This window comes from Thalia democratica, chromosome 3 (assembly GCF_965202585.1).
Source record: "Thalia democratica chromosome 3, ktThaDemo2.hap1.1, whole genome shotgun sequence".
Classification (NCBI taxonomy): domain Eukaryota; kingdom Metazoa; phylum Chordata; class Thaliacea; order Salpida; family Salpidae; genus Thalia; species Thalia democratica.
The window spans coordinates 51,394,959-51,459,910 of NC_139167.1; the positions used below are offsets into that span (position 1 = coordinate 51,394,959).

The 64,952-nt window shown below is 25.5% G+C and overlaps 3 protein-coding genes and 1 pseudogene across 3 annotated transcripts in view; 2 read left to right on the forward strand and 2 right to left on the reverse strand.

Annotated features, from left to right (window-relative positions):
• LOC145831614 (cytochrome b-c1 complex subunit 7-like) overlaps positions 1 to 2,660 on the reverse strand; it is a 6,644-nt gene extending 3,984 nt beyond the window's left edge. Inside the window, exon 1 of the mRNA XM_082938920.1 lies at positions 2,405 to 2,660. Within this exon, the coding sequence (XP_082795046.1) occupies positions 2,405 to 2,638 (234 nt within the window). The 5' untranslated portion in view covers positions 2,639 to 2,660. The remainder of the gene's footprint in view (positions 1 to 2,404) is intronic.
• Positions 2,661 to 35,210: 32,550 nt separating this feature from the next.
• On the reverse strand, positions 35,211 to 36,254 carry LOC145831423 (uncharacterized; annotated as a pseudogene).
• Positions 36,255 to 47,173: 10,919 nt separating this feature from the next.
• LOC145831223 (proprotein convertase subtilisin/kexin type 7-like) lies at positions 47,174 to 49,934 on the forward strand. Its single transcript, XM_082938372.1, has one exon. The coding sequence runs from the start codon at positions 47,229 to 47,231 to the stop codon at positions 49,380 to 49,382; it is 2,154 nt and encodes a 717-aa protein (XP_082794498.1). The 5' UTR covers positions 47,174 to 47,228; the 3' UTR covers positions 49,383 to 49,934.
• Positions 49,935 to 50,212: 278 nt separating this feature from the next.
• On the forward strand, positions 50,213 to 55,347 carry LOC145831730 (exosome complex component RRP43-like). Its single transcript, XM_082939045.1, has 8 exons — positions 50,213 to 50,281; positions 50,345 to 50,408; positions 51,790 to 51,909; positions 52,447 to 52,552; positions 52,846 to 52,988; positions 53,713 to 53,833; positions 54,218 to 54,321; positions 55,001 to 55,347. The coding sequence occupies exons 1-8, from the start codon at positions 50,234 to 50,236 to the stop codon at positions 55,099 to 55,101; spliced, it is 807 nt and encodes a 268-aa protein (XP_082795171.1). The 5' UTR covers positions 50,213 to 50,233; the 3' UTR covers positions 55,102 to 55,347.
• The last annotated feature ends 9,605 nt before the right edge of the window (positions 55,348 to 64,952 follow it).

Genomic DNA, 64,952 nt, shown 5'->3' on the forward strand with positions numbered 1-64,952 from the left:
GTGGTATGCTCTATCTAATTTAATTTGTTGCAAAATATAAAGAACTTTTTATTACCTTTAGAACAAACTCTGAAATTTTAAAGATTGTATTAGAAAAATAAAAAGTGGCTTAACTCTTTTTGGTTGATAGAAATTTAAACAACTTACAATTGTAATTTTAAGTAAATAGATTAAGTAAAAAACTGATAATTTAAGCTAGTATTTAGAGTAGAACAAAGTGATTTTTTAAAACAGTGAAAAATTAGTTTTATACCCGAAAAATTTATTTATTTCGTTCAAAACTATCTACATTTTTCTGCCTTTAAATGAATTTTCAACAAAAAACAAACTGATAACTTTACTGACCTCAAAGCAACCATACATGTATTTGCCTTTGATATTTTTTTAAGAATTGAAAACAAGTCAAGAAGTTCATAGGTTTTGTAAACAACGTAGAAAGTACACTTCAATATTTTTTACTTCTAATTTTAAATATAAATGTAATTTGGTAATACTAAGTATTTTAAACTATTAAAAATTATGTAAATAGAGTATTTAAAACTAGATAAGTAATATATTGAGGAAATCAAAAATTAAGATACATTTTCTTTTAATTAGAAAAATATATAAATAAATTTAAATCAATTCTTTTTTTAATAATTATTCTATATATATAAAATAAGGTTAATGTTCAAACTTAAACACCTTCTACTAAGCCCACTTGAAAGGCTTTTAAATAGTTTATTGAAATGGCGATTTTAAAAATTCTGGTACATATGTTTCATAAAGCTTTAATTTTTCATAAAGCCTTAATCATCAGCCAGTTAAATTCAAATTTAATTAAATTAAAGTTTTGAATTTAACTGGCTGATGACTTTAACTTTATGAAAAATTAAAGCTTTATGAAACATATGTACCAGAATTTTTAAAATCGCCATTCCAATAAACTATATATATATATACATATATGTAATTAAGTTATTTAACTTGATAAATCAAATTTTTCACACTGAGCCAACCTTAGGGCTTTATCAATAAAAAGGTTTATTTCAAGATGTAAAACTCGAAGGACTCGAGTCTCGTGCCTATGCACTCATCAGCTTCAGAACAAGTTTAAAATAAAGCACAAAACAAAACACACAAATGAAAGTTGAAAAAGTTAGCATAAATAGATTATGACGTAATTTTGAAACTATCAAAAATCATGCAAAACGGCTTGTACAAAAATTAATTTACCAGTCGACAATAAACTGGCAAAAATTGATAAAACTTCAGTGAGTAACTATATATTAGGACAGATAATTGAAAGAGATAAAGATAAAATTAATTAAATTAAAGTAAATTTTATTAAATTTTAATTTCATCTAAAATAATCTAAATTTCAATTTGTATCTTAATTTTATCTTTATCTCTTTTACTTTAATTTTACTCACTGAAGTTTTATGAATTTTTGCCAGTTTATTGTCAATTGGTAAATTAAAATGTAAGAATTTTCATGTAAGTACTTAAGGGCATAAGAGAGGAGGGTTCCAAAATTTTTTTTTACAAAAATTACTCTTATATAAAGCTTTAAGTATAAACTACAAGTCAGTTTTTATAGTGTATACAAACTTTAATTAGTTTTTGAGATATAGACGGTTTTGTAAAAGTTACCAATACAAACTTATAAACAGCAAAGTTTTCAGGGTCAATTTTCTAGAGAATTTAAAAATTTACTACAAATATATTTCCCCTTTCATTTTTAGAGCTACAGACCTCCATTTTTCAGGAAGAATTTCTTTTATAATCTAAAGGTTTTTTAATGTTGGGCTTTTAAAAACAATCACAAATTAAAATTTTAGATAAAAATCAAAAAAAAGTGGATATTTAAATATTTGTTTTTATTAAAACAAAATCTTAAATTTTAAATATTAGTAATGGACTTAATGTAAAAATTCTAAGAAGATTGGTTAAAAAATAGAGGATTAGATAGATTTTTAGTAAAATAGTCTTATTTTGCGTTTTTAGTTTTTGCCTTCCATTAGGAACCTACTGAGGTCACCAACTTTGATTGCATATATCTAGAATTTTATTGAGCAGTTAATAACATCCTATAGCTCAAATTAAACTTTAATTTTAAACAAACTAAACTAAGATTAAAATTATACAAATTAAACAACAAAATAAGATCAACTTGTAAAAATCAAGGTGGACCCCCATGCTCTTATCTAAGATTAACAAAAAACCTGATTACTACTAACATGTTTAAAATCTACTTTTCACTTTGAAATATGTATAGAAGATAAAATATCATATATACCTTAACACAAAATTTAGATTATTACAAATGAAATAGCTGAAAAGGTCAAGTCTTTAAAATAGTTAGAGAAACTTTCTGAGCCATTCATTCAAACAAACTGTTTAATACCTTTTAAAACAAACATACTTGCATAATGTGTTTCTTTTCATAACCAAGATCATCTTTCAACAAACCCATTCTTGGGTAATGACTCAATGTGTAGTCAATTTTCCTGAGGTTCCTCTCAATGGGGCCAGTCTGTTCAGAGACACAGGGAAGCTGGTTTTTGAACTTGCCAACCTGCCAGTTGGTGTTGACAGGTTTTGTTGCTGCCTTTCCAACGTGTTTCACCAGCTCAACTCCATGTTTTGTGGCACTCATGATTCTTTTTATTTTAAATAAATACGCTGTTACATTGATATGAGTCATAAAACAAATGAATTTAAAAACAGTAGTGTTCAATTAGTAAAGTTACTAAAACAATTTTAAATAGAACTTGATACCCAAAAGTTTTTACTTTTAATATTTACTGCTTTTAAAAACAACTTAATTATGTCTCTTAATTTCATTTACCAAATTTCTCCAAACACAGTATTAAAAAGTTAGCAGTAAATTCTAATATAAAAAATGTTTTTTTAGTATCTAAAAACATATACAATAGACATCATTGAGGCTAATTTTAAGATTTTAAATTTTTGTTACTTGTTTTTTAGATACTCCTTCATGACTATTTTAAGTACAAGTTTTTTTTTGTTCCTTTTTAATATAAAATTAGGAAAAGAAACTAGATACTTTTAACTTACTTAATGCTACTCTTTGTGTGCTTTATAGTAATTTAACTTGTTAATATATATCACGGTTTCTAAAGTGGTCATCTTAGCAAGTCAGGGGTGACAAGCTTCAAAATGAACTTTTAACTAAATACAAATAATTAGTTATTTGTTATGACATAAAAATAACTTATTGGACCAACCATATATTTATAAATATAACGTTATGGTTTTCAAAGGTACAATTAAAAGGTAAATTTAACATCAATAGTTATATGCAGGGTTGCCACAGATAGAGCTTAAATAAATTCTTGACTTTCATCTGTAATTTTTCTGATTTTTTTTTAATGTAACTTTTATTTCTTAATGTAAGTTAACTTATTCCAGGGTTGTCACTTCACATGGAAACTTGAAATTTAACAATTTAGGCAAAAAAAATGGAAAAACTTGTAATTTTGAATTGAAATCACTAATGAAACTGTAATTTAAAAAAAATTAGTATGTTAAGTAGTAAAATTTTGGTTGGACATAAAAAATTTATCATACAGATAAAAATTTTTTGTCATCATCAAATTTTTTTTTACAAATTTAAAGTAGCTTAATAGTATTTTATTAATTATTTTATACTATTTAAGACAGTTTCTTACCTTAAACTTAATTTTAAACTAAAAATAGACCCAAAAATGTCTACTTTTAAAAACCTGGAGGAAATTTGGAAAACCTGGAAAAAAATTTGAAAAAACAAATGGCAACCCTGTTATTCAAAAAATCAAGAAGTACCACCACAAAACTTTCTTTAAATTGACCACAATGTGTTATTGTGATAATTGTAAAAAAGTTCCAGCTAAAATATTAGAAAATTGAATTCCACCAAGGTGAAAGTTTTTTAGGGTTCCCACTAAAACTTGAAAAAAATAATAAAAGGGAGATCCTTAAAATATAGCAAATTTAAAAGGAAATTATCAAAAAAACATTGAACTTTTAAAACATATTTTTAAGTTACAGACAGTAAAGGCCTATGCCATTAATGTTTTATAAGCACAGTCTTAATAAGAAATTAAAATTACAAAAGTTTAAGGGTTTTTAATCTCTAATTTTAGTTAAATAAGTAAACTTTAGATAAATAGTATTTAACATAAATAGAAAAATTTTTGGATAGGTGGCGCAACAGAGTTACATTTTAGTACTGAGATTGCAATGATTTTGATTAAAAAATAATAAATATTTGTTTTAATTATTTTTCACCACTTGGTGTTGATGTTTTGGTTTTCAAATTTCAATCACAGAGCAAAATAACTTAATGGCATAAGGGGGTTAACACTTTTTCACAATTTGATCTTATTTTATATAGTTTATACTAAGCTACAAGATGCTTTTCACAGGTTTTAAAAATTCTAAATAAACTTTGAGATACAGCCAGTCAAAGTCAGAGGAAACAGTAGGTTCCTTGAGGCAAAAACTAAAACGGTAAAAGTAAACTATTTTACTAAAAATCTATCTTCTCCTACATTTTTTAAGATAACTACCTCAAACTTTCAGGAAGTGTTCCTTGATATATTTATAAAATTCTATCGGAAAGAATTTTTTTAAATTTTGTTCAAACAGAAATTTCTAAATATTGCAAGGAAAATTTCCTGAATTTTTGAGGTAGTTTTCTCAAAAAAAGTAGGAGGAGTTAGATTTTCATTGATTTCTAATTATTTTCCGTTTTAGTTTGTGCCTCCAATAAGAAACCTAAAGTTGCATCCAACTTTGACCAGCTATATTTCAAAAATTATTTGAATTTCAAAACCTGTAAAAAGCATCTTGTAGCTTAGTAAAAACTCTATAAAATAAAATTAAATTGTGAAAAAGTGTTTACCCCCTTAATTTTTGGGATTTTCAACTTTTTTTCAATTTTCTCTAAGGACATATAGGGATTTTTAAGAATATTTCAAATTCTAGGGAATTATAGGGAAGTGTGAACCCTTTTTCTTTAATTTGTCTTAAATCTTGCAGAGAGTGTTATGGTGTTTTTGGCAACTGTATTTTTTTTTGCTTTAAACTCAATGGTTGCCCTATTCATAGTTCTACCCTAATTTTTGCTTTCATTAAAAAATTTTTTATCATTATCTTTAATGAACCATTCAGAATTCTTTTTAGAAAGCAAAAAATTCTTGAAGTATGATGGTTTTGACTTTGCAATAATTAAAATACAATAAATGTATAAAAAATTCTTAAATACTATAAACTGGTCTGGTAGGAAAAACAACAATGATTAGTCTGAGTTTGAAAACCATTCACATAAAGTATAAGTTTTTTTGTAAAAGTAATTCTTATTATACAACATCAAACAAAAAATAAAGTAACTCTCTACCACATAGTAAATACTTACATGAAATCATAAAAGTTTTTAAATCATTTAAAAAATTCAATTAGACCTATAAAGGATAAACTGCAAAAGAAATATTTTTTAGAAAATAATATTAGCAAAAAGCAGTTTTAGTGGTATGAACTTTTTTGAGATAGCAATTCCTAACTCTTTTAATGAAAACCCTCATTTAAATATGACTTTGTGGTAACCATGTACATGTGTGTTTACTTTGCCAGAAAAAAGGTATTTCATTAGAACTGCACTCAAAGTGTCCAATAAAAAGTATATTAAAAACTAGCTTGAAATTTTGGTAAAATATAAATTAATCTATAACTTTGCATCAAAATTTTAATCTAGCCTGAGATTTTTAGAAAATTAAAAACTAATTAGAGTTTGCATTAATTATTCAAAAATTTAAATAAAAAAGGCTAAGCGTTTGGTAGCCCTAATACTGTTTTTCATTTCTTTTTCATAAAAGTATTTTTATATGGCAAAAAAACATCAGTAAAGAAAAACATAATGTTTACCTTTTTTTATGTTAACTCTTTTTAAATATCTTTGTATTTTGAAAAAGTGTTTGAGTATTATAATCTGTTAAAAATATTGTTTAGGATAGAAAAGCAATGGTCATAAGTTTTAATAAAATAAGTTTAATCAATAATTAATAATAATTGATAATCTGAAGAATTTGAATACAAATAAATGAAGAATTATTTAAATATTAAGTTCAAACATTTTTAAACGAGACTAACAATTAATTTTATAAATAGAATTAGGCTAAGTATTTCATAAAAGAAACAATAACTAATGATTACATTTGAATTATCAAAAACTTTATTTTATTTGTTGTTCAATTTTATGTAACTATTCATGAAGGGTAAAATATACAAGTTTCACTATTGGCATTCCCCTTAAAAACAGTATAAAACCTTTACAAAACATTACAACAAGGCAGGGTTATTACCTGTTTTTGTTTATTGAACAACGAAATAATACGCTAAAAAAATTTGGTCCTAGCACCCGATGCATGAAAAAAATTTCTCGGTTATCGAGTTGCACACCTTTTGGATACCTTTAACGATAGCAAGAAAAAAAAGTTAAGTATATTTATTAGCGAAAACAATTAGGTATTTATAATTGATAACTAAAAATTAATAAATTAACTTAATCAAATAAACTAAATCAATATTAAACTAATAAAGATTTTTAAAAAAATAATATTTAACCATCTATTAAGAAAACAAAAAATAAAATATGCTTAATAGTGAGCAAACGTTTTATTATTTTAACTTTTAGAATCATACTAGAATATTTTTGTAGCGACTTTCTTAAAGAATACTTGGCATTTATGGCTAATAAAGTACTAACACAAGTAAAGAGAGCAATTTTTTTGAAAACCTTTTAAGTTTGAAAAAAAAAACAGTTTTTAATAAAAAATACTTAAAACTGTTTTTTAAAATCTTTATAATTAATACATGTTATTTTCGACATAACAAAAAAAAACAGTTTTAAATAATATTTTGATTAACTAAATTTTGCTTTTTTACTTTTACAATATAAAAATATCTTTTAGAAAAAAGCTTCAAAATTTATTACGTCGGTTTTTATTTTTATTTGAACGTACTAAAAATTTTTAAATGTAACGGTTGTTCCCTTAAAATACTTTTTAGTTATTTCAGATAATTACATTTGTTTCCTTGTTTAACATAATTAAAACAAATGATGAATTCGAAATAACTTTATTTATGAAAATAATTTTAAGAGTGTTTATTGTAATGTACTTAATTTTTTTAATTTTTACAAATTTTAAAAATGTAAAAATTCTTAGCATTGCAGTTAAAACATTAAAAATATATTGTTTTATTATAAAAAGTAGTACTATAATTTACTTAATACAAATATTAATTTATTTTTAATATCTCATTAATATTTGAGCACGTTAACCTACATAAACAAACATTAAAAAACAAGACTATATATACATATATGTATATCAAAAGCAGTGAAAAACGCAAGTTTGAAGCGAAATATGGAGCGTTAACAAAAGCTATTTGCAAATTTGTAACTTTATGACATGTTGTAGAGAAAGTTTATTTTAAGTTGTATTTAATTGTTACTTATTATGCTATACTTCATGAACCTTTAAATGATTGTTTTAAGTTGTAAAACAGCAAATTTTTTATTGGTTTATTTTAAACATCATTATTTTAACTAAAAGTTTTAATTTTGGTAACAATGAAAAAAACCTTAAAAGAGTCTCTTAAAATATTAAAGTTCAACATCAGCAAATGAAAAACAACAAAATAATGTGTTTTTATCCAAACCAAATAAATATCGTGAATTTAAATTAATAATATGAAAAGAGTATAAATTAGTGTTTTGTTCAGTTGTTAAACTATTTTATTTTGTATGTATGTATAAAAAATAGTTAACAAAAACATTGGCGAAAGTCTACAGAACCGATGCCTGGAATTTCATATACCGTGAGACAAGCTCAATTTTACAAGGTTTGATCATACCAATTTGATCATCAGACCACATGCCTTCGGTAGACTGAGACCGGTTTTGTCCTGATAAGGACTCATTAATCAGTGCACGGCAAAAAAAGTGCTGACGTTACTGATAAATGCCAGCAAATGGTTTTGCATACCGAATTGGTATAATCAAACCTTGCAAACTTGAGTTTGTCTCACGGCATATGAAAGTTCAGGCTTCGGTTCTGTAGACTTTCGCTAATGTTTTTGTTGATCGTATTCAAAACGAGCGTACCAGATGTATTGTCTAGACTCTAGTGGACAATGTATTGAACTTTACACGGCAAGAGAGAATGCTGACGCCACTGATCAATGCCAGCAAATGGTTGTTTCATGCTTGCATGTATAAACCGTTTGTAGATAGAAGATTACAAGTTTTTCAGTTGTGACTGACTGATAAGTTCTAATCAGGACGAAACCGGTCTCAGTCTACCGAAAGCTTGTGGTCTGATGATCGTATAGGTATGACCAAACCTTGTAAAAAATATATAAGTGGAAACTATTTGTTTTGTGTCAGACTTGCAATAATTACAAAAAAAAAATTACAATTTTTTCCATGGCCTGTAGCATAGTTTAAACTAACCCAATGTTTAAAAATATTGAATAAGTATCAAACTAGATAGATTAAATTAAAAGTTTATGTATAAAATATTATTACAAAACTTAAAATAAAGAAACTAGTACGTGTGAAATGTGAATACTGAAGAACTTCAGTAAACATCATAAAAAATATACCATGAATACAAAGATGCTCGTTTTGAATCAGGATAGATGAAATTAGTTGTACTTGTAGTTTACATTATGATGATATAAACATGTAGTGTAGTGCATATACCGGTTTTTTTCAAAGCCTAAAAACTTAATCATATGAAGTAAATAATCTTATTCTTAGAAAAAGTCTGATGAAATTATGTTTAATCAAAAAATATCTAATCTTAATAAAAAATAACTTAGTTACTGTTATAATGGTAATGAATATTTATAAAAAATTATCAGTTAACTGGAATTTTTCTTAAATTGAATCATAATACAAAGATTTGTTTTTAAAACTACTACGGTAAAAAAAAAATTGAAATCATTGCGATAAAAATTAAAGTTGTACAAGTAAAATAAAAGTGATAGAAAAGTTATAGATGTTATATTTAAATAGTTACATTATACACTATTGGAAGATAGTCTTAAAATGTAGTAAAAAGAGTACCAAAAACTGTGTCAAAAAAAAAACACAAACATCTATTTAAAATCTTCCTTACAAGAAATTTGATTTCAGTCGGATTAATTTTTTTTGCTGAGTCAGCGATATATTCAAAGATTTTTATTAAAATTTTTTAGTTTTTATTTTTATTTATACCTACCTTATCAAAACATATAAAAAACTAATCAAAATATAACAATAATCGAAATAAAAAATAGCACCAAAAAACACTTTTTTGATGACTCAGCAAATAAGCAAATTAGACCTATCTTTAAGTATGCTAGAATTTTGTATATTTTTCTAAGTATTTACTATATATATATATAGTTAATTTAACTAAAAAAGATTGCTAAATTTACTGAAATGTAAAAAGCTTATTTAAATAGAAGAGTGAAAATTAGATATTTTATTTACAACCAGGTTTCGGTGACAATAAACAGTTTACTACTTTATTTTACTTGAAGAGGTTGCAATTTTTTTGTCACCGAAACCTGGTTGTAAATAAAATATTTAGTTTGCACACCTCTATTTAAGTATATAACTAGTAAACTGTAATGCTTTTTAAAGGAATTAGATTAAGTAGGACAAAAAAAAAACACAATTTCTGTTAAATGTTTACCAGAGTTTACTTACTTGTAAAAAAGAACATAGCTTATCAAACTTAACAAAAAAACTATACTTTTGTTTATAACGATAAGCTTATGTTATTCAAAAATTTATCAAAATATTAAAACTTAAGAATCTGAAACCACTAAAATGTGTAAACTTCAATTTGCATACTTCAAAACGAAATTTCACCGCTTAAAAAGTTTATAATACGTAAAGAACATATTGTCCAGCTTACAAGAATTTGAATAAATTTGTCTTTAATAATATTACTGTTTGCTTTAGATCGAAATACAGCTAAAAGAATAATAAACTAGCTGTCAGCTTAAAAAAACAAATTTTGAAAAGTTTGTGTTAAATGTAGACTATGAGGATTAGAAAAATAACAGTTTTGTTTGTATTTTAATCTAAAAGCTAAAATTTATAGGGACTAATTTGTAGTTTGCAGTCTTTAAAAAGTAAAAAAAAAAGATAAAAATTAGCTATATACTTTTTCAAAAACTTGCAATTTTTTCAAGTCTGTAAAAACATTTAAGCTCAAAATACCTTCAAATACAAGCTCTTTATAGTAAAGTTTGTAATAAAAAGTATTTACCGCGTAAACTTTATCAATAAGCAGTTTACTTAGTTTACAGGACAAACACGATTTCAAAGCAGTCTATTCCTGAATGTCTGGTAATTTATATCTCTTATTTAAGCTTTATGCATAATGTAAACATTGGTTTAAACTTTAAAGTCTTTCTTTTTATAAACATGACAATGAGTTATATCTAGCATTGGAAGTTTCTAAACAAATGTAAGTTAACAATTTTTAATTTTACTTTTTATCATATATTGGTTGTAGAAAACATCTTTTTTAGTTTCCTCAAATTAGATGATAATTTTTAAAACTTTTGAAATCTCATCGTATTAATATAGTGATCGAGTAGTTAAAATAACATAGTCTGGTCAGTTTTAAACAAGATATAAGAATCTACTATATAAAAAGAATATTAAAAAAAAATATCATACTGAAAGTTTAAGATAGTCTCCTTTAATACTAACCATTTTAAAATTGCTTAATGTTTAATAAAAAGAAAATTTTTATCCTAAAAAACTTATACTATACAAATAAATAAGCGTAGTTTAATTTTAACAGCTATGTAACTTGAAGTAAAACTGCATTATATAATTTTAATCTATCATTCAAAAATCATCATAATATTAATTTATATACTTTTAATATCTTTTTTAAATGAAAACTAAATGAAACTTAGTTAAAATTTAGTTTTACAACGGGTGCATAGAATTTATAAATTTTGAATCACGTCATAATTTATATATCGGCTAAAACTTGCTTCGGCTTGTATCAAGTTGTTTACAGCACAAACTGGTGTATCTTATGTTTACACGTTATTGTTATAGCAAATTGTAGAATTTTGTTGTTTTTATTCAAGTAGATCTAGTAAAAATTTAAATGAAACAACGTTTTCATAAAAACTATTTTTATAGGGGGTAGCACAGGATCTATTAAACTTGTCTAAACTGCTTCTACCTTGAAAAAAAATTTAAGTAGAACAAACATTATCGTTTAATAAAAACAGCTATTGACAATATAAAAAGATAGAAAACACCATTGTCATGCAAAATCTTTGTTTTATACCTGTTTATTATTATCAATAACTTAAAACTAAGTGCAGTAAAACGGTAATTAGTAGTACTTGGCTACTAAAAATAACGATTTATCTAAATTCAACAGAATAGGGATTACCAATTGTGTTTTATATTTTTATTTTTGCTACCAGAGGCGCTAGCTAACCAATATGCGTTTAAAAGTTAACCAAATGATTGGTTTTTTAAACTTGAAGGTGGTTTGATAAAAATCAAACAAAGTTTAGATATTTTGCTTGGAAACGGTTTTTTAAAGCTTATTTAAGTTAGTTGGTCTAAAGATAAAAATAGTACTCATTTATATGAATTATGTAAAATTTATTTACTATTTCGGATTTGAAACTCAATGTTAATATCGTTTTCAAATTTTTAAACTTTAAAGGTCAATATCTTTTAACAAAAAGGATTTGTTATCATCAAAAAGACGCAAAACAACGACGCCAAAATATTGCAAAGTTTAGTAAGTATTTCATTTAAAAACGGATAAGAAGTTTAAATTAAAACCGCGATTAGTTAAACTTGTTCGTTAATTTTGATAACATTTAACTGCTTAAAATTTAAAAGCATAATTATTTCTAATTTTTCTATTTAATTTTTACTCTTTATGTGTCTTCTGTTGAAGTGGTTTTTACTTTGATGCCTAAATCTAACTATACATAATAAAACTTGGTAAAAAAAAGTAGTTTAATATTTAAAAAAAACTTAGATAAGGCTAGATTAATTAGAAAATTTTATTCATCTTTATTGTTTAGAAATAATTTTATACCATGTTACTTATTTACATTTAAAAAAAGTATTTTCATCTTGTTTTGAATACTTTTTGGTAAAGTAATAGTAAAGTTTATTGAACGAGAATAAAAAGAAGCTAAAAAATTTTAGGCCTAGTACCTGGTGCACAAAGAATCTTTCGGTTATCGAGTTGCACCCCTCTTGGATACCTTTCAACGTCTTGTCGAGAACATAGATGTATAGAGAATTTTTGTTAAACTAATAAAGCTTTTAAAATATATTTTAGCAATTTTTAATTGATATACTTACATAGCACTTTTAGTCGTAGGAAAACATAAAAAAAAAATTGTTATAGATTTAATTTATAATTTTTATATTTCAAAATAAAAACAATTTATTACTTATGTGGAACTAAAATTTTAGAATGAGAAGTAAATCTAGACCTTTTATATTTATTTTATTGCTGTTGTCGTTTTTTTTTTTCTATCATGTTTTTGTGAGTTTTTTGTAGTTGTTTGGCAGAATAATGATGAAAGAATATAAAATTTATATTTTACAAACTAGCAATAAAAATTAAAAACTTTAGTGGTAGCATGATGTAAAGTAATTTTAATTATAAATAAGACAAAACATAACTAAAGCTATCAATACGTTACACATACCCTATGACAAATTAAACACGCGTAAAACTTTCAAAAATTTCTTCAGATCATTGAAAATTTTACAATAAAACAATCGATTTACCTCTAATACAAATATTTATTTCAAATCAAAAACTATCAAGTACGCCGGAGTTAAACCGGAAATGATCCTGGTCAAGTTTTTGCCGCTTCCTACATCAATAACGCTGCCTCTGCTGTCTTTAATAATCTTGCTGTCTTTCGAGCAATGATCTTTATGTTTTGATCCCACAACGAAAACAAATGACACTTTTGTTACTTTATTTTCATCCAAATAGAAACTTGAGCCCTTGTCAATTTCTGAGTCCAGTTTAGTTGAAGCATACCAATTTTCTTTGCACCATGTGTTTGTAACAACGTACTCTTTAAGGTAACCATTAGCTAGAAAGTTGCATAATTTGTTTGATTTTACTCCGTGATAAAGAAGGTGTTTGCCTTTCAACTCATTTTCGCGTTCATTGTTAGCAGGATGAATTTTCAAAACGTGCTTAATTTTCCTGTGTTCCTTTTCAGCGGATTTACTAGTGATTGAATTCAAAACAAACTTGTAATCATCGTTTTCCTCTTGCAAAAGTTCTGTTTTGTATTTCGAGCTTTTATCAAGGTTTAACTCAAAAATGGAACTGAATCTAAATGAAAGTTGTTCCATGGTGCGTTGTATGCTATTATCAAATTTTGATTTAATAATTGCAATTTTCTTCCTTTTGTTTTCAAATATTTGTTTCTTTAGTTCTTTTGTAATCGTCTCAAAAGTGTAATCAACAACTTTCTTGTGATTTTTATTTTCGTACCAATAAGGAATCAGCTCATCAATGATTTCGCCTACAACCGGTTTCTCCACAATTTCAAATAAATACGCGGGTACTACTAAATCATGATGAGCCAAAAATTCCAACCCATTCACGTAGTCCCTGTGAAAAGTTCCTTGCAAAATTGTCCTGTTTCTACTGTCGACTTTGTTCTTTGGACAGTTTTGAAAAACAACCGATTTCTTAACAGGAGTTTTATCAGCAAAATCATAAACTTGCAAGTTCGGCTTCATTTGAAGGTACTGCTGATAAGTAACAGTTTTTATCCAAGGTTTATCAAAATGAGGCGTTTTATACTCAATATTCTCGCACGGCGTTTGCTCGCCACACTCTTCCACTTGATTAACAAAGTAGTACGTGAACTTTTTAACCAGACCCTGTTCTTGCCCAAAACTCTTTCCCCACAAAAACGCCAAATAAATGCTGTCGCTATGGTACACTCCGGGGCCAAAATACCCAAATTTTGACGGTTTAAATCCTTCTTTCAAGATTCCCTCGACTTTCTCTGCTTTCGTGCCGTGCAGCAGCAGAGTTTGTGGCTTGCCGCTCAATTTTTTTGGCGATTTTATATTTTCAACTACTCTGTAAATGGTGAAAACTTTTTTCATATTCGCAATGTCCCGTTTAAATCTCAGTATTCTTTTGTGTTCTTTTGCCCCGCTCACGAGGAAAGAGCTTCTCAAAGTGTCATAATCAGGATGATCATTGTTCAACAGCTCAAGTTTGTATTTAAAGCCTGGAAGAGAGGAATTTTTGAAGTTTGCAGTGTCGTACTTACAAAGGCGTTTCGCCTTTTCAAATATTTTTTCTGCTTTGTAATATTCATCTTTTTTGTTTATAATAGCTTCATACTTGTTCATGTGGTTATAAAGAATGTTTTTACAGTTAGGGTAAGTTTTTAGAAATTTTTTGACTTTAATTCGAGTAGATTGCATTTTTTATTTTATTTTGAAATTTCTGCAAAAAAAAAACAAAAGTTAAGCTTTTTAAGAACTTTAAAATGGTGTACAACATATCACTACCATTAAATATTAGTAATTTATACTTTAACAATTGAAACTAGGCTTTTAGTTTGTATATAAATTAAATTCATCAGACATTGTTTCTTTAGAAGGATTGCTTTATACTGGACTACTAAAACTTGTGCGACCTCTAAAAAATATTAAAGATTGTTAAAAAGATTTTGGTAAAAGAAACAATTACTATAAGTTTTATATTAAGTTGTTTAATTTCTTAAATAAATGCTTTTAGTTACATGTTTAATTGTTAAGTTTCCTGAGAGAAACACCTTTTAGTTTAAAATTTGTTTTTACAATTATGATTAAAAATGAAAAAAAATGTATTACACTAAATTGTTACATTGAAAATATATTTTTTAAGAAAAGAGCTTAGTTTCTTTCATTTTCTAACAGTGGCGTAGCGTGGTATTTTGGTCATGGGGTGCGCAAATTGTTTTCTCAAAAAATCCCCTAAATTAAAACTTTTGGGCCGCAAATTTTTCGGTGTCAATTTTCTCGCAAATTTGAAAAAATACTAGAAATCTATCTCCTACTTCATTTTTCAAGCAATCTTCTTCAAATTTTAGAAAATGTTCCTTACATTACAGGAAAAAAACGTTAGTTATGAATTTAGGTAATTATAACAAATAAAAATTTTATAAAAAAAGTTAAAAAAAAAATATTTTTTCAAAAAGCAAACATTTTTACTACAAAATTTTAAATTCACAAGCATTATTTTTTTTTTTATCGTGTAAAGATTAAACTGTTAAAGTTTGAAGAAGATTGCTTGAAAAATGTAGGAGGAGATAGATTTTAAACAAACTAGCTTTTTTTCGCTGTTTTAGTTTTCCCTTCCCATAGGTAACCTATTATGCGGCCCGACTTTGACTGGTCATATCTCAAAAAAAAATTCGAATTTTTAAAACAATAAAAAGCATCTTGAAGCTTAAAAAAAATCTTTAAAATAAGATCAACTTCTAAAAAACATGGCTTACCCGCTTCCCCCCCCCCCCTATGGCCTTAAACTAGAAATAAATAGTCAAATAAGTATAACAATTACCTTTAAACATTTATCTCTGTGCGATTTCTAGATAATGTTCAATATCTATTTTATACCAACAAAAAAGTATTGTATTAAACTCAAAATAACTCATACTTTTAGTTCGTTGCAGCTTTTAATATAATATCTTTATCTTTTATATAAAAATGTTAAATCTTCAGTATTAAAATGGAAAGTTTTAATTTTTTTGTAGAAGAAATCTAAAGAGCTAGTTTTTTTAACTTCTTCATTTTTACTTATATTACAATATAAAACTGTAAAAATAAATCTTAACAAATGGAGAAAATCTGAAGTATAAAAGAAACTAAAAATAAAAATTTCATACCACTTGAACTGTCTTGAGTAATAGCAATATCTGGTGTTGGTCTGCTTTTTTTCAATTCAAGCTTTTGAACTTCAGATAGTTACCTATCTGACATATTTTTAGACTTGTAACATTCCATACAATATTACTTTGCATATTTTTAAAAATAATAATCTAAAAATTAATGAAAACAAATGTTTACTTTTTCTTTTGTATTATAAAACACATTTTACAAAAAACAAAAAACAATTAACTTTGAAGATATCAGGATCGCCTTGCCACTTTTTGAGTCAAAATAACTGTCTTGAGTTAGTTTAAAAATGTCATGTGTCATCATAAGCATTTTAAATTCTTTTAAAGAATTTTTTTATTGTTTTTAAACTAATAGAAACTGACTTTATAACAAAGCTTTTAAAACCACTAAATCTACCCTAAGTAAAAAAAAAACAAATTTATCCTTAGTCAGCCTGAGCTTGAAAATACATAAAACATTCTGAGTCATCCTGATTTTACTGAGTCATACTAAAGTTTTCCAAAACTTCATAAAATCCTGAGTTATCCTGAGTGTGTGGAACGATTTTACTAAATACTTCTGATACAAAACAAAATGTTTAAAAGATAATTGTTTTAAGGTCAACTTTTTCAATGCTTTTAAAAATTCACAATAAATATAACTTTTCACTTATTTAAAATCAGTTATTCTAAAATCTTTAGAGATTAGCATTTTTTAAATACTAAAAACAGTTGGTAGAAAGAAATTTTTTTTAAATACCATTTAAAATTTGATTTCAAATTAAATAAATTTAAATTTAAAATTAATCAATTATGTCTTTTAGACTAAAAATTGATTGTAAAAACTCTGTTTTACAAGTTGCTATAAATTTATTCATGAAGGGACAAAATAAATTTCAAAATAACTTGCTACAAAAATTGATTAATTTTTAAACTTTATGGCAGATAGAATAACATAGTTTGATTTGTTTGATATCTTAATAAAAAAAGAAACTACTTTTAATAAAAATTTTAAGTTTAGGTAATTTAAACAATACTTTTTGTATAGTGAGATTAAAACTGTAATCACAGTATGAACTGTTTGTTTATTATTTGTTTAAATTTATTTTTTTCTTTTTTTCTGTTTTTGTTATTTATCTTTTAAATTATGTTATTAATATTTTTATTCTTATTATCAATTTATTTTTATTTTATTAGCACTTGTTTATTGCTATTTTTACTACAATTTGTTTATTCTTGAATCATTATCACTATAAAACAGGTTTAGCTTTGTGGTCTGTTAACAAAATGTTAGCATTTGTCTTTGTAAAAAAATCTGTCATAAGGTTATACTACTGCGGTGCACTAACTAGTTGCGTACTGTTTGAGTCTAAATTCTTATGGACTTATAAAATTTTTCCTTATGGAGTTTTTCATCAACATCGGTGCGCATTTGCAATTACGCACCAAATCAGTATACTGGGTTGTTTCCCTAACTTGTCAGTAATTTGTATTCGAAATTTCGTTTTACTTTTCGAATACTAGAAAAACATATTTAAAAAAAGGTAAATTAAGCAGAAAAAATAAACAATAAAGGACAAAAGTATTGTAATTTTTTTTACTTCTTTTTTTTTGGATAGCACGCATGCGCCAGCGTCCTTCCCCACGCTACGCCCTTGTTATATAATATGTTGGTATTCTTATAATTACACTTATTTTAAATTTCATATTTATATCACAATACTTGGGTCGAACCACAAACTTTTTGTATACTGACAACAAGGTTTTGCTTTTATCAAAACTTTCAGCCAATTATAACAAAACGATGCTTGTGATCAAATTGTAAACATATTTAAAAAAAAATATTTAAAAGAGTATTTAGTAAGTACTTTAAGACAATTGTTCATCATGATTTGAAATGTAAAAAATATTTTTGAATATTTTAAATTTATTTAAGTAAAGTTTTTAGCCTAACACACAGAATGTTAGATTTTCAAAACAACTATGGTTAGCTTGATAGAATGAAATACTAGTACGTGATGACATATAAGTTTTGAACTAAAGCAAGCTAAAAATATTTTTTATACATTTAAATTTTTTAACAAAAGTATGGAAATAGACATTTTTTTTTTAAATGTCTTTAGATGTGAAGATTATCTCTAATATATCGTTTAGTGTATAAGTTTTACTATACTTTAAAATAAAATAGTTATTTAAAATAGCTACCTTTAAATATCTATTTTCGAACTACAAACTGCAACATTCTTTAAAAAAAATTTAAATCCTGGTTTATTATAAGATAATTATTTTTTTTTAGTTCGTAAAAAATGTAAAAAAAAACGTTGTTTACTCAACAAATATTGCATTTGAGTATTGGGTAATGCTTATTTAAACTTCCGCACATTTTTAAGAGTAAAATACCTTTTGATATATATAATTCTGATTTTATAACTTGTGATAATCTAAAATTAATATTTAACTTAAACTAATTAACAAGGCATTATTATAAAAAAAAATCAAAAATATTCACCTTTTTTAAATTGAACTAGTATTAAGACATGGAGCTAATAAACCTTTATTTACTAAGCACATCTAAATGTAAAAAAAACATTTTTAGTTAAAAAAAAAAGTGGAAATGTCACTACTATATTTTTTGTAAGCTGTCAATGGCTAAAATGAAAGGATAAGTGTTTAGTGAAATACAAGAATAAGAGCGTGCAATTGGAAAGAAAGTTAATATTAAGATAGTTATATAATTTTTTATTAGTTATTAAATATTTTTTTACTAAAACAAAAATAATATAAAATTCAATAAAATTTAGTTAAACTCAAGTATGTGTACAGAAAATCAGGGTTGCCACAGATCAAGCTGAGACAAATTTTTTGACTTTTCCTGATTTTTTACTAAAATTTTCCATACTTTTAAAATAAAACTCCTAATTTAAACTTATTTTAAAATACATAATCTAACACTTAAAACTATATAAAGCTTTCAATCTAATTTTAATACAGGTTATAACAACAGTTTGTTTGCTGAACTCAATCATTAAACTTCCATTACATTACTTGAACCATCTGTGTATGATTAATTGCTATCTTATAACTTATTTTACAAATTAACACAACGTTAAAAAAAATTATAAAGAGGTAAAGTATGCACATTAACTTGTTACATAAAACACCAAACTAACTGCTTAACTATAAAGAACTCAATTATTAACTTAAACAAAAAACACTATGATTCTAAAAATATGCTAGATAAACTTCTGTGTATATATCAGTTTAACTATGGAAGTGTCCTTGCTAAAGATCATTAATACTAAAAAGCTTACAAAAACTGCTTGTTCAAGTAGGGTACTTGTTCGATATGTTAATAGAAAATTTTTGCAGTTTTATAAAGCATATTTTATTAATTTATACAACATGAAGGCATTGGAAACTAAATAATTTTGTAATTTTTTTGGAAATGTTGCAATTTTTTTCTGACGTTAAAGGAATTTTATTAGTTTTTTAGCATTTGAAGGTTTTGAAATGTAAGGAATTTTGTAAATTTAAACTGACAAAATCTGACTTTTTTTTTTATTTTGTAAAATTTCCTGACTTTTCCTGACATTATTTCAAATACCCCCATTTTTTCCTGACTTTTGTCATTTTTTTGTTTTTCCTGATTTCCTGGCTTTTCCTGACCTTTTCGCAACCCTGGAAAATTAACAAATGTCATAACATAACAGTAAAAACTATTCTTTTTTAAATTACTAAATGGTCTTGTACAAAACAAACACTACCTATGATATTCACTTGAAAAATTTTAGAGCAGCATATACTGGATAAACTATTTTTTTAACAAATATTTATAGTTATGATATGACAACCTTATACAAGTATAACTTCGAAATAAAACAAGTCTATCTAATCTCAATCTTAACTTGCATTGACTTTTAGAAATACTTAAAAAAAAAATTGCCTACTTTTTCAAGGGTCCGATTGTAACATCTAGGTGTTTCCCCTAGTAATTTCTGATTCATCAAACTTTTTAAAGCTTTTTAGAATTTACTTATTTATACCCTTATCCCTAACCCGCCGTACCTAAACATATTAAAAAAATATCAAAAAAAAAAAATAACTAAGAGTGAAAAATTTATGTAAAAAAGTTTTTAATTATATTTTGTAGACTTAGCAAATATTAGGAGAAACACCTTAAAGTTTTAAAAAGACTTCTTTTTCAAAGCAACTTTTTATTAGATGAAGTGACATAGGCAGCATATATTAGTAAAAAAACAATAAAAACAACAGTTTGCTAAGGCCCAATTTTAGTAAGCATAAAGTATTTAAATTAAAACATAAAAAATATAGAAGTAATTTTATTCGCTGTGTTTAAGTAAGAATTATGTAAGTAGATTGATAATATACGCCTTTTAATTCGATTTAATGTTCAAAGTTCATATAAGTGATTTACTTGTACTTATAAATTAGTTTATCAGATAATATATGACTTTATATCTAGCAAAACTTTAAGAGAGTGATAAAATATAACTTAAAAATATGTATTTTATTTGTTTTTTTTATTTTTCAAAGTGGTAAATTTTAAGGTTATCGTCACAGGTTGTTTATTTTCTTGTTTTAAAAACTTTAATAATTATATGAATTAGCTTTCGAAATTAGAAAAAAAGTTAAATGCCTTAAAATTAAATATACATTATCTTAATTCTCCTTAACCAAAAATATATCACAAATTTGATATTTTACAATAAACTTATTAATAATTCAAAGTTTAGAACTTCACAAAAATATTTTAACAAATATGGTTTTTTTCTAAACTATTGCATTTAATTATCTTCAGAAAAACTTACTGTTAATTTTAATTAGAACTTAATAGCTACAACTATTTTGATCAAAATTTTTGAGTCCTTTAAGTTTTACATCTTGAAATAAAAGCTCTTAAGGTGGGCTCGGTGTGAAAGATTTAATTTATCAAGTTAAATAACTTAATTCTATAAATATAAATATATATAAAAATATACATAAATAAATATATGGTTTTTTTTGAAAATTGAAATTTAAAAAGAAGAGCACATATGCTTCATAAAAACAATAAAATTGTTTTTTAATCCTCAGCTGTAGTTCGAATTAACTGTTAATTAACTAAATAAATAAATCAACAAATGTATATATATAATCTTAGTCTTTTTTACTTTAACTCAGGTATACATAGAAATTGGTGCTAGCAAGTTCAAGCTAAATAACTACACCTTTGACTAAAATTTTTTATAATTGTGTTTTGTTTTTATCAATAGTTAGGTTAATTGTTATAGTAAAAAATAATATTATGTGTCAAATAAATTATTTTTAAACAAGAGACCAGAATTTCACCTAAAGTTTTTTTAGAACTTACCCGCCAAAATTAAAAGTTTAGAAATCATTTAATTTTTTTTTTTTAAATCTTACTATAAAATATATAGAAAACTTGAAAATTATTTCTAAACAACAATTATTATGATTCTTTTTCAAATCATTAAAATCACATTACTTTTTTAAGTCATTAAAAAATATTTTTCTATAATCAAATTATCAATGAATAAAAAAAAAGAAAAAACAAACAAGCATTAATGTTTGGGTAAAACAATTCTTTAAACAGTTTTCACTAACTACTTTAAATATGATCAAACAATAAAGAAACGCAGTAAAATAACAGTCGATTAACCCGTTCTACTTCTGAAAATTAAACAGAACTATTACCACGACTGCTTGAGATTAAAAAATGTAAACTTAATGAAACGATATCGTAAAACATCATAACGCAAGAGTAGGAGCAGAGGTCCTTAAAGTTGAATGAGAGATTATAACTAGCTTCAAACTTAAGTTTACACAAACTAAGCTTAAGATTATTAAAATGTTATAGTTTTTGACGATATGTATATAACTTCTAAAGTGGTTTACAATCATCGATCTTATAAAAAGATAGTTTCGTATTAAAGTTGAGCATGATTTAAAAAAACTTTAATCAGTCAAATTTTATAAATACAGTTCATAAAAATTTATACAACAAAATCAATATTTAAAAGAATGATAAAAAAATCAAATAAAACAAAAACTATTCACAAAAAATTTTTGTGAACAGTCAAGTTTGATTTTGATAAAAATTTATATCACACATAACACTATAAAATACATTAATTGCCTTTAATTTTACTTAGACAACTTTTTAAAATGCACACCAAATAAAAGTTATCTATAGTTTAGCTAAACCCAAAAATTCTTTGGTTTAAGTTATTGAGTCGCAACGTAAACGCAATAAGCACATACAATACAAACTGGGGTTTGTGCAAAAATAACCTTAGACCACTCTATTTATACCATACAGGTAATTGATCCACAAATATACTATTTTAAAAAGAAGTGGCCTTAGTATCCATTTTTATCTTTAAGAATTAAATATTTTATTAGTATTTTATAATTGAAAACAACTTATAATAAAACTTAATTACTATAAAGACTTTGAGTCATTTACATTTTAAACAAAAACTGTTACACTATTAAAAAAAAATACTCTACTACCTGCATCTAGTACTTAAATATAATAACTTGCTTAAACATTAAAAGTACATTTTGTTTACATTAAAAAATCAAAATTAATCATAACTAATATCATTAATAATAAAAAATGCATCTTTTGAAATCTTTAATATGTTTTTAAGGTTGTTAAAAAGTAAATTTGCTCGCAATAACTCTTAAAACTAAACTTTCCAAAATTTAAAGTAACACCTCATAACATTTTCTTTGTAAAGTTGAGGAAAAAAAAATTATATTTATAAAAAACTTACTGTATTTATTGATAAATTATAAAACTTGAAAGAGTTTCTAGTACTATTAATATAGTTTATTATTAAAATGTAACTTTAATTCATAAAACTAACTTTAAAAATAGAAATGAATAAAACACAGTATAATTTAGAATTGCTTTTTTTAGGTACATACATCTATTTTACACAAAGCACAGTAAGTTTATTGAAACTTAACTGAAGTACACTGAATGAATATTGTTTTTAGGAATACTAGTATCTAGCATTAAATTATGGGATTCAAAACTAATGTACTGAGAGTCGCAAAACTCACTCTGAATGTAACCAAAAGTGCACTGTGTGATCACGCCAAAAAACACAAAGTTGATGTGGAAAAAGTTTTTGTAAGTTTTTTAAGTATTTTTTATCAAGTCACTCAAATTAAAATAACTAATAATTTGGTTTAACTTATTGTAAACTATCTTTTCACAGATAGAATGATTTAAACTTAAAACTAGCTAAAGCTTTTCATTTAATATCATACTCTTAAGGAACTGTGTTCTTGCCTTTATGTTTTATTTTTAACCTAATACTTAGTAATTAAAAAAGTTTTTCAGCTTCCAATTCGGCAGCATCGTGGAGGAAAAAATTATGTTACTGGGTACATTCGATGCACGAGTATTGCTGCTGCAACCGAAGGAAGGCGTTTGCTGGATGGACAGCCTTTTGGTGATGTCAAGGATGTAAGAAATCTGAGAGTATTTTTCGCGGTAAGTTAAATTGTTGTCGAAATGTAATAAACAAACAAGTATAAATAACACTTCAATGACGACTAAAGTCATGTTAAAAAAATAAATCTTAAAGTAAAATGTTATTTATCATTAAATAACGAACACTTTTATAAAGGGGTTTGGAATTTGCTAAAAATTATTAAATTACTATAAACATGTATGATTAATAACAATTTTAATATACTTGAGTTATTTATTAAAACTCAGAGTTTTTATTTTGTTTTTAGGAAGGTTAAGAGTTAAAGCAATCTTTTCTATTTGTTATATACAAATTATTTTTAGGTTAAATAGGATTAGTATATCTAATTATAGTTAGAAGTTCATGTTATGAATTATTTTATATTTTTTCCAGAATAAAAACGAACACAACCAGTTCAGTGGAAAATGAATTCTATTTTGTTACTATATTTTTTCTGTTCTGTAAAATTTTTTATGTTCCATTGAATCTGTAAGTTCTTTTAAATGATATATACTGTGTTTTTCGTTATTAATTATATTTGTGTTTACTTATATTTGTGGGAATAAAATAAAAACTATGAAAGTGTCTCAATACTTGAAACTAAATAATACAGCTTAAATAAGTAGATGTTTTTTAATCGAAACACCACTAAAAATATCTTCCTAGCCGTCTATTAACTTTGTATTTTTCATAATATCGAATTACAAGAACTTTACAGTGTCGCAAGTTGACACCTTTTGTCGAGTTAAAAAGATTGTTAAGTTTTGAATTCGAAAATCTGTTTATTTAAAAAACTTAAGTATTCTACGATGTTTTATCATGGAATGAGATTATAATTTGTTTCTGTAGTTTTCAGTGCATTTTCAACTATATATGTATATCATCGTGTTTAGCTAAATCAATGATTATGTGCAAAGCGACTTAAATACTTACTTTTTTTCATTTTAGATGCCGTGCTTTTTGGCGTTAAAGAAAGAATAGAAAAACCAACAACTAATACAACGTAGAAAACCTAAGTAGCGAAACAAAAACTTAACACATAAAGACAACAAAAGTTGTAGTATAAATAGTTTTTTTTTTTAACCGGTAAAGAAATTCATGTATCATTAAAAGCTCTATCTTAGAGAACAGTTAGCAAAGATCAAAATTTAAAATTATCAAGTTAAGAAAAAAACTTGAAATAAATGCAAATTATAATTAAAAACGCCAGAAATGATCCGCTCCCGTTAACTAATTGTTTATAGTTTCTTTGTTTTAATGTACAAAACATTTAAGTTTTATTACTAAGTTAAAGATCAATTGATTTATGGTTTAATTTTCAAAGTTTTAAAAATTATTATTACACTAAAAAAAAATTATTTCTATTCTGATGATTTTATGATGTTATAATTTCATTCATTAATTTACTTGAAAATTTGGTTAACAGTTTAAATGTAATAAACGCTGTGAACTTATCTAAAAGTATTTAAAGTGTTTGCAAAAAATAAAAAATACTAAGGTATTTAAATATGAATATGGCTTGCAACTTTAACTAAGTTCTAACTCAAACTAAAATAAAACTACTTTATTTAGTTCATAGTTCGAAAACAAAGTATAACAATATATACTAAAATTATCATATTTTTTTTCAAAATTTAGAGTATAACAATTATTTAAATTAAACAAAATTTTATTGATGTTACTTTCTTATTGTTAATTATTTTAAATGTTCAATCTAAACAAGTAACTTGAAATTTGAAAAAAAAAAAACAAACGGAGCTAAATCGTTCACAACTAAACTTTGTAAGAAATTGTCAGTTTATGGAGTAAAGACTATAAGCTCCCAACAGCGACTTAATGCGACAATGCCTGCTTGATGAGTTCTAATAAGGACAAAACCGGTCGTAAGTTGTCTCAGATGCTGTTGGTCGTGTGGTAAACATCATTATTTATCATTGATGGCACAAACATTTCAAACTGTTAAAATGGCAAAAAAAAAAAACACTTGTCAAGTAAATTAATTAATTTTTATAGCTAAGGTCTAACCACTGTCATAAGTAAGTTATTTTTTTGATTATCGCTCAGCGTGAATCAGCTTGTAAAATAACAAGCTTACAAGAAAATTATCATTGTCACACTTTTAAAATAATTACAACTAGAGTTATAACAAAATAAAAAAGTTAGTGCAAACAAATTTTTAATTATTTGTAATTTTTACCATTATTATTTTACCACAGATATACAATTTAAAAATCCGCTCAGCGGTGAAACTTAGTAATTGTTTTTCTCGAAAGTAATAGATCATTAATTATAACAAAATTATCGTATTAGTTTTAAGTGTAAACAATTTTTTAACAGCAGTGTTAAAAAATAAAAAATAACATTTTGCATACATATAGTAATAATCTATATAGTAGTAATCAGATGCCTTAAGATTACAAAAAAAACAAAAAATCATAACTTATGTACAGTAAACAAAATTTTAAAACCTTAAATTGCTTTTAAAATAGTATCTTACAATATCTAAGAGTTTTATTTTAAAATTTTAAATAAAATATGTTTGTTTTGTTAAGTAAAACACTAATAAAAAATACGTTTTACAACGAATTAATATTTATGAAGTCGGATTTATGTAGACGCAACTTTATTACAATAAACAAGTTTATAGTTTGTTAAAGATATTGAAGAAGTTTTACATTAAGCAGAAACTAGTTAACTGGAACGCTAACATAAAACATATTATACTAAAAACGTTTTAAAACAACTCTAAGATGTCAAAAAAACTAAGTTTAAACCTAATATTCTTGTATTGAAATATTTTAATTATATAAAACAAATAATAAATATAAAACGTGTATTCTATGAAAATACTTTGAAAATTTATATGCACAACAAGAGTTCCCTTTTGTACTTAACCGCTTAAATATTCACACTAAAATAATCAAGCAATATTTAACCCTTTGGTTTTAAACTTACTTATATTTTATATCATATAAACATTGATTAAACAAATAAAAAGATAAAACTCGTAGTAGCTGAAGAAGTTTCAAAATGTTTTTTTAAAATAATGTTTTATTTCTAATACTTTAAACAACGAAGTTCACTTTAATTTTTATTGATCGACAAAAAAGTGATCAAAATAATTGGTACTAGGACCTGATAAACGAAAAACCTTTCCGAAAAAGCGCATACCATTTGAAATACCTTTTAATGTCTTGACCAGGACTTTCAATAACATTATAGCAATCGATCGAAACTTATCTTTGATTTAATAGCTTTTTTTTACAGTCACGTTTTTCTCAAGTTTTATAACAAAGTATTTCTCTCATATATTCAAACTAGGAATATATTGGTACGTAATATTTACTAATAACAGTTTATGATATTGTAATTTCCTTTAAATTAAACATTTGAAAGTTCTCAACTTAGTAGCTTTAAGGAGATTAGTTATATTTTATTTGTTATAACTTATAATAAACAATCTTTTAGTTATATATTAAGATATAAGAGATTATCAGTTGTTAAATTAACTCTGAAAAAAAGTGTTTGTTTAAATAAATGAGAGGTATATCAAAAAATAATAAGTAAAACTAAATAAAAACAAGATTTTGAAAACATTATGGTTTAAAAGCTAATGGTTTAATAAACTTATGTTGAAAAACAATTTTAGTTTTAGTATTTATAAAGTTCATTATTTTTTGTTTAGTAACAATAATTTAATACAGGGTTTCTCAAAGTGGGCCAAGTGGCTCCCTTAGGGGCCATGAGTAGTAGAGGATCCATGAGGTCATTATTTGAAACTTACACTAGATATTCTTGAGTTGCTGATGAAAAGCAAAAAAAAAAGTCTTAGGTGTTTTTGAGTAATATTAGTACAAGGGGTCATAAATTTTTTTATTTCTATTAAGGGGCTATTTGAAAAAAAAATTTAGGAAACCCCGTTAGTATTATAAAGTTATATTTTTGTATAACTTACTTTAGCACTAGCAATTCATACTTCACAGTAAAAATTAATGCAGTAATAGTTACAAACTTTAGTTTTAAACATAAGTTTATTAAACTTCAAGTTTTTCAATATTTTGTTTTATATTTTGTTTAATTATTGTTTTTTTATATACTCTTCATTTATTTGTTCATTTTTTTTTAGAATTATTTTAACAACTGATCTTTTAAATCTTAGTATAACAGTGAAACATTGCCTTGTTTTTAATATACTGTGAAAATAAAATATTTTTTTATTACAATTTATGTAGGTCGTATTTATTTAGATCTATCTGCTTTTTTTAACCGAAATCACTAAATTTGGAAATGAACTTACATAAAGAATTTTCGAAATTTAAAACAATTTTCTTTACTATTTCTAGTATACTATCAGAATTCACCCGCGTTCAAAATCCACCCGATCAAAATCCTCCCGCGTTCAAAATCCATCCAATTTAAAAAATATTTTCTTAAATATTTGACTAAATATATAAAACAAACATAGAAAAACTGAATAAAAGTAAAAGTTAGATAGTAATTAAAAAAAAAAGCAGTTATTAATAGCAAAGGTTTAAAGTAGCGGTCATTACACGCGTAGAATTCATAACGCTAAATGTTGAGCGTTGTTTAGAAACTGATATAATCCTACTCTTTTTTGGCTTGTGCGCTCATATACACTGGAGTTCGTCAATACATATGTCGCTGACTAGCGGGCAGCGTTACTAATTTATTGATTCTGAAAAAATATTATGCTTTGCACTAATACATTTAAGTCATATACTTGCTTTAAAGTTTATTACAATAAGCTATTATTTTGAAACTTACTTTAAGAAACGTGTCTAAAGTTTATTAGAAATAGGGGACACGTTCAAAATCCAACCAAATTTAAAATCCACCCAGTCAATTTCGAGAACCGCTTACCGATCGAGGGTAAGGGATAGGGGTTAGTAGTGAAAAATAAAAAAAAATAAATAAAAAAAGTCCAAAAAAGTTAAATTAATAAATAATTTATTAAGAAACTGCGTTTATGCGTGTAATAAACGCAACTTTAAAACTTCGCTATTAATCATTGCTTTTAATTTTTTTGTTACATTACTATCTAACTTTTACTTTTAGTCAGTTTTCTATGTTTGTTTTATATATATAAACAAAACAGCTTGTCTGAAAAAGTTTATTGTAAACAGTAATCTATAATCTGCGTTTAAAACTAATTAAAGTAAGCTAGAAATAAGTTACTTACGATAATCAAATGAGTTCTAATAATGTAAAGGTATTCTATCAACATACAGAATTACACTCTGAATTATTGGTGAATCTAGCAGGTACGTTTGCTAGTTTTAAAGTAATGTTCATAGAATAATTAAATTAGAAAGTTAAAGTTTCTATTTTTGTTAAAGTATTTTGATAAATGAAAATAAATAACAAAAAAGTATTAATTAAAAGTTGGTTCAATTTAGGAAAAGTACATACTTTTTAAGTTTATACACGACAATACTAATCAAAACAAAGATCACTAGGTAGTTTTTGATACATCTAAATCATAGTAAGTTTTAATTTGAACAAATATGCACAATAAAAAAAGTTAAAAAATATATAACTGGTTTGTATTCAATATATAAAGGGAAATTGTTGGATAATATCATGATAAAAAATAACTATATAGTTAAGATGTATTGTTTAGTAAAAAATGTGTTAAAAAAATTTTTAGTTAACAACTTTAATAAGTAAACAAAAATAAAAGGTTTTCTGTAAATCGAAATCATAAGATAATGTTGAGTTAAAAATTTATTTTTTATTATTAATTACATAATTTAATTACTACGAGACTTTGTTGTAGTTAAAGCGTAACATCAGTTCTTGAAAAATAAATTTCGTAGATTACAAAGTCAAAACTAAGGTTTTTTGAAAATTTTGACCATTTTTTTAAAGGTTTTGATAAAAAGTACTTACCTAAAATAGAAAAATCTGACAAACTTTTAAGTTTTGAGTCATTTTTTAAGCGTTATGTAATCTAATATTTGCAAAATAATTTTACTTTGGAAAGTTTGTATCTTGTTTAAATACACTATCAACTAAATTTGTTTAAAGTAAAGTTTATTTTTCTAAATAAATACTCCAAACTTAGACTTTAATTTCAGTTTTACTTATTTGAGCGCACTTTTATTTATATACCATTTATGACTAAGGGTATATGACTTTAGGTTGCTTAATTTATTTTTGTTTTGTTTTACACAAACTTTTCGCAGTTACCCAAAATTTCTTTTTCAACAGATAAACAAATATGAAACATAATTAGTGAGAAAGAAGTTTAAAAAAAAAATCCTTTATGAAACGCCTAAAAAAATAGTAGTTTTTGTGGTGTACGATTCGATAAACAAAAGATTCTTTTGTACACTAGATCCTTAGACCAAACTTTTTGAGCGCTTTTTTTATCGTTCAATAAACAATATTTTTTAAACCCTATTTTTGTGTGTCTAGGATAATATTGGAGCAAATGATAAAAAAGTTAAAAACAAATAAAGTGTTTTATTTCAATTCTCCCTACAGTGACAAAATAAAAACAATTATTAGAAAATAATTTTGTTTTTATAAATCTAATTTTTTAAATTCAGATTTTTATTGAGCCATATTCATTAGAAAAACGATTAAAATCTGTTTTCTTGTTTGTCTAATCTTGAGAAAGAAGCACAAAACTCTTCAAAACTTTAAATAAACTAACAAATGATGATAACAATTCTTGTAATTTCAGTCAAAACTTAATTGTCCAATTAGCTTGATGTGTCTCACAAAAGGGATAATATACACAGTCTGCTCTGGGCAAGGCATTAAATTGCATCCGTGATGTATAACTCGATAAGCTAAATGTTTTTCGTACACCAAGTCCTTGGATAAGTTTTTTTGAGCGCTTTTTTATTTTTGTCGTTTAATAACCAGTATAGCAACAGTAAAGTATAAGGAGGTGATGTATATTTGGTTCACAGGGAGATAGTTTAAGAAAAGATACTACGAACACATGCACTCCATAGGGAATAAAACAAAGAAAATACAAGACTAAGCATATTTATCCACAAAACTAAAGATGACAACGTTGATCGGAAAAAATCAAAAAGGTAAGAGATTCTCCACTTTACAAATCAAAGTAAATCAGGCAAAATATGCACACTCTGCAACAGGCGCATGTCTAGACTTTTTTAAGTTGGGGTGCACAACATTTTTTAAAATAATTGAGTATTCTGTTTAGTAGATTTTAATAATACACTATAGAAAATTACATAGCTATCTAAAACTTCTCAGGTATAAAAAATGTTAAACAAATTGATAATTTCAGTAAAACAGAATGCAAAAACATTTTAAATAATCCAGTTCTTTAACTTTTAGTAAAATAATGTTAATACAAACTTAAGTTTTTTTTTATTGGCCATGTTAAACTTTTGCCTTACATTGAAGGTAACTTGAATAATAAAATATTAAATTAAATATAAAAGATAAACTAAAAACAAAGTACAGACCAAAATTAGTAACTAACTGGTCTTATTAGTAGAAACAGATATTCAAGGATAAGTTTTTTGGCAACCCTGTTTTCAGCAATCTTCATAAAATCATTTTAGTAAAGGATTAAATTTGTATTATCTTCTGTACTAACAATTTTTTTTACATAATTCACAAGGTGTTTTACCGTTTAGTAAGTTTTAACACTACTTTTGGGATTTAATAAAGTATAATTTCAAAATCGCTGTACAACTTGAATTTTATATAATTACTTTAATACTTTTAGGTTTTCGCACTCTACCTTTTTGTTGTTGTTTTATACGTTGATGTTAATAACTTTATAGTCTTTCATTTAAACTTAATTACTAAGTTTGATTTTTAATTTTATTTATAATGCCTATTTACTTAACTTATACAACGTATAGTAAGTATTCATTGTCACTTGAAAGTTTTTTTTTTGCTTGTGATCATCGTGAAACAATTTTAAAATGATAAACTAAACAAACATTTTAGTTTAATTTAAATTAATTGAATTTAATCAGATTATCATAACGTAAATATATTGATAAAATTATTTTTATTTATTAAATAGTATACTATTTTTGAAGAACGGTATAAGCAAAACACTTTAAAGGATGGAAAATATATTTCATGATAGTAGTATCAATACACTCATACGTACTTGAATTAAAGGTTTTGTTGAATCAAAAAATGTAACTTATTTCTTCAATTAAACTAAAGTAAAATGCAAAAATAATAATAATTTTAACTGTTATAGGTAATAGCACTACAGTTTTACTCATTGCGTTTTTTACTACTACGAAACTCAATAACTTTTTATAATTATAAACCATACGCATCAAAAAAAACAATTGTTTCGAATAAAACAGTTTCTAACCATAAACCTACAAATGTACTCTGTTCACACAAGCTCTTCTTAACAGATTTCATCAACCTGTTAACTCTAACAACTAAGCTCTAAATCAGGGTGTCCTTACTTTTTTTTTTCAAATTGCCCGCTTTTAAGAAATTAAAAAGGCTATTTGCCCACTCCAACAAGACTACCATTTAAAACACCTAAGACTTTTTTGCTCTTCATCTGCAATTCAATAATAACTAGTGTACGTTACAAAATTTTTGCTCCCCTTAGCTAATTATTGCCCCCTAACTTACTAAAATCGCCTCGAGGGGGGCGGTACCGCCCACTTTGGGAAACCCTGCTCTAAAGCAATATAGTTTAAAACATTTGTAAATACTAAGACAAATTTTACATAGTCGAAAGGTATTAACTTAAATTATGGTTTTTCAGGGTTGCCAAATGTATTGGCAAATTTTCTCCAGGGTTTTAAAAGTACACGTTTTTTGGTCTACTTTTAGCTTAAAGTTAAGTTTAAGGTAAAAAAAAACTGTATAAAATAGTATTAAAACATTAAAAAGATTCTGTAAAGCTAATTCAAATGTGTTTTTTTTGTAAATAAAATTTTTGATGTTGACAAAAATTTTTATCTATATGGTAGATTTTTGTGTCAAATCAGAATTTTTCTACTTAACATTTGAAAATTGTTTAAATTCAAGGTTTTCTAGTGACTTTTGTTAAAAATTGCTGGTTTATTCAAAACTTTTTAAATCCCAGGTTTTTTAGCCTAAATTGTCAAATTCCAGGTTTCCAAGTTTTTTGGCAACCCTACTTTTAGCAATCTTGATAAAATCATTTTAGTAAAGGATTAAGTTTGTATTATTTTCAGTACTAACCACTTTTTTATATAATTCACAATGCTTTTTACCTTTTAGTAAATTTAAACATTACTATTAGGCTTTAATAATGTATAATTTTAAAATCGTTGTACAATTTGTTTTTATGCAGTTAATAAATACATCTTTAAATGTGAAAAAATACCATATAAAACATTAAATAAGTTCATTTAAAATCAGTGCTTTTTAAACGTTGCTTTTATAAATAATTAAAATTGCAAACATAAAAGTTTTGTAGTATTTATTTACTATTTAAGATATACTACACATGCTAAATTGCGCTTCTTTTAGAAATTAAGGCTATGAAATACATAACACAGCATTAATGCATTTTAAGAATATTTTACGAGAGATATTTATATGTGTTCTTATTTTATTAAATAATAATAAAATCTTATGGGAAGGTGAGTTGCAATGTATTTTAAAAGTAGACATTATTATTAATTTGATAAAACTAAATTTTAGTAAAACTTACGGTTTAATATAAAACTGTCTTTTTCTTTTAAATCTATAAAAGTTAGTTTATTGATATATATCGTTAATTTTGAATTTGTTTTTATCATTCAGTGTACGCTAATATAAGAACATCTTAAAATTGATTACAAGTTTAATTATAAAAATTTAAATAATCGCTAGTTACAGGGTGGCCAATGGTTTTTGTGAAATTTCTTCCTAGTTTTTGTGTCTATTTTAAGTTTTTGCGCATGTTGCAGAGAGTGCATATTTTGCCTGATTCACTTTGACTTGTTAAGTGGAAAATCTCTTTACTTATTGATTTTTTCCGATCAACGTGGTCAACATTGAAAAGATAGTGTAAAGCTACTTTCAATGTGTTAAAATAAAAAAAATGATGATGACAACATTTTTTTTATCATGTGATAGATTTTTCATGTCAAATCAAAATGTTGCTACTTAACATGTTTTGCAGGTATTTTAATAGTTTATGTTTAAAACTCCACATTTTTTTTTTCAAAATTTCTCAAATTCCCGGTTTATAAGACTTAAATTGACAAATTCCAGGTTTAGTGGCCACCCTATAGTCATATTAAAGCTTAGCATTGTGTTAAAACGGGTCAAAATTGCACGAGAGTAAAAAAAAAAAAATGTATATAGAAACAGAAAAAAAAAACCTAAAGATAAATTATTCAAAACACAAAAATTACTGACCAAGGGTAAGGGGTAACAATGATAGTAAATTATAGAAAATAAATAAAAACAAATTAGAAAGAAAAAAGCTACTAACTGAGGGTAAGGGGTAACAGTGATAGTGGAAAAAAACAAATAACAAAATAATTAATAAAAAAACAAATAAGTTATCGACCGAGGGTAAGGGGTAACAGTGATAGTATAAAAAAAAATTATAAAACAAAATTCAACCCGTGCAAAAATAGTCCCTCGTGCAATTTTGTACGCTCGCGCAAACTTGACAACTACTTGTTAAAACAGTAGAAATTGTGATTTTTTTATGGAAAAAACAGTAAATAATAATCTAATTATGGAAAAACCTGCTATTAAAAAAATAAACCAAGTCTAACATTAAGTTTAATTAAGTTGTAACCAAATTCCTTCATTTGTAGAACCTATGTCATTGATTTATATCAGCGATTATTAACCTGGGGTAAACTTCGTTGTTTTAGGGAGTAAATTTTAAATATTACAAGTTAGGTAAATTAATGTTTATTAATTGTCTTTTTCATTCATAAGTTAGTATTTGACTGAATATTTATAAATTAAATAAACTCTTTAATTTTTACAAATTTTACATTTTATAAGCTTAAAGTTTCAAAAATCTTTTTTTTTCCTCAAAGTTAAACACTATTTTGTATATTAGGGGTAAACTTCGTAATTATCAACCAAAAAGGGGTAATTTTGGTAATTGCCATAGATTTTTGAATTTTTTTCCAGGTATTTTGAAATTCTAAAAGTACATGAATTTTTGTTTATAGAATAAAATCAAATTTAAGGTAAAAAACTGTTTAAAATAGTGTAAAAACATTGAAAAAATACTGTAATGCTGCTTTTAATGGGTTTGATAATAAATAAGACTACAACTAAATAATTAAAAATATAAAGGAAATAATAAATTTTTCATATATTATCAAAAATTAATTATTTGACTTGTAAAAATTGTTTCAAATTCTAGATTTTCAAAGTTTTCTAGCGATTTATATTTAGAATTAAAGATCCTTTTGGCTTAAATGTCAAACTCAAATTTTCCTGGTTTTATGGTAACCCTGAAAAGTATAAAACTACAAATAAAAGTTTTTTTTAAATTGAACATAACTAGAATTTCAAGAAATATACAAACAGTTAGAATCAAGTATAAAAAAATACCTCATCTAGTCAAAATTTTTAATAGTTATATAAGTTATATAATAATCTTTGACACTAAATGTTTGTGTGTTTAAAATTATTTTCCTTAAAACTCTTTAATTTAGCTGTAGCTTTTAATTATTAGAATAAGCACATAGAATAAGCTAAATCTAAAAAACCGACTTTAATGGGTTAAAAAAGTACAGTCTTATAAGTATATTTAAAGTTTAAAGCAATAAATTGAATACAGTCATATTTGAACAGTAATACACCACTAATAGTAATTAAAGTTTCTACCTCAATTTTTGCAGGTTGAAAATTTTAAAAGAAAACATTGTTTTCAAATACTAAAACTGAAAAAGCTGCTTCAAAAATAAATGTTTTTAAACTGTACAAAAATTAGTAGCCCATTTTTAGATACAAATGAAAATAAAATAGCTTGCATGGCAACTTGAAATATTCTTAGCAAGCTTGAAAAAAGAATTTTTTACTACATAATTGATAAGTAAGGTGGCAAGTGCTAATATTTTATGATTAAAATAAATATAGGTGTAACTTAGAAGTTCTTAAAAGTAACCTTCAACTACTTTAAAACTTAAATAATAAATTAACAAGGAAAACTATGTTAAAGCAGCACTAGCTTTACCTAAGCAAATAATTCAACTATTTTGGCAACTAAAAACAAACTATGGAATTCAGTAAGAATTTAAGAGTTTTGTTCTTTTTTGGCAACCTCACCGCAATCAGCAATTAACACTTCCTTGAACTGAAATTGTCCGTTTGTGAATGACTTGTTTATCTTGTCCAATACCTCCATCCCTTCAACCACCTGACCAAACACAACGTGTCTTCCGTCAAGCCATGGGGCCGCCTTGAAAGTTACAAAGAACTGGCAGCTGTTGGTGTTGGGTCCACTATTTGCCATGGAAACCACCCCAGCTTTGTCGTGGAAGAGCTTGAAGTTTTCATCCTCAAACTGCTTGCAGCTTCCTTTTATTTCCCCTCCCTGCATCATGAATTTTTCCACAACCCTATGGAACTTGCTCCCCTTGTAGGTGGCCCCTTCGTCCTTCTCCCCGATGCACAGTTGCCTGAAGTTTTCAGCCGTCCTCTTGACCTTGTCTGCCCTCAGCTCAATGACCAGCTTTCCTGCAGGTTCCTGGTCTAATTGTAGGTCAAGGTACACCTGAGGGTTTGATTTTTCTGCTGCCATGTGTGGAGGTAACTTGTTAGAAACTTTAACTTTATTGTGTTTTTATAGGAATAATTTTTATATTATTGAAGTCTATAAAAAGTGAGTACATAAAATAAGCTAAAAATTATAAACATAATCTAGTAAGTATTATCTTATAACAAGTTTCAACTAAATTTCAAAAAATAAAATATATATAGGAATATCCATAAAGTACAGCAAAATTATCAAAAAAAAAACAATAAACTTTAAATGTTAAGAACATATTTTTAAGGTATAGAAAGTAAAATAAGTCATTAATCGTTTCAAAGCACAGTCTCAACAAGATGTTTACCAAAGTTAGAGGGTTTTTAAGCTCTAACCTTAGTTTACTTTGTAAACTTTAGACAAATAATATTTAATGTAAAAGTTAAAAAAGCATCCACTAGGTGGGGCAATAGAGTTACATTTTGTACTTAGATTGCAAAGATTCTAATTTATAAAAATAACTAATTTTTTTATGTGTTTTTTTTACCACTTGGTGTTGCTGTGTTGGCTTTCAAATTTCAATCACCAAGCAAAAAAACATAGTTTCTAGGGATTTTTTAGAATATTGCAAATGAAATATAGGGATTTATAGGAGAGTAGGAACCCTGTTATAATAAATACATTCATAAAAAAAAACTGCAAATAAATATAAGTTCCAATAATTGAAATTAGTTTTACAAAAATTAAATTGATTTCAAATGTATGATACTATTTTTTTTTCTTTGTAGTAAAGCCATCCTAATCTGATTAAGCTTATAAGACACATTAGACTTAAGTGTTTGTGAAGAAACTAAAACTCAAATAATTTTAGAGCAAATATATAAAAAAATGTTTAAAAAGTTTAAAATAAATATAACAAAAATATTTATCTATTCTTTTGTTTTTAAAGTTTTTGCTACGGGCATGGGGGGGGGGGGGTAAATCACCTTATTCACAATTTAATCTTATTTCATAGAGTTTTAACTAAGCTACAAGATGATTTTTACGTATTTTACAAATTAAAAACAATTTTTGATGTGTAGGAGGCAACAATAGGTTCCTTATGATAGATGCAAACAAAAACAGCAAAAGACTATTTCACTTAAAATCTATCTTCTCCTACATTTTTAAAGATAAATACCTCAAAGTTTCAGGAAATGTTCCTTTCAATATTTATAAAATTCTGTTGAAAAAAAGATTATGTTTAAAATAAACATGAAAAACTTTTTTTTCAATTTTTTTCATAAAATTTAACTATTTTAATTTTTAAATAATTCCTTTAAAAGCCCTAAAATGCCTTAACTTACAACATCTAAAGTTTAAATACAGTTGGATTTGAAATTTAATAAAACCAAGTAACAAATTTGAGTATTAAACAAGTTAATAATTTTTTATTGCAAGAAAAAATTGCCTGAGTTAGTCAGAGTAGAGTAGGTGTTAATCATGAAAAATGCTAAGCTTGTATAAAACTTGTACAATTTATCATAGTTCTAATTAGTAATGGTATACCTATTTATTTTGTTTAAACCAGCATAATATTTTTCTTAGTAACATCTTATCAAACTCTGTAAATAAAAGTGTCTGTGCTATGCAGTAATCTTTTGGCTGTTTTGAAATAAAGGACTTTGTGTTAAAAATGCAATTAAATACTCAATTAAAAGCTGTAATCTTTGAGTAATCACTTTAAGACTACTTTAAAAGTCGTTGAAAATAATAAATTTAATTCAAATTTGAATAAGGCTTACATATATTGTAAATTACTGCTTAAAAATATTATAATCTGAACAAATTTTTCTGGTGCAAAACTTATTCAAAAACTATAACAAAAAATATTTAACATAATATAAACTATTTAAGTACTTTTAACGAAGACTTATCAAAATCTGTATCTTAGTAGACAAATTGAAATTAAAGTATACTGTAGACAAAACGTTTATAAGCTAAAAAAAATGATGTTATTATCTAGTGATTAGATATAAATTAAACTAAATTTTAATCTTTTTAAATCTATCTTTATAAATCTTTATAATATATAGCAGTTTTATAATGATCATATTTTAAATATTTTAAAAGTGTAACTTTCTAATTGTAGGTTTTATTGTTGACTCTTTTTAGTTTGATTTTAAATCTACTATATTTTAAATAGTATACAGTAATGTTTATTAGCTTAAACATTTAGTTATTCTTAAAATTTAACTTTACACTTGACTATTATGTAATATTATATTTTATAAACTTCTTGTCTATAAAAACTTTTATTTCAGTTTAATTACTAAGATACAATTTTTGATTAGTTGAAAGTATTTGGTAAATAAGAACAAATTGTGTGTTGTGATATTTATGAATTTTTATTTTACTTTTGTACTAAGACTTTCTTAAAATATTTAAAAAGGAAAATAAGGCTCTGAAAATAAAACTAAAATAAAAGCAATACTACAAAGTTTTTAGCAGATTTAGCACCAAAATTAATAAAATTGAAATTAATAAAAAAAATACCTTTCAATTTTGTCTGAGTGAATTGCAGTTGATATAAAGTTAACTTTTTATCTGAGTATCAATTTATCTGGAAGGAAGATAAATATCCTTATAAAAACAGAAAATAGGGTCCTTCAACTGATAAAAACTTTTATAAATACAACTATGACACATGGAGGATATAAATAGTCTGATTTTAATTTTATTGAGTTTATCCAAGGAGACTAGAGATTTTATTATAAATTAATAAAACATATTCTTTCCAGGGTTTCTAACTTTATCCTAGGTGTTTTTAATACCAAGTAGTGATTCTTTATAGTAAGAAGCTAAACCTAAGTAGAAAAAGTGTTAAACAGTTATAAACTATTGAAAAGATACTTTGTTGCTATTTTAAATGAGTTTAAATCTTCTGTAAGCTCTTACAACTTTCTGAATCAATTTTTTTAAGGCTTTGTAATAAGATTGCTTTCAAGCCATAATACTGACATAATAAAAACTCACACTAAAAAGGGCAATTAACTAGAAATCACTAATAATCTATCTCCTCCTATATTTTTTGAGATAGCTACCTCAAATATTTAGGAAATCTTCCTTGCAATAATTTGAAATTTTTATTAGAACAAAATTTTATAAAATTAAAAAAAAAAAAAAAAACTGTTATTTTATATATCATTTAAAAATAATTCTTTGCAACATACTTATTGCAATTTCTAAATATTGCAAGGCGAATTTCCTGTAAGTTTGAGGTAGTTATCTCAAAAAGTTTAGAAGAAGATATATTTTTAGTGGAATAGTCTATTTTGGCAGTTTGAGCCTCCCATAAGGAACATATTTTTGCCTCCAACTTTGATGGGCTGTATCCTAAAAATTATTTTTAAGTTTTAAAACCTTAAAAAAAATCTTGTAGCTTAGTAAAAACTATATAAAAAATGATTAAATTGTGAAAAAAAAGTTCACCTCCCCTATACCCTAAAAAAAATTTAAAATATTATTTTAGTATAGTATTTTCACCTTAAAAACTATACTATTAGAATATACTAATTTCTTGAGTATATATTTAAATCTTCTTTATTCTTTATAATAAGTGTTAAATTATTAATGAACAGGTAAAAATACACATGATGTAACTTGCTTCTTTACAGTTCAAGAAAAATGAGTAAATACTGATGTTTCTTAAAAGTTTTACTTGAAAAAAAAAGCTTACAATACTTTAATATTTGCTTTAACCTAAATAGTCACTTGCATGACCTTCAGAAAACGTTTATTGTTGTAGAGGGGAGAGTGGGTTTCTTCTGATGTTTTTCTACCTTTATAAAAAAAAAAAAAAAAGTATAAAAAAAAAACCATGCACCTTATCTATACTTTCATAAATACTTTTATTAAATAGTAACAATATGTACTAAAAATAACTTAAAATAAAGGTATGGGGGTTACACAATCACAGTAAGAAAACATTTCAAGTTTTAGTAAAACTTTAGCATAGCTTCAGATTTCCAGTACTTTTTTTGTGTAGCTTGAGAAACTTAAAAATCATTTACACTTTTGCTGATTCAGCAAAGTTTTAAATTTTTTATTTATACTATACATTTATCCCTAACCAACCTTACCCAAACATAATACTAAGAAATAAAGTTTTAAAAATTAAGTTTGGAATAACATGGAACAGCTTTTTTTGTTGACTAAGTCATAGTGATTTGCAAGTTTATGCAAATTAGTTGCATGTTTCTGAAACTACACAAAAAATAGTGGATATCTGGTTACATGACAGTTCAAATCCAGACAATCAAATTCTTACAAACATTTTTAAGAGGTTATATGTTAAAAAGTAATAATAATTTGAAAAAAAAGTTTTGTAGGTCGTATCAATATCTACAACCCATTCTTTCTTTTTAGCTAAACTTTAAATATTATTTAAGATGTTTAAAAATTACTTTCAAATACGAAGTTTTTTTTTTCAAGAAAAGAAAATCAAAAATTTACAAAAAAGAAAAAAATGGTTTGAAAATATTAATGAGACCCACGTATGTTTTGTTTTTAAACATGTATTACTTTTTGATTTTCGGCCTTTCAAAAGATAACTAATAAACTTGAATTGTCGGAATTTAAATTTTCCGAACTTTAATTTTTGTGCACCTTGGAAATCTATAGCTGCCCGTTTTGGAATTCCTAAAGTAAAATAACATATTTATTTTTTAATACTTAACAAAATTAACCGATAGTATAGTATACTTATTAAACTAGTCTAAAGTAAAGTTTTAGTCACTTATTTTCATTAACTTTTAAATTAATTACGTTAACTAATTTAACCATAAAAAAGATTCAATGTATTATAAAAATATTAGATTAACAACTTTTTTTTCACATTTTAAATAATTTTACATCGTCTATATAAGCTTGTTTAAATTACTTGTTTTTAATTGATTTTTCATCAAAACCTGTTGTCTAATTGAATTTTTTTTTTAATAAAACATAGTAGCGTGATGAGCTAAGCCAACTGCAAATTCGTTTTTTTTAATGTTTTGACCTAGGGACTTTTTCTTTTTCACTTCTAATCACTACTTGAATAATGAACTAAAATCCAAACTTTAATTAAATAAACAAGAAAAAAAAAAAGAATATTATAGTATAGTGTTATAATCAGTTAAAAAACAAGGATTTTTTTAGAAGAAGCACAATTTAAAAAAAAAAAAAACAGTAGTTTGATTTCAATGAAGATTAACCTAAAATTATTTTAAAAACATAGTGACACTAATATTAATTTCGAATTTTTTTAATTTTTTTGCTGCATCATTCAAACTTCCTTAGACTATGTTGACTACTTCAATCTAAAAAATAAAATTTTTACTTATTTTGTATTAAGTAATAATTTTTAGCTAGTTAGTATTAATAGAGGGCAACAAAAAAAATTAAGTAATTTTCAAAATCAAAATATTAAGAATTACCCATTGTGGTGCTCATGGTAGACAATGGTTTCCGGTAATTACCTAGGATGATGTTGCACCAATATCAAGCTGAATTTATATTTTTTTAACCATAATTTTAGGCTAAAGTGTTTTGAGCCTAAAATGTTTAATATAAAAAGATACTTTGTTTTAAACAACCTGTATAAATACATAGTAAGAATTAAATTTACTTATTGAAAACTAAAATATATAATCATTATATTTTACAATATCATCATCAATATCAATTGTTACATTGAGATAATTGTTTTATATTTTTATATAAATAAATTTTTATAGTTTTTGATAAACAAGTTTAATTTAATTTATGTATTTATAAATAAACAATTTTAGCTTAAAATTTTGGTTAAAAAAGAAAACAAATATAACATACTTTCAGTTTAATATTTGTGCAACATCATGCTAGTTAATTACCTGGTTTCCTTGGTCTATGTAGAGTAGAGTGTTTTAAAAAGAGTACTTACAGGGGAACAGGTCAAAATTGCACAAGTTTACTAAATTCCACGAGGGGACTAAATTGCACAAGGGCACAAAATTGCACAAAGATACTTTTGCATGAAGACAAAGTTGCACAAGTTACAATTTTGCATAGAGAGTCATTTTTGCACAAGAGTTTAAAAAACAGTAAAAACAATATATATAAATAAACTAAAAGATAAATTAGTTAGAAAAAATGTTACTGACCTAGGGTAAGGGTTAGGGGTAACAGTGAAAGTAAAAAAAAAAAAAAAACTAATAGAAAACACTTAAAAATTAAAAATAAATTATTTAAAAAGAAAAAAAGCTACCAACTATGGGTAAGGGTTTAAAGTTATAGTGATATAAACAAAAGTAAAAAAAAAAAAAAGTAAAAAAGTTACTGACCAAGGGTAAGGGTTAGGGGTAACAGTGATTGTAAAAAAAAATTAATAAAAAAGTTGTTTAAAAAAAATAAATCAACCCGTACAAAAATGTCTCTGCCAAGTTTTCTATTGTGTAAAAGAGTCTTCATGCATAATTGATCCTTTTAGCAAAAGTTTTTTGTGCAACTTAATCTTTGTGCAAAAGTGTCTTCATGCAAAAGTATCTTTATGCAATTTTGTATGCTTTTGCAAATTTGACAGCTACCCGCTTACAGGGTTGCCTGTCTTTGAGTCAAAAAACTGTCTTGAATAGCTTTAACTGTTTTAATCATCCTGAGTTTTTTCAAATCTTATAAAAAAAACATTTCAAAACTATAAAAAATCAAGTTTCTCAACAAAATTTGTTATAAAATAAAGAATATTTAAACTAACTTAATCAAATCTTATTTGAAATCCAAAAATATGTCCTGAGATAATAAAAAACCTAAAACTATCTTGATTTTTTAAACAGAACTATCCTGAGTCAGCCTTAGCTTAAAAAAACCTAAGTACCCTTAATTATGCTCAGCTGTCCTAAGTCATACTGATATTGTTTTAAAACTTCAAAATATTCTGAATTATGTTAATTTTGTAGCAACCCTGTGCTTACTTTTTTTGCTAAATTAAAAAAAAAAAAATCTATTGAAAAAAATAGTTAGACTAAATTTTTGATTTTACTACTCTAAAAACCCAAAAACTGAAAACAGAGTTTACAAAGCAAATTGCTTGTAGCTTAATGACCCAAAATATATTGAATTCTTATCAGAAGACACTTTTGTTTTTCAAACATAACCTTTTTGTGAGAAAATTATTGTATATATTAGGGTTGCCAAACATCCAGAGGTATAATTAAAAAAATTAAGGCCATAGGGGGGGGGGGTAGAAGCCATTTTTTGACCAAAAATAACATATAGACTTATATTATAGTAAATTTCATAATCTTTCAGATGTTTTTTTTAGATTTTAAAAATATTAAGTAACTTTTTTTTTATGACCGGTTATATAAAGGGTTGTCTTTATAAAGGGTATATAAAGGGTAACTTTAAAGCCGTTTTTCTCGAGTTTTTAAAAACGGGCTTTAAAATCTATCTTCTCCTTCATTTTTCAAGCAATCTTCTTCAAATTTTCAGGAAATGTTCCTTACATTACGAGAAAAAACGTTATTTGTGAATTTTTATAATAAAAATTTTATGACAAAAATTAAAAAAAAAAGGTGATTTTTTTACAAAAAAAAATTTTTTTTTCAAAAAAAAGGTTTTTTTACTTGAAATTTTTTAAAGTCACAAATAACAATTTTTTGTTATTGTATAAAGAATAGACTGTGAAAGTTTGAAAAAGATTGCTTAAAAAATGAAGGAGGAGATAGATTTTGAATGCATTAGTCTTTTTTCGCCGTTTTAGTTTTTCCTTCTCCATAAGGAACCTGTTATGCGGCCCGACTTTGGCCGGTCATATCTCAAAAACTAATTCGAATTTTTAAAAACGGTAAAAAGCAACTTGAAGCTTAGTAAAAACTCTATAAAATAAGATCAATTTGTAAAAAACATGGCCTACCCCCCCATATGGCCTTAAAAGTGATAGTATGTTATGATAAATGTTAAATCATTTAATGGAGCAGGTTAAAATACACATGAAGTAACTTGCTTGTTTAATTGAACTACTCAGAATAGCTCAGGACCATTTAAAATTTTTGAAAATCTCAGAATAACTCAGACTAGTTTGAATTTTTCTTTAACTTAGATGAATCAGGTTAGTTTTTTTTTATAATAAAAAGCTCACAATAGTTTTAAGACTTTTTGAAAATCTTGCTCCTGTTTTATCAATATTTTAAATTAGATTTAGTTTTTCCACTATCAATACTTTGATATTTTATAATTTATTTTGTTCATTTTTTTGTTTTAGGTTTTTTAATGTTACTTACTCATTATTTTTAAATTATTTAATGATTTTTTATTATTATTTTAAGAATTTAGAATAATTCAGAACAGTTTAAGTGTACTCAGGTTAGTTTTTTATCACACACGTTAGTACGTTAATTTTTTTGACTCCTTAAAGGATGGCAACCCTGATAAGTATTTATAGAAAATGTTATGTATGCTTTTAAAAAACATTTTGTTATATTATTTAAATTTTGAATCAATTTATTCAGTAATTATAAGATCACTAAAAGAGATGTGAATTTTAATATCTACACATTAAATTTTCAAGTAAACCAATATTAATTTTAAAAGAATAACATAGTAAGCTTTAATAGTTAAAAAAAAACACAATTTTTTATAATGTAACTTTAATAGCAACAAGAATGATGAAGATGAAACATGTAACTGTAGAAACAAAGAGAAATGTCCTTTGAAAGGCGGTAACTGTAGAGCAAAAAATGTCATATACCAGGCCACAGTAAAAACTGACAATGCAACTAAATCATATATTGGTCTAAGCGCCAACCAATTTAAAAAAAGAGTGGCAACCCACAGAACAACAACAAATAGCAACCCAGAAGATAGAAATTATATTCAATACAAACAAGCAACTGAGCTATCAAAATACATCCACACATTGAAGAACGAAAATAAGAATTTTGAATTGACTTGGACAATACTGGAAAAAGAATATGAATCAAGACCGAGAATCGAGACGTGCAGGTTGTGCTTGAAAGAAGCATTAAAGATCCTACAAGCAGATAAGAACTGTATTAATAAAAGATCAGAAGTAATGAGTTCTTGCAGGCACAGAAACAAATTTTTATTATTCTATTGGAATGAGTCTAAAACCTAATAATTTAAATATTTTTAGCATTTTAATCATCCGTTAGTTTTTTTCAGAATTTTGTTAAGAATTTGTTGTGTTTTCGTTTATATTATTGCATTTAGTTTTTTAATTTCTTTTATTTTTATTTATTAATTAATACCAATATTTAGTTCACCTAATTATGCATTTTTCATTAAAATTTGAATAGTTAATGTTTATTTATTTTTTACGCATCAATGAGTTCAGATTCACATTACTGCCAATGTCTAAATGTTATTTACTGTTTTGAAATTATTTGAAAAGGTCGGCTAAGGCTCACCGAAACCAGGTAATAAACCAAAGCAGTGCTTAAACATTTGTTTTATTATATAATGTAACTTTAGAAATAATAAAGTTTTTAGCTGATAAAAAATTAACTAATAAAATGTTGTTCCTCCAAATGCCCTTATTAATAAGTTAATTTCTTGTTAACACGTAGTAAAAGAATATTGACCTCTTTTCTATAAATTAAACTCATTGCTGTAAAATATTGTTAAAAGTTTAAATCATAATTTAAAAAAAGGTTATTTTCAGTCTCTCATCTGTTCATAATTAGACACTTATATGGTATTGGTACAAGGTTTAAACAAGAAAAGGCTTTATGTATAATAGAAAACTTTTATGAACTTAATTTATCAGACTTTAAATACAATCAATTTTAATATTTAATTGCTACATGCTAAAATAAAAAACAATAGAAAATATTGAATATAAAAATATATTTAAATCTAGTATGTTTTTTTTAAGTCTAACTCATTGTAATAAATGTTTAGAATGCAATTGAAAATGAAATAACTATGAATCAAAAATAAAAGTATTTTTTTACTGAAAAACTAAAAGAAAGTATAATGTATTGATTTATTCAACTAATTTATAAACATAAATTTTAAATATTGATTGATGCATGCATACTACTAAAAACATTTTAAAAGGGGGTTAAAAATTTATAAAGTTATAAGTAAAAAAAATAATTAGAACAGCTTTAACGTTCAGGCCATATGAAGGGGGTAAATCACTTTTTTTTTAATTTGATCTTTTTTTGTATAGTTTTAAGAAACTATAAGTTTGTTTTTGTATATTTTTGATAATCAAAATAGTTTTTTAAACAAGTCCATAAAGTTTGGAGAGAACAATAGGTTCCTATATGAGGTTTTAAAATCGAGCTAGTGGATAAATATTGATCACTAAAAATATACTTCCTGCTACCTTTTTTGAAATAAATACCTCAAGTTTTAAAAGTTTTAAAGAAAGGTTTCATGCAATATTAAAATACAGTTTATAGTAACAAAAAAATCGAAAAAATCCTTTTTTTTGTTTGTCATTCAAAAAAGTTAGTTAAAGTTTAACAGTACTAAAGAGTTTTCTAAATATTGCAAGGAACACTTTCTGAAAATTTGAGTTATTTATCTTAAAAAAAAAGTAGGTGGTAGATCTTTAGTTGTTTCTTTTTTTTATTATCTGAGTTTTGACCTTCCATTAGGAACCTATTGTATTCTTCCACTTTAACCAGCTATATCTTAAAAATAAGATGGAATTTTTAAAACTTCTAAAAAGCAACTTGCAGCTTTGTTGAAACTCTACAAAAATAAATCAAGATATAAAAAAAGTGGTTACCTCTCTGTGGTCTTAAAAAGTAAAACTGTTTTATTTTATTTATTTAAAAATAATATTTTATATCTAGTAATCATTTACAATAGGTAAGAACTAAAAATACTTAAAATTAAATTTAAGTATATTGATAATATATAAATATTTCCTTGTGGCATTTCTTTTTACTAGAAATAGTATTTTTTAAAGTTAGTCATTAAAATTTTTGTTTTTTTTTGCAAAGTCTAAATTTTTACTCTTAAACATATCTAAAATGAAATTTTATACTTGTTTTTCAGCTTTTAAAACTAAATATGATTTAAATCAATAAAGAATGCTTAATAATTAATATCAGGAGATGATTTTTGTTTTACTTATTTTACTCAGTAAGACTACAGCTTTTATTGTAGAAGATCATGTATCAGAAAAAGATGTTAAACTTACAAGATTGTGGGCATTTGAATTGCATAATTCAGATGTGAAAACTAACAAACATTTGCATTCTAAAGCTGACCAAGTAGCCTTTGACTTACAAATGAAAAATTTGGGGCCAATAGGAAACTTACCCAGTCATTATTTGTTTGCTTCCAAAAATTTTACACAAAACATTACACACACAATAGGAAGACACACTGCCATTAAGCATCATGAAAAGCAGCATTTGCTCATAAGAGTAAAGCGTGACTTGGAGACTTGGGAGTTTAGTGATCCTGCATTTGACAACCAGTGGCACCTGTCAAATGATAGAGGAATAGATTGCAATGTGTCTGGAGTTTGGAGACACGGTGTGCATGGTGATGGTGTTGTTGTGGCAATTGTTGATGATGGTGTTGAGTGGCGTCACCCTGATCTTGAAGAAAACTACTGTGCAGAAGGTAGTTTTGATTTAAATGATGGTGATGATGACCCTACACCAAAAAAAGACAAAAAGTCTGAAAACAAACATGGTACCAGGTGTGCTGGAGAAGTGTCAGCTATACCAAACTCTGTTTGTGGAGTTGGAATAGCATTTAAGTCAAAGTTCAGTGGAATTAGAATTCTTGATGGGTTGTTGACAGACTCTACGGAAGCAACTGCTTTTACAAAGAAGCTGCATGTTAATGACATTTACAGTTGCTCTTGGGGTCCAGAAGATGATGGTAAAACAGTTGATGGACCTCATTGGCTGGCCAGGTCTGCTCTTGAGCATGGTGTACTTGCTGGCAGAAAAGGTTTTGGATCAATATACTTTGTAGCAAGTGGAAATGGTGGTCTAAAAAATGACAACTGCAACTATGATGGGTATGCTGCATCAATATACACCATAACAATAGCTGCTGTTGATGAACTTGGTAGACAGCCAAGTTATGCTGAGCCCTGCGCTTCAATGATGACTTCAACTGTAAGTAGTGGTTCTTATCCATCCAGGCCAATCACCACCACAGATTGGAGTTATGATGGTGATCAGTGCACCTACTCGTTTACCGGTACTTCTGCAGCAACTCCGCTTGCTTCTGGAATGATTGCTCTCATGTTGCAAGTCAGACCTTGTCTTTCTTGGAGGGATGTGAAGCACATTATTGCTATGACTTCTTCGCATACAATGGTCAATAACCCAAATACAATAAAAGCTAAGTTTTTCAAAAATGCTGCTGGTTTTACTCATAATGACTACCATGGCTTTGGTTTGATGGATGCTTGGAAACTAGTAAATGCAGCCAGAGTTTGGGAGCTTGTTCCTTGGATGACTTCTTACAGATTGAACTGCAACGGAGAGAACTCTCCTATTCCAATTGACGAAGAACTAGAGTTAACCTGCAATTTAAGTGAAGCTGATTCAAAAAAGTACATGATACATACCATTGAGCATGTTGTTGTTATTTTAAATATAAAACATGAAAACAGAGGAAAGCTGAAGTTTATAATAACATGTCCCAGTGGAACTAAGTCAATCATTGACAATAGGCCAAACGATAAGTCAAATGATGGTCTAAAAGATTGGGAGTTCATGACAGTCAAGTGCTGGGGAGAAAATCCTGTAGGAACTTTTAAATTAACAGTTATTGACACAAGAAATAATAAAAGAAAATTGAAAAACTTTGTTGAAGGAACACTTCTGTCTTGGAAGCTTGTTGTTTATGGTTCACAAATGACAACTGAACAGCTCAATTCCAGATGGACAGCTGTTGAAAATTCATACAGTGGTCAGTTACTAAATGGTTCTAAAAACATTTTGTCGTGCCCTGTTGGCCAAGATGTTTCATTTGATCTAAGTGAAATGCTCTCAGAAAGGACTATAAAGCTAATAGCTTTAATGTCAGGGTTTTTCTTGTTTTGGTCTGTGTACAATATTATTGAATCAATATGGTTTAGTGGCGAAGATAAAGTAAATGTTGATAGTATGCAGTCTAGTAGTCAACAAAATACAAATGGTTACAATACTATGACTGATTTATCACCGAATCATAACTCCACAGAACAAATTCAAATGAGTAGTTTAGCACCTACATCAGAATCTACTCAAATTTCTTGATACTTGTTGATGCTGTGGTTTTTAGTTTTTACCCACATAAGTATCATAAATTTATTTATTTATTCATTTTGATAAATTGTGTTTCATATATTACTTAATAGATAGATCTGTTATATTAAATTCTTATTTACAATTGTAGCTCAATTTTATCTTAAATTGTTATGATCTTGTCTATATAATGAGTAAGTAGCTCTAGAGTCTAGATAGATGTTAATAAAGTCAGTTATAAATATTCGCTTAATTTTTATCTATCTTTATTTTCTACAATAAATCTTTTGATATAAAAAGTTTATGACGTCAGAGTTTTAATATAATTTTTGATAGTATCTTTTGAATTTTTTTTTACACATCTAGGATTTAAAATAGTCTACTGTTTATAAATTTACCTGACAGTAGTAAAGTTTTAAGACCTATGTTACAGTAATATCAATAAAAATTTATACAAATTTAATTTATAAAACCACCTTTGAATGAAGTTGCATTTATTTCTTGTACTTTTTTAAGCTTTGAAGTCTCTTATTCTTACATATTTTGCAATAATTTTATAACTAATAACTGCCATAATTAAAAACAGAATGTTTAGGTGTCCTTAATCAGTTTTATTAACAATTTTGTTTGCCTTTTCAAGCGTCAATTTTGACAGAATTTATTAGTTATTTTATGTATCACAAATTAATTTATAAATAAAATTAATACTGAAGCACATTTTTTACAAAAATACTATTAAGCAAAAAAAGTCATAAGTTTTTTCTCACTGTAACTCAAAATTACGCTCTTTTTTTATATTATATTTTTCGCAAAGTACTTAAGCTAGTTTTTTCTGCAGAAAACAAATAAAGGTTATAAGCAACATGAGTTTGTTTGAACCATCAAAAGAAGAAATTTTTGCCAAATGTCTTGTTAGTTGAACATTTAAAGTTAAAATTTAATTATTTTATTCTAGTTATTCAATTTATTTTCAGCAAAGTAATGTTCGATTAGATGACAGAAAGTGCAACGAAATGCGAGAGCTACAAATTTCAACTGGTTTGTAGTTAATTTTTTTTTAACTTGTATTAAGAAACAAATGATTGCCTACTACATCACTTATATACCTTTTTCGTATAAAATGTAAACATCTTATTAAACATAATTTACCTATAGTTGAAAAAATTTTAAACTTTGAATTATATTATGTTAGAGTTTTAGCAATTATGTTTAAATCTTGAGTAGCAAAGCTGTTTTTATTGGTTTAAAAAAATGTTAATACATTCTTAAGATATTTATAAATTATATTTAAATAAAAAAGTTTTGTTTACAGTTTAATTTGAAACAGAAAATTATTAAAGTTTCTGTTTTCAATTTTTTATTAAAAAGTTATTTTAACACTCATAAAAATTAATTTAACAGAAGTTTATTACTTTTCTAAATATAATTGTTAATTTTTGCACTTCTTTGTCATAATCTTTCAGTGATTTGAAAGTTTAATATAAATTTAGCATATAGGTTGTTAACATATGATTAATTTTTTTTGTCTATATGTTGTGTACAAATTCTTTTAAAATATAACTTTTTCAAATGCAATAACAATTGCTTAAAGGGATGAAAAGTATTATGAATAAAGTTAGAGTTACAACCCACAAGTTTGAAAAATACCAATTAGATTTCAAAAGATAGCTTCAATATATTATGTTTAACCAAGTATTCATGTTTTAAAACAAATGAAGAACATCACATACATTCTATTTTTGTTTATTTGCAAGAAAACCTTACTTCCTAATGTTTTTTTAACCATACATTTGACCGACCACAAATTTTACAGATGTGTTTTTTTTTAATTTAGTTAATTGTGTAAACTTAGTCTCTTAGGAATAAACTGTACAACTATAAATTTTGTAAAGCTGAGAAAGTAAAAACTAATTTATGTAATACTTGAAAATGTTTCTAAGTGTGATTTGTTATATATATGTATTTTTAATAAACATAATTTATGAAAAGTATCTGATTAATAATAGTGTAAAAATGATCTTTTTTTTAAGTTTGGTTTTGTATTTATTAATAAGTGATGTAAATGGATGTTATTTACATTTGATAGTTACACACATTTTATACAAGTAAATAATTTTGTACACTAGTTTTTTGTTTTACTTTATTTGTATAACGTCGTTTCGCTGAATAACAGCTCATCAGATACAAAAAACAAATACAAAACGATGAAACAAAACTAATAAAAAATGAAAATATCACAAATAAGTATTATTGTTTTGTTAAATTAAATTATAATAACTTTAAAGTAGGATAATATACATAATATGTAGTAATTTTTAAGTAAGAGGAAAAAACAATTATCTTTTTGCATTCAAGGATTAATACCTCTGTATTATCTGCTTTTACATACAATACTCATATAGTACGTAATTTATTGAAGGAGTGATAAGAAATGCACACGGAAGCACACGAGTGTCACTCGGAAAGACCACCATCGTATGCGGCGTCAAGGGAGAACTCACCAAACCGAAACCTGAGGAACCCAACATGGGATTCATTGGTTAGCTGAAGCTAATTCGTAATGCTTTAGTGGTTTAAAAATTGTTGTGCAGAGTAGAATAATTAAAAGGTGCCCGCTTTGGCAAAAAAAGTTTTAGTAGACATTAAGGAAATAATTCTATAATTGTATTTAGGTGTAGTGTTTTTAACTTTTAATTGTTTTAGTTGTTTTTTTTTAATTGTAGTTCTTTTAAAGAAAAGTAGTTATAAGATTAATTTGTTTTTAATTAAAAATTGTGTTGCTATAAGTTTTAGTACTTAAGTAAGGTTAATTTCTTTGTTTAAACATTATAAAAAATTTATAGTATTAGTGATTTCGGCCTTTCATTTTAAGGAAAAAAATAGTTCAAGTTATTGCAAAGTTAAACTTCATTAATTTGTTTTATTAATTGTGTATTTTTCATCTATTTTTAAAAGTTTTTAGTCAGTTAAGATTAAGAAATTTTAAAAGTATAGTTAAAATTTAAGATCGTTTATAATTTTTGTAAATTCTTTAACATTTTTCTCTCATTGAACCTGTATTTTTACCTCCACACAGTACCAAACGTGGAACTACCAGCGCTGTGTTCATCCTTGTACAAATCAGGCGCACCGAGTGACCAGGCGCAGACAATCACCATGTTTATCAACAACCTCATCAAGAAGTTAGTCATTTATATATGGTTTTATAACGTATATATGGTTATATGTGTTTTTAATTCATTAATCACTGAAATTTGTCGTTATATACGTGAGTAAAACAATTGTTGGCCGATTTTAGGTTTGTAACCAAGACACGCAGAAACTTGTTTATTAATATTAAATTTTTTTGATTGCTTATTTAATTTAAGTGTTTAAGTTTTAGAAAAAAAACACAATTTAAAAAATTAATGGTTAGGTATGTTGAATTAAAATGTTATTTGAATTTGAATTAAAAATGTTAAATGTTATTACAAAGATCGAACATAGTGGATCGCGAACAGTTGAGTATATCATCGGATCAACTGGCGTGGGTGTTGTATTGTGACATGGTGTGCATCAACTGCGATGGAAACTTGCACGAAGCCTGCGTCGCCGCACTCACCTCCGCCCTTTCTGATGGTTTGTTACATTCTGTTTCAAAGGAGCTTATTATTTTTAATGTTTATTAAAGTCAGTTTGAAAGGTTTATTTATTAGAATTTTCTAATGAAAATTTTCATAAATAAATATTAAATTTGATAAGACGGTGTTTGTTAACGCAAAAGTTTTTGGTTTAACTTTTTCAATGCTCATTTTGTTTACTAGGTTGTAGAGTTCATTTCGGTTACACTAAAAAATATAAGTTAAACTTTTGTACAGTTTAGGTGTGTTACATTTTTTTAGTATTTATATAAAATAGAAAATTGAAGATAAATGAAAAAAATATGTTGTAATACTATTTAACTAGTTGTTAAATATTATAGTAATGTATTTTTTTCTTTTTATTAAGTTTGATATTATAAAACTAAACTTCTTTTCACTAATTTTCAGTAAATATCTTCGCATATTTTAATTTTGCTTAAAAATTTTCTGCAGAGCTACAATTTTCATATTAGAACATTTAAATACAGAATAGACTCTTTACAGCTTTACATACTGGAGGTGTTATGTACAGATTTTAGTATTATTACAAAGCTGTTACAAAACAATTTTTCATGTATATTTCAAAGTCAAAATGAACCAGATTTTATGTAGCAAAAATAAAAGACTAATATACAGCATTAGCTTAACGAAACGTCATCGTTTATACAACTTGTCATAGATGTAAGCACTTAAATTTAAATGTTTACTAATTTCATAAACAGTAAAACTGCCGAAAGTAACGATGGATTCGGAAACGGAAAACATTTCAACAGACAGCGATGAACAAGTTGTTTTGAAACTCAACAATCATCCAGTATGCGCTACTTACGCTGTTTATGAAACGTTAGTTTTGAATAACACTTCAAGTGTAGAACACAATTTTTTTAAAATAATAGTTTAGAAGTTGAAAAAGTTAAAATAATATTTGTTTTAGTATACATGATCAGCGTTTGTGTTAAAAAACCAACATGGTTAAACTCAAGCACGTAAAATATGCTTATTTTATGAGCTTAAAATATACCACTAGTGTCTATTTTATATAAGTTCAGAATTGTGGTGCTAAATTAATAAGTCTCTTTTTTCAATCATATTGCGTACTGCATATCTAAAATGTCTTTATAGTTTAAGAAGCTACAAGTTCCTGATAAGCAATAAAAAATCAAGTGTTTTCATTCGTTATTTAGATTTGAAAAAACTCTTTATTAAAAAATCATGAATTATATGCAGGTATATATTGAGAGATCCAACTCGCAGTGAAGAAGAAATGGCACCATTGCACATTGTGTATGTCGTTGATGAGCATGACAATATTGTGTTTCATCAACAAACAGGTTACTTTTTTTATTATTTCAAACTTTACGTTCACACTTTATGACTATGCACTCGTAGGTTATTATGGTAAATAATAATTGTTGTTTATTATGAGTTTATCACGACTTGGTAAATTTTATGAACCTGAAACAAAAAAGCAAACTAAAAGTAATTAAAGCTCTAAAATAAATTATATTTTTATTATTGTGTGTAAAACAAAACAGTTTAAATATTAAAGCTGTGTTAATTAATTTGTATTTCATGTAAAATTTATATACATAACGAAATCTTTTAAAAAATTGTGTTTAGTAAAAAAATATTTTTATTAGCTTTTATTAGTTATGCTGTATGTTGCTTTCAAAAAGTTTTTATTAAAAGCCTGAATATTTAATGTTTTTTGTTTTTACTTTATACGAAGTTGTTATACTTATTCTTACTAAGTCTCTAGACAAATATTCTTTCTCCTAAATGTGTAAAAGGAATTAATTAATATTTTATAATTTGCTTTTATTTGAAAATAACTTAAACTTTTTTAAACATATGATGAAAGCGGCTATAGTTTAAATTTTTTTTTCATAGTTTTGTAATATTTTTACAGAGTTAATAAATAACATGTTTTATAAAATCTTTATATACACGGAAGTTGAAAGTATTGAGATCCTATATTTTCGTTCTGAAAACAGTAATGTTTATGTTCAGGTGGTATCAGTGATGAAAAGATGAGTTGCTGCAGGAAGAATGCATGTTTGCACGCGTCCAACATTCGCAAGCAGTTCTACGGAGATGCACTTGTTAATTAATTACATATTTTTAACATTTTTATTAGATAATGCACCATTAGAAAGATTTAGAGCGATTTTACCATAGTTTTGTTGGAGGTTTGCTAAAAAAAATCGTGTTAAAGTAAATTTTAAAGAAGTTACAAAGCTCAAAAGTTTCAAAATTTGTTTTTTCAATTAAAACAAAATTAAGTAAAAACTTTTGACAAGTGGTTTTGTTTTTAAGATCAATTTTGTAAAAATTGGTTATTTATTTTCTCTGAGAGATACTAGGTAATTTAATTTTTAAAATGAGTAATAAAAAAAACTTTTTAAACGTTTGTTTTCTTAATTTATTTAATTTTTATTTTTAAAACCAAAAAACAGATGTGCTACTCCGAGTAACGTATAAAAATTTGCTAAATCAGTTTATTCTCTAAAAGAAATAAGTGTTACTGCTTCTTACAAATTACAAAGATTAAAAACTTTTTTTTGAAATAAAAAAGGGCCCCCATTTAAGAAATAAAAACACTTATTGCTAAAACTTAAAAACTCTGTTGTTTGGCTTAGTCAATGTGCACCTAAAAATATCTACAGCAAACAAACAAAAATAATAATTAAGCTTAAAGTTAGTACTTTTTAAGCAGATGCAAAATATATTACTTTTTATAACTTCAGTTTTTATATTTTAATAATTTTAATGCAAAAACCAGCATTTTCGTGTTATCATCAACATAACTTTATAATTCAACTTTATCTCTGCATAATCAATACTACCATTTGTTAAATAATGTTATCCTATAAAGTTAGTTTTTAAATTTAAGCCTTAAATTTTTAATAGTTTTTAATTATTGTAATGTTCTTGAAGATGTGTTTTAGAAATTTTATTGTAAACCTAAATATGTAAAAAATATTTTTGTAGAATTACATATTAACTACACTAAAGTCATCGAATTTTTATAAGCTAGGTTATTGTAAAGTATATTTAAGAGTTTTTAAAAAAGAGACAATAAAAAAAGATAATAATATAAAATTGTTAATAAGATATTAGAATATTATATGAACAACTTCTTAAAAAAATTAAATGCAGTTACAAATAAAAAAATTTAGCAATCAAAGAAAAATATTTTTCTTGTAAAAAATGTTGTTTATTTTTGATGAGGTATTTAGAATAAAAACAGAAGAATTTTACAATTATCAAAACCTTTTTTATACCACTTGAATTTTTCTGGTTTTAATAAATGTATTTAAAATTTGTCTATGAAAAGACTTACGTTAAGAGAAAAGATTGTAAAAAGGAAAAATAGATTTTTAAAAACTAGCCCGGCTTAATAATTTAAATAAATATATTGTGCGGCACTATATAATAGCTAAAACCGCTTAGTTTTAAAAAAATTTGATTTAATTCTTAGTTTAACTAAAACAATAATATTTTGTTCTTGTTACTGTAAAATTTTAATTTTAGGACCTAAAATTGTTTACTATTATTTAGTTTTTAATATACATTTAGAATTATATTATTAAATTCTTTCAAGATATTTTAAAGCAGACTCAGTTTCGGTCAAACACCTCTTCAGTGATTATTTACAAAAAAATTATATATTTTTTTAATTAGCACTGAAGAGGTGCTAATAGATTCTAATTGAATAAAACCTATTTACAACAATTGAGGATCTCCTATATGCAAGTATAGGAGTATAACATTGTTTTATTATTTTTAATACTTTTATAGTTTTGATTAGTTAAATCTTAAAAAAATAAATTACAGATGCTGTAAGAAATGAATTTAAAACTAATGAACTAGTAAAAAGCAGCAAAATAATAAACTCAAGAAACAATATCATAACCTTTATTGTTTAACTACTTTTATTTACTGCAAATTTTACAAAGTAAACTTGTTATAAATGTTTCTTAATTGTATAATTATACTTCAAGAGAGTAAATGTTAAAAAATATATATAGGTGGTTTACTCTTATTTTGCTGCGTAAGAAGAATTTAATATTTTGCATTCGAATTAAATAACTAATAAAACAAGTTAATTAAAAATACTAGACGTTCATAAAAAGATAAAGGGTAATTTAGTCAAATTATAGACTAATAAACTAAAAGTAACTGTAACTTAAATTTTGTATGAAGACCGAAGTTAAACTTTCTAACAATTATTTTTGTGTATAAAAAAATACAATTCAATACTGTTTAGTTTTTCAAGCAATGAGTAAGGTTAAACTTTTATCTGTTATATCTGGCATTGTTTAATAAAAAAATAAAAGTTTTTTTTATTCAACCTAAAAACAAACTAAAAACTTAATAGTTTGTAAAAATAATTTAATTTTAGTTAATGAACCTATTAAGTAAAAAGTACTATACATGTTAACAATTGTTAAACTAAAAAAAAAGTGAAACTAAAACCACTAAAATGCATATAAAGCTACAAGAATTTATAATTTAAAAAGCTTACAAACTTAGCACTTTGATTGTTCTACACTTATTTTCTGTTTTAATTACTTAGCCATCATTAAATATTTAAAATACATTTATTACTTCCTGACTTTGTATACCCATCTTTTTAGTTTATAGATCGAGTCAACATATAAAATTATATACAAATAGGTTGTTCTAGCTTAGGAGTCGGAAAATTTCGAGCTACATGCGGCCTACAAAGATAAAAGTACGGCTTGCAAATAAATTTTCATTTTAGATTAGATGCAGCCAAAGAAAATTGTAACCTACGGCCTGCGTGCATGCAAATGTGGCCCCTTGAAAAAACATTTTTGAAACTTACTTTAGGTATGCCTGGGTTTAAAATGAAAAACAACAAAATGCCTCAAATAAAATTTACGAAAAACTTTAAATTTACACTAGACATTCCTAGGTTTGAAGTGAAGATTAAAAACTAAAACTACGACCTGCGAGTATTTTCATTTTCGAGATTTGACCTGCAACCCCTTTTCTGACATATAAAAAGTTTTTAGTAAGTTTTTAAATAGTATTGTATTTACTTTATACAAATTAACAAATACACAAACGATCCAAAATCTTTTTCGGACTTAATATGAGTAAATACCAATTAAGCAAAGTAATTTATTTTTAGTTGTCAAAGTTTCAGGTGCAATACTTATCAGTATAAAGTTTCATTGGAAGAGAAAGAAGTAAATTTAATCTTGTAATCGGTACATAATTGAGATAATTCTGATTTTCTATCCGCACTATAAATTGCCATTTCTATTTAAAATTGTTTGTCTATTACATATTTTTAAATATTTAAAGCTATCAATCATGTAAATTCAATTGAATTCAACCGTCAAAGTGTTACTATTTAGGAAACACAAATAAAATAGCAATAATTTTAAGTTTGTTCAAATAATGATAGAATATATTGACGTTCAGAACTAGTTAAAGCTATTAACTATAAAACAACTATTGAATTTAATATATTGTGTTTAAAAACCAGCAAAATTTATGAATTTTTTTTTATTATTCCGATTAAATTTACAGTTTAATATTGATCTTTTTATGCTAGAATATCTTGATAATTAGTGTTTAGTCAAAAATGTTTTATACGTTAGCGCAGAGTATCTAAAAGTTTTATTTAAATAAACGTCGAAAAACTCACTTAACTGTATTGACATTTAAATATAAATATAACATAAAATCAAGTGCAAACAGATTAGCTACCATATTTCCTTTCAATATAGGTATAACCTACATATTAACGAATACCTTAAAGTTTATTTTTTAGTCAAAAAAGTTTGTTTGAATGTAAGTGCTGATTTTATAAAGTCATATGTAATTAAAAGTTGAAAAATTTACTTAACTGTCCTAACGTTTAAATTAAAATATAATACTAAAACAAGTGCAAACAAATAAATTATTTATTTTATTTTAATATAGGTATAACCTATGTGTTACTGAAACAAAAAACGATTTGAACTACATTTTAATTTATAAACTTTTTCTATAGTAATCACTATTTAATTAAGAGATCTTATTACACTTTTCATATTTTAAACATGTTTTATAAAGAACATAAACGATCAAGTATAGATTCTTGTTAATTTTTTTATTGAAAAGCTACTTAAACGTTAACTAGACATTAATCATCACATAAACTTATAAGTATGCAATCTTACTTAGAGTAAGATTAAACTTATATTTGTTAATGAACTAACTTTTCAGTAGAAATTTTAAAAACCATAAAAAAACGTCTTTTTCTATGAAAGGTTTATAATAAAAAAAAAAGTATTGAAAACGTTTAGAAGAAGCTTTACTACTAATAGTAATTAAGGTATACTAACAATTTCAATTCGCGCACAATTCCAACCCAAATCAAATCCCACCCAATCGATTCCTATCCGAATCAAATCCAACCCGCTCAATTCCGTCCCTGAATAATTCCCACCCGGTTAATTTCCACCCGATCACCTCCCACCTGACCAACTCCCACCCAATAAGTTCCAAATTGAATCAATTATCAAATTTAAATTAGTTTATTGTTGTACGAATTATAAATATCAATACAAAAAGAACTCTCGTTAAATTCATTCTTGAACGATTGCTCGTAGGATTTGATATTGTAAGAATTGATTCAGGTGAGAAATGATCGGGTGGAAATTGATCGATTGGAATTGATTCAGGTGGTAAGTGATCGGGTTGGAATTAATTGGCTGAAAATTCTGCGCGGGTAGGAACTGAACGGTTCCCGTAATTAAAGCTTGTATTTATATTTGTAAGTCAGTGTAATGTTTTAATAAATTGGTAAATTTTTATAGACTTTTATAATAGAATTTAGGGCAACTTAATACTGCTAAGAAAACAAAAATAAAAATTAGGCAATAACAGAGCTTACTACAGTTGTTGCAACCTATCTGATCAAAATAAACTGACTTGGCAATAAATTAAAACAAACAACATGTTATTAAAACAAAACTGCATATAAAATAGTTTTATAAAATTAAAATCTATGAAATTAACTTGATACGCAATGCATATCATCTTTTAAATACTTTATTATAATCACATTTCTAGAAAAAAAGAACATCAATTTAAAAAAAAATACATTAACGATTTAGTATACAATCTCTTAACCAAAAGTTATTTTCTTTTTAAAGCAAAATCGTTATAGTAGAAGCTTTGTAAATCTGACCTAATTTGAGCTAATTATTGCAATACATCAAACTTAAACTTAATGTCTTAATTATCACTTTGGATTGTGTAATAAAAGCTATTACTTTGAATAAACTATATAAACTCAGGTTTATTAGAAGTAATTGTTATTCAACATAACTTGAAAAGCTGTATCTTTTACTTGTTTTAAAAGTTTATTATTTCCTTGAACAATTTTCAGTTGTTTGCCTAGACTGATTTATGTTGTTTTCTTTTAAAAATATTTGTTTTAATATCAATTGTATAACCTTTGTTTATTAGTTATTTAGCTTCACTTTTTCATTAGCATTATTTTATATAAAATGTTATAAAATGTAGAACAACGTTTAAGTTTATGATATTAAAAAGAATGTTTTATAATCTACTGGTTGAATAAGTTAGTAAAGTTAAAAGCTTTAATACAGTAAACCAATATTCAAGTATAAATTCAATTACATATTTTTATATCATTCCTGAATTCTTCTACTTACATTAATATTTTAAAGTGGATAAGTACAGTAATAGTTCTTTTTAGCATTGTGTAAACTCTTTTGACAGTCATGACTATCCTCCGATTGAAAATTGAAATAGGTTGGCTCGAACTTGCTTCAATCTTTGCATTCTTGATTTTCACCAACTTCAAAATAGCAAAGAAGGTCTTTTGTCACGTAAAACAGCAAGTAGGTCTAGAAGAACGTGTCAAAAAAACAAGAAGGCTCCCTATCAGGCCACAACTCACCCGAGAAGATTGCGTGAAAACATCAACTTACTTCCAGAGTTTGCATGCGAGTTTTTCTAAAGCCCTGACGAGTTTTCGTGAAGTTGATATGGCTAATCTCGACCAATTGAATCGTTGGAAGAAGAGTTTGTTGAAATCAATTCTAACCAATCTTTTCGATGGTTTACCAGATGGTTGTATCGCCAATGATCTAACCGACAAGTTCACGGCAGACTTTTATAAAAGCCGACTGTTCACAGTGATCTCGTTTGAAAACGTAGGGTTGGAATTTCAAAAAACGGAAATGTTAGTTTGCCTTGAATATTTGGCCAAGTTTTGCCAGAGGATTTCCGAGTCGTTTTCCGGTCTAGTTGAAGTAAGCTCTGTTTGGTGTGAAGATGAACAAACGGTTGAGGTGATTTCGATCAATTTGGCTGAAGCTTCAATTTTGCTGAAAGATTGGCGTGTGGCATTGTTTTTCAAAGCTGAGAAGTTTAGTTTGGATGAACTCATTGAGAGTTTAAATGCATCGAATTTACAGTAAAGATATGCAATTATTTTTTCAAGTTGAAATTAGTTGTGCTTTGACTACTCTTTTTATTTGCGTTGTAGTATTTTGTAAAACTTATTTCGTTTTTTTGATACAGTTTTGTTGTGAAAAGGTTGTTTTTGTTGTGAATTGAAATGTTAATAAATTACCCAAACTGATCTATTTTGAATGTTTTATTAACTAATATAAATTTTTAATCTGATATTTCTATAACGAAAATCATATAAAACGTAATAATATTAGCCTAAGTACACATATTTTATCACCATAAGTATCACATTATTGTAATTTTTGATGTATTTTAGTTTGATACCTTTGATTTTTTGAAATACAATCAAAATTACTTACTAATAATTAAAATAGTTGTGTATTAAATTTCATTAATCTATTTTAAATAAACATGACTTCTGCGTCTTAGCAAAAAAGGATTTTTTTTAATACCTTTTGTTTAATTGGTTGTTCTAAGGATATAAATTGATAAGATTTGACAGATTGAAAGTTTTGAGTTTTGATGAGTTTTTTGAAGGTGTTATTATAAAAGTTACTTAGGAATTAGTTATGGCGAATATGGATCACACTTTCTAAAAAGTGTTGTGTAAAAAAATATCGCTAAATCAATGCTCAAGTTTTATTTCACAACGTTGCGTATGTAAAAATACAATTTTTAAATATACAATTCTTAAATATACAATTCTTAAATATACAATTCTTAAAACAATGCTTACTTTTCAAATTAACTTTATAAACATTTTATCATATGTAGCTTTGTGCTAATTACTACATTTGTGTATCAACTTTTGTTAACAAATTTGGCTGTCAACTAACAAAAAGTAGTCTAAACAATTTTTTTGGACAGTGAGGTACATTATTAATAAAAAATACCTTTTACAAATGTATAACACCAATTATTTGTTGTAAATTTTACAAATAGGTTCGAAATATAATGCTTACTACTTAATAGTGATGTTTTCTTGCTTGTTTTACCAAAACTGTGCTTTAAAAGTCTTTAAACGACTAGTTTTAAAAAAAAACTTTAGCCCGCGACTTTTTAAAAGTTGCCGAACCCTGATCTGTCTTATTAAAAATGAAATTTATTTTAACCAAGAAACAGTTTTTTGCTGGTTTGTTTTTCAAGTATTATGACTAAGTAAAACAAAATTTAAATAACATTTAGATTTTTGCTAAAATTAACCTTGTGTTACTAATTTTTTTTCTGTTTCTAGCTGACTACAATTAGATTGCTTATTTATAGTAGTTTGTTTTCTCGTATCTGCAAATGAGTAAAACATAAGTTAAGTAAATTAATTGTGAAAAATAATTAAACATTAGATTTACAAAAACAATAAAATTTAGTCTATTTAAACACAGATGCTGGTCTGTAAGTAACACTATAAACAGCAGAAAAAAAGATTTTAGTACGATTATTTTGCAGTAGCAAAAGCTCTGACAGAATATAAATAAACTTAAATCAGTAAAAAACTAAAGTAATTAAATTTCTCTGTTGAAAACGAAAATACTATCTTTATAAAACTTGAATAACCTTTTTTTGTTTAATTTGTGAATAAATAATTATTTAAGTAGACGTTATAACGTTTATTTATATATAAATTAAAACAAGTCATGCTTTTTGTAACTCTAGTTCATGTTTTGAGGCTTAAATTTTTTTTTTCTTTTTTGGACCTTAATTGCTAGATTAATTTATATCTAAATCATTACTTTTTTGTTCATTCGTTAGTTATTTTTCGTAAATACTTCTTATTTGTTTTTGGATTTTCTCCTGACCTACCGCAGTAAACTATTTAGTTTGAAATAAAATAGCTATAAAACCTTTTTATGTCTTTTTTTATAAACCCTTAGTAAAGGGAGCTATCAATACTTAAAAACCGGAACGGGTTAAAATTTCACGAAGACAAAATTACACAAGGGCACAAAATAGCATAAAGATACTTTCGCACGAAAAAAAATTTGCACGAGGGGGCAAAATTGCACGAGGAAACAAAATTGAATGAAATCAATTTTGCATTAAGGGTAAATTTTGTACCAGTTACATTTTTGCACGGAGGGTCATTTTTGCACGACAGTTAAAAAAACAGAAAAAAAAATGTAAAAAAAACTAAAAGATAAATTAATAAAAAAAACTGATCGAAGGTAAGGGTTAGGGATAACAGTGATAGTAAAAATGAAAACAAAAAATAACAAATTAAAATTATTAAAAAAAAGAATAAATAAGGAAAGGTTAATAAAAAAAAAGCTACTAACCGAGGGTAAGGGTTAGGGATAACAGTTATAGTTAAAAAATAAACAAATAAAAAATCAAATAAACAATAAAAAAAAGTTATCGACCGAGGGTAAGGGTTAGGGGTAAAAAAAACTAAAAAAAAAATCAAAATTACAATTAATGATATAATTATTAAAAAAAAAATAACCCGTGCAAAAGTTTCTCCGTGCAAAATTGTCTGCTCATGCAAAAGTGCCTTCGTGCAAAATTGACCGTTCGTGCAATTTTATCTTCGTGCAAATTTATCCCCTCGTGCAATTTTGTGCCATCGAGCAATTTTGTCCCCTCATGCAGTTGTGTATGCTCGTGCAAATTTAACAGCTACCCCTTTAAAACATTATAAATCAGTGTATTGGACCGCTAGTTTTAAGTAGTTTTAAATCTAGCAAGCTATTGTTGGAAATTAAGTTTAATAAAAAGTATGTAGTTTTTACTTAAAAGTCTAACTATGGGAGTTTTTTTTTAATTTGAATTTTTAAAAACAAAAAGCTTATAACAATATTTAAAATGCATGATTTGAGAATATTTATTTATACATAAAAACAAGTTTTATCTGTTATAAAAATTAAGTTTAACTATATTAAATTTTTATATAGTATTCTTTGTATTTTTAAAATAAAACTAAATAAGTACATACAATTTATTTTGAGTTTTTTAATTAACTAGAATCTCTAAACAAATTAAAAATTTTAAACAGGTTCAAATAGTTTTTGTTTAATTAGTTTTCAAAAATTTAGACAAACGAAAATTTATCCGGGTAAAAACTTTAAGTTAAAGGAGCTGATTTTTACGATAAGGGGTAAAAGATATTTTTGAGGTTCTATTTACAATATTATAATTAGTACTTATTATTTATTTTTTTGTAAAATAGACAACAGCTTTCAAGTCTTTTTGTTTTTACAATTTTAAAATTTAAGTGTTGTTTAATAATTAAAAGTGTATTAGCTCTAGTATATGCCCTAAAAAGAAAATGTTTTAAAAAAGCTCCTCGAACTTCAAAAATGATTAACAACTTAAATTGAAAAGAACAAAAATGTGAATGCTCACATTCACAACACAACTATGGTCAACGGATTAAAGTAGATTACGACCTTTCGGTCGTCGAGCCACACATCATTTGATTGTAAACAGTTTTTTGAGCTTTTTTAAGGGAACGCTAAGTTTCAACCCGAGATCAATGCCCACTTGATCAAGTTCAAAAACG

Excerpts from the sequence above, each read along its gene's own strand:
- LOC145831223 (XM_082938372.1), top strand. The coding sequence starts at position 47,229 with ATGATTTTTGTTTTACTTATTTTACTCAGTAAGACTACAGCTTTTATT.
- LOC145831730 (XM_082939045.1), top strand. The coding sequence starts at position 50,234 with ATGAGTTTGTTTGAACCATCAAAAGAAGAAATTTTTGCCAAATGTCTT. Across the intron at positions 50,282-50,344 it reads AAATTTTTGCCAAATGTCTT|CAAAGTAATGTTCGATTAGA; the intron begins GTTAGTTGAACA and ends ATTTATTTTCAG. Across the intron at positions 53,834-54,217 it reads ACTTACGCTGTTTATGAAAC|GTATATATTGAGAGATCCAA; the intron begins GTTAGTTTTGAA and ends AATTATATGCAG.